Raw genomic sequence first — 72089 nt, 5'->3', positions numbered from 1 at the left:
ACCATCTGACATAGGGAGCATACCATCTGCACATGGTAAGCAAAACATTTTTATGTCAGTACTGAATACAAAGAAATATTTTAATGTGTGATGTTGATGTCAGGACTGTTGTATTTATTGCTGTAGTGTCTGTAATAGTGGTACCACTGTTAGTTTGTTAGCATATATTGGACTATCGTAGTGTAGGTATTAATGTTTTCCTGTGTTTGTTGCTTATTATCACAGGTGATCCTGACGGGGGAAGTGTGGGACTTCTACCACCTAATGTCAGAGTATCGGCAGACTCTGATGATGATGGCGGTGAAACAGATGCAGAATTGTGGGGTGCAGAGGATGACATACAGCCATCCCCTGAAATTCCATCAGACACAGACAGTAGGCCTATGCCTACCCATTCCAATGAGCTCTTAGATGTTGGACAGGTGGAGGGAGAGACAATCAATCAGGGAAGTGTGTTTACTACGACTTTATTGCCTGTTGACTCTGGCCTGCTTCTCTTTCTTACTCACACACACTCACCAATCCTTTGTTTCAGACAAGGCTTCCTGCCCCCACCCACACATAACACTCTGTAGAAGTGATAAAAACTCCATCATAATCCTGTTTTCTATCTTTTGGATTCAGGGATACATAAGTCTTGTGCCTGATGCTCAGGGTGCATAGCTTACTTAGTGCTTAGTATACCTGCATTTGTGATGTTGAATTGGTAAGTGTACCTTTGACTTATACTCACCTTAGAAAGTTAGACAGTTGATAGCATTAAAATTTTTTGCATCATTATTGTTAATGATCTTGTGAGGAATGTGAAGTATGAAACTGAAACATGTATCATTACTTTCTAACTTCTCTCTTTAATGATTTTCTAGTACAAACATACGGTGCTAAATTGAGGGCACGCAGTGACCATCACTACTTTTGAGAGGTATGACTGTGTGAATCTGTTATGCCTGAGGCCTGCTACTCAGAAATGGACACATATAAGTCAAATAAGTCTCTGCTGTCACATGTTAAGGTCATTTATGTACAAATCACCCACCTTTTACTTGCTTACACTACCAAGTAACAACATGCAAGGATATGGCAGTCATGTACTTATCCAATACGATTCCACTATTATATCCTCATCAAACAACTTTCACCATCTCCTAAACATTACACAACATACCTTCACCTCTATTGAAACCTGGTTAAATGAAGCACAATTACTACTTAATCCTAATAAAACTAAGCTTCTATTTGTTCTCACCAAAACCTCTTTCATATGATTTCAAAGTATACTCTCAAAACAACACTGAAATTGAAACCGTATCTCAGGCTAAGCTATTAGGTATCATTATAGATGATAAGCTTACCTTTGAACAATAAATACTTAGCACTATTAAAAAAAAACACATTTAAAACTAGGTAAACTCTATATAGACAACATTTTATGGACAATCCTACCAAATGAACACTTGCCAACACCTCCCGGCTCCCTTCCCTCTTGTATGGTGCATTCATTCTCACCAAACTTCATATGTCCCTTAAGAACAAATTTCAATTGTGCTATTATAAAATAGCCACATTTGCAACTGGCACATCTTATCACACACACCACTGTCATGCCCTCATTGAACTAAACTGGCTAGAATTCCTCCATTACCTTAACTTTGTACAGCTATCTCTTGCTCACAAAATAATTTACAAAACAGACTGCTGCCTTGTCTTAAAACCTATCTTACAGCTCTACACTCCCTCCCATAGTTTACGTTCCACAGATAAACAGCTTTTAAATGTATATAAACCTAACAAAAGAGCTGTTCAGAGCTTCTACTTCTATGCCATTGTAAGACTATGGAATGCCCTGCCTCTAAACATCACTGCCTTAGATTCCTTTAAGATTTACATAATCACACTAAAAAACATATGCCCTTGTTCTATAATTTAAATCTACCATACTTAATCCATCTCCTCTGACTTCCTCTTATCCTTCCATACTTTATCTCATCATCAACTATTCTCCCTATCCCATCATCTGGAATTTTGTACTTCTTTACTTCTTTCTAATTCCTGTTCTCTATTTCTCCTGAACTATTTCAAATACAACTTCTTATCTTATTCTACTATTCCTGTTTCTTTGACAAATCCTTCACTACATTTTTCTGCAATACCCCACAGAATATCTATCACATTAACCTCTCTAACTTTTCAAACTATAATACCCTCTTATATTTCTTTCAATACCTATCTGCATGTAACTTCTTAACTTCAATTCTTCTCCTTCAAAAAAACCCTTGCTTCTACTAGTTCTATACAATCATTTTCTCTTCCGTGTCTTACTTTCATCATTACTTAACTTCTTCCCTTATACACTCAAAGCAAAACTAATAGAGTTTATGTCTTTCATAGAACTAAATCTACTCTGTCAGTAATGCACATCTCAAAACTAGAATTTTAGACTGAACATCTATAATTTGCTGTAATTGCTATCTATCTTCATGGCAAATTGTATTCTGTCTACAGATATATGTATGCTTATGTTAACTGTAAAATACTACTAATGTTTGAATCTGTATTAGAATCTATATAATATTTAGCTATAACTATAAATCTTTTATGTCTGCATTGTTTTTGGAGCTTTTCTCCCTGGGCATCTGCTGAAAATGGGTTCCTGACCCAGTATCAGAATTTTCCAGTCACCAAATGTCAATAAGTAAATAAATAAATTATATTATTACACAATACACTTCAGATTCAACACTTACCTTATAAATCCAGCAGTTCCAGCAGTTTTAATTCAGGACTGACTATGTCTGATGCAAGCATTACACAGCCATTAAATGGGTAGGTAGAGGCTGTGAGTGTTGCCTGGCATCAACGTTACTATATGTGTGCATAGGAGGAAGGTTTTAGGCCCTTGGATGGTGAGTGAGTGTGCTTACTGTCTCTTAGCCAATGCAAGGGCATACTGAGCATGCTTATGTCTGCCTACACCCACAGCAGCTGCTGGTTCCCCCTCTGACTCCTAACCTGTGTGTGGCTACGTGACCTTGCCAGTGGTGGTGTGATGTGTGCCCTTTGTTGATCCTGTCAAAGCTGTTTTCTCAGGATGATGTTGTGTAGTATGGCACATACTATGAATATTTCAGTACATGTACGTGGATTGTACTGTGGGGTATCCCAGATGTATCCAGGCACCAGAACTGTGACTTCAGCAGCCCAAACACATGCTCTATGATATTTCTGGTTTGAGCATGTGCCTCATTATATCATATCATTCTTTAGCAAGTGTGTGTGCATTTCTGATGGGTGTCATCAGCCAAGGTTTCAGTGCATCACGTGCATCCCCCAGTAAATGACCCTGTGGGATATCACTCCTAGTGAACATCTGATACAGTTGTGAGGTGTGCCACATGTGTGAGTTGTGTTAGCTGCCTGGGTTGCCAGCACAGATGTTCAAGATGATTCCCTTGGCATTTTACATGACTTGGCAGTTGATAGAGTGGAAGCCCTTTCTATTTATGTAGAGCCTTCCCTGCTCCCCAGGTGGTGCCTTAATTTCTACATGTGTGCAATCTATGGCACCCAGTACTTCAGGGTAGTGTGCTGCAGGGTAGAACTCCTGCATATTTCTGGCCCTATCCTCAGGAGTACAGGGTAAATATATGTGGTCACTAGCATGTTGGAGAAAAGCATTCAGGAACTGATGGAGGATCCTGGATGTGATGCCTGTGGTACCCCCCCACCCCCACCCAGCATGTCCCCTGCTGATCTCTGAAAGGTTCCTGTAGCTAAAATTCTATGTGCTATACATACCTTTGTCTCCACTGGGATGGGTTCCCCATGGTTTGCCCTGGATCTGAGTTGAGGACAACAGAAGTTGCAGAGTTCCTGTAATGTGTCTCTGTCCACCCTGTAGCACTCTACAATTTCCACATCATGTAGATTGTGATAACTTAACCAGAGTCTGAAAACTCTTCGCCTTCTTGGCCTCAGTATATTAGCAAGAGCAGCAGCATAGACTTCAGCCTTTCCATCCTATAGGTTTTGGAATTTGCAGGGAAAACCAGCACTGAGTTTATATGGTTGCTTTATAGCTTGTTGAATAGCTCCTCCATTGGATTGGTTGATTAACATACAGTTCAGCTGCTTATCTGATAATTTGCATGCCATGGTGCTTACCTTGTTTATCTTGTCTGTGTGGCTCTGCATGGCTCTATGTGGCTCTACACACTATGTAGAGCTGCTTATTGAATCCAAAACAGTGTGCTGCCATGTGTGTGGTGCAGTGTGATGCACACACAGTGTAAATGGACTGTGTAGGCTTTATTAAATCTGGCTGATCATTTTTTAAAGAGTTTACTCATCAACCATAAAGCATTTACAACCCAAGTCCTTGAAGAGGAGCTCAGGAAGAGACTTCTTAAAGTTTGGTAAGGGTACCCTAATGCCTTGTTTAGGCTGGTAGTTTGTTCCAGAGAGCTGGACCTGCTCGTGAGAAGGTCCTTTCACCAATGACCTTAAAATGGAGGATGGTTGAGTGATATTATGTTCTCCTAAGAATTCCTTAGGGAATATAACTGTTCCATGATTGGGAGTTTTAATTTTTTTTTTCAGAAGGGAGTAGTGGTCATCATTTAAAATTTTATATAGTAAGGTGTATAGAGTATAAGTGGACCTTTCACTAATGGGTAGCCAATTTAAGTAATTTAGAAGGGTGCAACGATGTACCAGGGTATCAGTAGGGCAAATCTGGTAAGTTTCTTTTCAGTGACTTGTAGTACTTGAGTGATATAGGCAGAGTCTAAACAGAGTACAAAAAAACAATATTCTAGTTCAGGGAGAATGACATTCTTGGCCAGTGCTTTGCTGGCAGGAGGAAATATTAGATAAGATATCTTATAGCAGAGTTTTAGCTGTGAGATGGCTTAATTAATTACATTATCAGTATGTGCTGTAAAGCTTCATGTAAAGTTAAGAGAGTTAAGAGTTAACTCTAAGTATATATATTTAGTTACAAAAATAATTATATTGCTGTTACTGTCTGTGATAGTAAGGACAGGAAGTCAAGAGGCTCTGTGAGGGAAGATAAAAAACCATAACTTTTTTGTGTGGTTAATTTAGGGTTTATTTTGTTTTGACCATTTATAAAGATCATACAAAGAAGTGCTGGAGTTGAAATTGCATGACTGTGGGACATGTGTTTGACTGGAGCAATAAAATTTAATCTGCATAAAGGATAAAGTTAAGTTCAGGGAAGACATCAGTAATATCATTATTGAATAAAGAAAACAGTGATGGGCCTAGAACAGAGTCTTGGGGGTCACTTGCTTTTAGTGTTCCATTAGTGGACAGCTGGTTGTCGGAGTAAATTTGATAAGTCCTGTTTTCAAGGTAGCTATGGAACCAGGCAATGACATTTTTCCCCGAAGTTAACTTTGTACCTTAGAAAACAGAATTTTGTAGTCAACAACTTTAATGGCTCAGGTTATGTCCACCAAAATACTTCTACAAGAAAACTATCACTTAGGTTACTACAGATAGTGTCACCTGCAGACAGTACAGCAGTGTGTGTGCTAAAACCATTTCTGAAGCCATGCTGTTTATCAGATAGAAGCCCATAGCTATTAGTGTGTTTAAGAAGCTGTTTATAAAGAACCTTTTCAAAGATTTTGCAAGAGACCAAAGAGTGGAAATAAGTCAATAATCTTTATGGGTTTTGGGCTGGGGTGCCTTAGGAAGAGGCACAATGACAGATGTTTCAGATCTGGTGGAACGAATCCTGTGGTTAGTGAGAAGTTACAAATATATGTTAGGGTTTGGTAACTTTGTCTGTTGCCTTCCTAAGAAAGTTAGGGTTTAGTGCAATAAAGGTAGGGGTGGAGAGTTTAAATTTCTTTAATCATCTACTAAATATATATATATATATATATATATATATATATATATATATATATATATATATATATATATATATATAGTCTAATTCAAGTGATGAGCAACGTAGAACAACAAACCTCCGAAGACTGAGATCAGAAGTTTGGCATTATGACATGTTGAAGGATGGATTAGTGCAGAAAGTAGTGTAATCACAGAGTTGGTAAATATAATTAGCAAAAAGTGTTTGGTGTTTATGTTTTTCAAAGTTTCAGAATGTCAGTCATCTGGTCTCTATCTTGTAAAAATCGATGTTTTGAAATTTTGATCATATAAATTAAATCCATATATATATATATATATATCTACATATGCATATATTTATTTATACACACACACACACACACATATACAAATAACACTCTTGTTGATCCTAGGAAATGGAGCATGGGATTCCTTTCTACCTAGCCATAATGAATTACCAGCAAAAATTCAAACATATATCTTCCCCTCTCTCAGTTACTCTGAAAAGGAGTGATTTATTTTGTTTAGCTTAAGGTTTAGTTCAGGCTCTTGAGCCTTCTAGTTCAGCTGTTTTTTGGAAAGAGAAAAAAGAGATTCTTCATTTTCTGAAAAGGTTCAAGATTTTGAATCACAAAATGATTTTGAAGGGAGAACTTCCTGTTTTTTTTCTCCTCCGGTTTCTGATTCAGATTCTGAGGAGAGCATGGCTTCATGCAGCCCCTTTGAAGGATTCACTTTTTTGGAAACTATTTCCAGAACGAATCGTTTGTTTCAGTAGAAACACACTGTCTCTGAAGAAGTATTATCATTATTTATTGCAGCTAAATTTCCTGGCCCTACTACAACTCCTCGTGTTCTTTCAGTATTGGAGGATGTTTTCATGACAACTTCTAACTTGCCTGGCAGCCAGTCTGCTGCTCCCAGGAAAAAGTGTGTGAAGTATCACAGTTTTGTATGTTTTTATACACTAATCCCAGATAAATTCAACAGGTATTTCTCTGGTGAATCCAGCTGCTGCTAAATGTCTGGTTAATACCACTCTGCCTTCTTCTGACAAGGATGGCAAAGCTTTTGATAGATTTGGGAGAAAAAGTGTATACTTCTGCAATACTTGTTTTTAAAATTCTCGAATGTCAAGCTCATAAAAAAAAAATTGTGTAAACTAATTGCTTCTGTGTCTCATGTGGCTACCCACTATTTATAATGTGCTTAGGCTTATACTAATTCTATGTCTATCCTCCACTGATGAGGGGGTTTGCTTGGATGCATGCTCAAAACCTTCTTGAGGATGTCAAAGTTAAAATTTTGAATTCTCCTTCAGACAGAGAGGTAGTTTTCAGACCATCTGTTGTGGAGGACCTTAAAGTGTGATGAGAAAGGTCAGCTCTCAGATTTTTCAACCTTCATTCTCCAAGTTTATTAAAGGGTTTATTGTTACCTCTTCAACCTTTTTCAAAAAGCAAAATAAAACACAGCAGACTGCTGCCAAGCAAACAATTAAACAGTGGCAAAGATGTTTCAAAAAGGAAGGTGGAACCTTGCAGAACAAAGGACAGTCTAATAAGTCAAACTGACTACCCTCCCCATTCCCAGCCCTGCAAACCTTTAATTCTACCAGACAGTGTGAACCTCAGTTTCTCTCTTTAACAATAGTTAAGTTGCAGACAGGTAGGTTCTGAAAGTAATTCATCAAGGGTACAAATGGCAGTAGGAGTCTCTCCTTCATTTTTAAGGCCAGACTTTCTTTTCCCTCCTGTCATCCAGCACCTACTGTTTCAAGGAGTGATAGAAGTGCTTATTTCTCATGAAATTAAGAAAAAAAGACAACCTGTATCAATGTGGACTATTTCCAAATGGTTGTCTCAAGCTATTACATTTTGTTATTCTCACCACAACAAAACTATTCTAGGCAGGGTCAAAGCACATTCTACAATGGTCTTGGCTTCATCTGTGACTTTTTGGAAAGGGATAGTTTCAGGAAATATTCCGGAAGTAGTAACTTGATCCTCTATACATACTTTTACAAAGCATTATTAAACAGATTCCTTTTCCAGGTTTTGGACATGCTTTGGTAGAACCATTTTCCAGGGACTCCTGGACCGTCACCCTTATTCCTCCCAGTCAGTCTAAGGTACGGCAATCTACCCACATAGCTAAGGCAGGCTACTGCAGTAGTGATCATAATGACGAACATAGTACAGTTGCATAAGTAAATTTACCATGACAGTAGATTTTCGAATGATCACTGCTGTAGTAGCTTCTCCCTCCATTCCATCCCCATATTTTCATATTATTTTTCAGGGCTCTAGCCTCCCTCTCTCAGTTATCATGAAAGTTCTGAAAGGCTTGGCACCCAAACCACTCTTTCTTCACCTCAGCGCAAGCTGACTCATAGTTTGGGTGTGTGGAAAGTTAGCAGGATATAATCCATATAACTTGGGCTACTGCAGTAATGACAGTCTGCAGTATCTGAGTGTGTGGTGGGGTGCTGGTTAATAGACTAAAACAAGAAACTATTTCCTTTTGTGTTTTTTTTTGGTACATATACTCATTTTAAACTTTATATGTACTCCACATATTACACCACAGTAAGTTACTTACACCTAATCCTGTTTTATAGATAGGCCTGCCACTGAAGTAAGTCACTTACACCAAGAGTAGGTCTTTTGAAATCTGGCCTAGTGGTATTGTGTAGGATCCCCAGTTCAAAGTACTGTGCACCATAGGCTGCACTTCGGTCACAAGCATTACTTGCTCATTCATTTCCTACGAACATTTTTCATTAAATGTCACTGGCACTGTAATGCCCTTACCTCCCGGGTACTACATGCTCGACAAATTAAACAGACAAATAAAGTAATAACTTGACAAGTGCTTTGCCCTTAAACTCTAGAAGAAAAATCAAGAAATATATATATATACATATATATATATATATATATATATATATATATATATATATATATATATATATATATTTCTGTCATGCTGTCTCCTCTCTTTTCAGTGTTCTCCTGCAACTTCTTGTTAATTTTGCCACGTCTGTCTTAGCATGCTTTCTTCATCTTAACTTTCTCACTTTTTCCTTCATTGTGAAAGGCACATTGGCAAATATTACAGTGTAAAAATAACAGTGTGACTAAAATAAAAGTTAAACTTTTATGCAGCAGTAAAATCATACAGTGCTATAAAACCAAAATGAATAACCTTGCTTATCATCTGTTCGCCCACATCACATGCTATTTAGTAGGCATTAAAAAGTTCTTATCTTTATCTGTTTTTACTGTCTTTATTTTTGCTTGCTGGAGACACAGAAGGTGGCAGCTGTGAAGGACAATATTTGAACACAAAATGAAAGGTTTTGTTATATTTTACATCATAAGTGCATTTGCAGCTACAGGTAGGAAACTTGTTTTCTTTAATTTACGTTTAAAAGTATTTTTTTTCTGATAGAAAATCTCTGGAACAACATCAGAGTCATTAGTGTGATGACTGGATATGGTGAATCAGCACAGGGAAAGCCAACTTGACTCAGGGAATAACTTTCTTCATAAACAGAAATGCATATCATCAAATTATCTGCCTCACAGCAACACCTGATAATGGTGCAGCTAGGCAACTCTGTCTTCAAGGAGAAATTATAACTCAAATGTGTGGTGATTTACTCACAATGGATTCCACGCCTGAAGTGGATTGGTAAAACTTAAGCAGAATTGTAACTTTATGGTGACTTAATAAGCACTGTAGAGCTCCAGTCCTGCTACTACTATCATAAACTACACAAATCTAAGAAAATTAAGATATGATTAGTGTCTGAAAACCCTGCTGTGGGGAGTAACCTGCAGAGGCACTTTACCTACAAAAGATAACAGTGGAATTTAGTAATATAGAATGTCAACTTCTAAGCACCATCTATCTCAACTGTCCCGAATTTTGTACATCCTTGATTTTTGCCTCATCTTTTTTGCCTTGTTCCTCATAAAATGTTGGATTTTCTAGTAAATGACTAAGGATTACAGCCATTCAATAATGCCAGACATTTAAGTTTCATGCTTATTATTCTTTAGAAAATACATGTTGATGTAAAACTCATTGCTCTTTTATAACGTCCAAAGTGAATTAGAGTAATATTTACAACTCATCCCTGATTTTGGGCCTTTGCCCCCATTATGTTTGTTCTTGAGGAAAGGAGTTGAGAAGTATGGTTTTAACTGGCTCAGGTAAATTCACTTGGTAGTACTTAGGACCAAAACTTTCAGCACCAAAACGAAGAGGGGGAAAAAGTATACTATTCACTGGCACACTGCAAATGCTTCTATGCACACTGCTGCTGATACTGGTTCTGGTTCTGGTAATTATATCACACAGCATTATGTACTGTTAATCCTTTAGCTGTTGTAGGCACAGTGTAGTGGGTACAGCTCAGGTGGTCTTGAATCAAACACGCTGACAACTGTTACGTCAGTGAAATGTGCATCCAGGTAATTACATTGTAGATTGCTGTCTGACCTCTGCCAGGTGAGACTGGCAGTGGGTGGGATCTCTGAAGAGCAGGTAATGTAGTGTTCATAGATTATACCACAGGGTACATCACAGCAGACTACCCCTGGAGAAAATCAGGTTACACTACTGTCACAGCCATAAATTAGCAGAAGCAGATTATATCTAGTGATGGATTAAAGGCACACAACCAATCTGCTGGCATAGGCCTGAAGGTCAGCTCCACAAGGAAGTTTGATGATGGAGCTGTAGAACCCATGGAACAGACTGAGGTCAGCAGGAACAGATTACATTTCATGATCTCTGCAGTGTTTCACTACTTATTTTATTTTTATTTTATTTTCAGTTTGATTACCGGGGAAGTCCACTGGGCCTAAAAGTGTTCCGTTTTCAGTGGAGGCCCAGGGAGAAAGCTCCATAAGCAATACAAATACATTAAAGGTTACAAAATGTTAAAGAAAAATACAAGAATAAAATTCATACAATCAGTAATGCAAATGCATAAGATGTAAATCAAACAATGCAGGTAATAGAGAACACCTTTACAGGAGTTCCAAATTCAAAACAACATGATACTAATGTCTGTAGCAATAGGAATTTTTTTTTTTTTTTTTTTTAACATTGGTGGTACAGATATATACAGTATTTACAATATGTAGTATTAAGGAAGAAATTCCATAGTCAGAGAAAGACTGCTAAGTCTATTTTAGGAGAATAGTAGAGAAATGCAAGCGATGTAGAACAGTCAGCGGGGTATTCACTAGAATTTATGTAGGGTGGAAGCAGGAGCAGTTCCATTTGGATGATAGATATAGGAATAGTTGGGTCTTGAAGGATTGTGAGTTGGGTGTAGTCCTGAGAGAAGGAGGAAGAGAGTCCCATTTCTGAGAAGAAGGAGAGAAGTAGTTGGCCAGCGGGACGTTTTGGTTTGTGAATGGAGACTAAGTTTTGGTGTTTGGATCTCAGAGATCTATTTGGGATGTATGGAGGAAGGATATTTGTTAAGGCTGGGCATTTTTCAGGGTAGAATATTAATTTATGAGCTGTAGTTAGTTGGAGGTAGTCTAGGTGGTTAGAGAGTTCTAGCCAGTTCAGAGATTGTAGGGAAAGGCAGTGGTGAGTTGAGGTTTTAGAATTAGTGGCAAATTTAGAGATCTTATTATAGCAAGTTTCAAGTTTAGAGATGTTAGAAGAGGACAGATTAGTTAAGAGAGGGGCACCATAAAGTAGTGTAGGTAGAAGGTAGGTAGTTGCCAGGGTATGTCTAGAGGAGTTGGTGAGAAAGCGGTTATTCCTATAGAGCATACCTAACTTTTGGTGGGTTTTCTTTATGTTTTGGTGAATGTGGATGTCAAATTTAAGATTTTCGTCTATAGTAATGCCAAGAAGTTTTGCGGAGGGGACGACTTCTATAGCAGTGTTGGTTTGACTTAGGACTATGAAAGCATTTTTGTCAAAGGTGAAAGCCCTAGTGGGGGGGGAGAGTAGAATTTTAGATTTGTTAGAGTTGAGGGAGAGATGATTTTGTTGCATCCAATTCTCTGTATTGGAGAATGCTATTTGGATTTTGGTTAGTAGTTCAGGTAGGTTAGAGGCGGCACAGACTAGGGAAGAGTCGTCAGCGTATTGGATGACTGTTGTATCGGGGATGGCAGAGTGGAGGTTATTAATAAAGATGTTGAAAGGTAAGGGTCCAAAGATAGACCCCTGGGGAACGCCAGTTGGTGTTGGCAAGAAGGAGGAGATAGAGTTCTTCCATCTGACAGCTTGAGATCTGTCAGATAGGTAACTGGAAAACCAGGCTAGAGTAGTGGGGGAGAGATTAAAGTTGGTGAGATTTGAGAGAAGGTGTTTATGCGAGATGATGTCAAAAGCTTTAGATAGATCTAGCAGTAGTGTGGATACTAGTAATCCAGAATCTCGAGCTTGATTGACAGTTTCTAGGAAGGATATTAAGGCAGTTATGGTGCTATGGCCAGGGCGAAAGCCATGTTGGGTGGGTGTTAGGAAGTGATTCTGGATTAAGAATGGCTGGATTAATTATCACTTGAATATTACTGGTAAATATTTTGTGGCTGCTGATGGAGCCTGATAATTTTAGAACTGTTTAAAAGCTTGCCAAAGTAGGATGCAATGAATGCCATTTCAAGGTATCTAACCATAGTCAACAAACTCTTAAATCTTGCTTTTTCCAGGTACAGTTTACAGAAATGTTCCCATGTCTCTGATAGACAGAGACAGACAGTAATGCCCAAACTAACATACCCCCACACACACACACACACACACACACACACACACACACATACACACACAACCTCTATAAACTTCCTAACATACCCCCTCCTAATAAGTGCTCATGATACACAGGAACACAATTGTGTTTGATTGCACAGCTAGCTTATAAAGGCCCTGTTGTTAACCTAGTATTGTATATATGTATGAATCTATAAAAAAAGACAATATTACCTGAAAAATAAAATGTCATGAGACAGTGAAATATACAGCTGTACACATCACAAATGTCCTGTCACATTTCTTTACAAAAGATGCGTATTAGCACAACAGAGTCAGCAGCATGTAATGTTTGTTTAAGTGGGTGTATGTGAACAAATGCACACCACTTTACGCATTATGTTATGAACATAAAGACAATGTTTCAGGGCTGAATGCAACAACTGATAGATACCAAAAGTCATGTTCTGTGCCTCTGTTTATTTTCATACATTTTAAGTGTAAGTATCTTAATGTATCTGTCATATAATACCATATTAGAAGTTCTCCAATGTCCTGGCCAAACCTCCCCTACTCAGTAAGAATACCACCTTGGGTCTCCCCTGAAAAGAGGCCATTGGCCTGGTGGGATTAAGCCAGCCAGCAAAGTGTAAATAAATAAGTATACTATGAGAGGTACAGTGGTACTACAGTTAGCATTGCTGCATTAGAGTGCTTGATTCTATAGTTAGGTTCCTTGATGAGATGCTTTCGGTGTGGAGTGCACACGTTCCCCCTGTGCCTCAGTGGGCTTTGGTCAGATGTTCCAGTTTCCTCTCATAAATGAACTGTAGCTTCTCCAAATTGCCCAAAGGACTGCATGCTAATGAGAGTGACAGTGAGACTCATACCTCTCAACTGTACAGATTTTTGCAGAAAGTCCAGACTTTTGCCTCATGTTTTTGGTCCATTTTTCATAAAATTGCGTTTTTCTGCCAAATTATTGGCAAATCAGTAAAGACCGAAGTTGGAAAATAATGACAGACATTTGAGTTTCAGACTTTATACCCTTCAGAAAATTCATCCTAATGCAAAACCTGTTATTCTATTAACTTTCTACATTTGTAAGAGCAATATTTAAATGTTGTCCCTATTTTTGGACCTCTGTCCCCTTATTATTTGTGGCTTTATCCAGATTTCTTGCTCCAAGAGGTTGAGAGATATGGCATGAGTGTGTGTGTGTATGTGTTTAGTGAAGGGTTGGTGCACTACTCAGGATTACTACCTCTACTTTGCACACTAAGAGACAGGATAAGCTCTCTCTCCCCATCACTTTGGATTGGGTTAAGTGGGTAATTAGAGACTGAATGAAGATGCACAATAAAATAATACAATTTGTTTATTTATTTGTTTGTTTTTCTTTTTACATAGGTTTTACGAATCTATATTTTAGTTAACTTTGGCTAAAGATTAAATGCTATGGAGTATAAACATATGAATAAAATGCAATGTGCTATAGGAGAATTGTGGTCTCAGCTGCCTTAGTGGAAGACGTGACATGGCAGTGCTATCCAAATGATATTCTGGAAGAAAGATTCAGGTCATACCTGATATACGTATTAGCATCTTGCCTTCACTTGCATGGTTCAGTAGTATATGTTGACTGAAACAATTGTTTCTGCGAGCAAAGATGACTTTGAAAAACACTCTATTTGAATGAGGTTACTGTAGGGTAAATTCCCTTTACCCTGAGATGCACCGACTATATGAAGTATGAGAGTGCAGGAGACAACCCCCACCCCATTGAGCAGTATAGTATGCATTACCCCACCCCAGCAAAAAAAAAAAAAGACTGGATTTGAATTTTTTGTAAGCTTTCAGTTTTGAACACAATCTGATTTCAAAATGCTGATATTTGTGACTGTCACATGAAACTCATGTTTAAATGTGAAACAGGCTTGCAAATAAAACACTGTTGTGCTTAATATTCTTATGTGTGATCACTAGTGTTTGACTGCTGAGTACTATCTTGGAAAATTGTTTCTACATAATACAGAGGATTATGTCCTTCCCCACGATGATAGTTGGCATATAAAAGTGCATGGGGGTGCAGGTCCCCCTCTTTGGGGGCACTTTGTTGTGATTTTTGAAATATGCATTCTATTCATGTTCCTGTACTGTCACTCTTTTGTGATTGTAGTTCTGTGAGTTCATCAAAAAAGTCACCAGCCTCTCAGGGAGCCACATATGTGGACAACATACCTCTCAACCTCTTAGAGCAAAAAGTCTGGAGAAACCCATAAATAATGGGGGGACAAAAGCCCAAAAATAGGGACAATTTTTAAATATTGCTCTTACAAATTCAGAAAGTTGATAGAATAACAGGTTTTGCTTTAGCATGATTTTTCTGAAGGGTATAAAGACTGAAACTGAAATGTCTGTCATTATTTTCTCACTTCAAGTTTTAATGCGTTGCCAGAAAACCTCAATTTTATGAAAAATGGACCAAAAATATGTGGCAAAAAATGTGGACATTCTGCAAAAATCTGTACAGTAAAAAGGTATGGTGGACAACTTTACTTCCATATAATTGTATTGATGCAATATTTGTGTGAAATATATACTCTGTTCCAGAAATAAATGTGTCTGAGGGCATTGCAGATTTAAGATGTCTGTTGTTGGTAGTGCTGTTCAAATGGCATTCCAGTAGGAGTGGGTTGTATTCAAGTTCTGCTACTTGCTTCTGTGTACGGACACTAACTTCAGTCCCATTGACAGTTAACCATTTTAACTAGTTTCTGTGATTGTACCTCATATTAATTGGTGATCCTATTTCTGTGAAAATTTAATATCATATTCGTTGGTGGTACCATTTCTTCTTTTACTGTAACACCAATAGATGATGGTACCATATTTTGTGACTGTAACGACATAACAGCTGTATTATCTCTTATTTTTTACTATAATCCCATGATGGTTAGTGATACCACTTTAGTTTCAATGCAAGAATATAAATCACAGACTGAAGTAAACAAAAACATAATAACCAAATGAAGTTTTGGACATGCACCACAGTTATAACAGCAAAAACAAATATCAAGGCATTTCATCAAACTATGTACGAACTGAACTTCTTGGCACAAATTGTGACTGCTTAAATACATATTATGCTAGGACCTGGGAATGAGAAGATGAGAAGTGTCACATATTGATGCGGCAGATGATGCAAGAAGGTCCCATACATGAGATTTTCCAAATCTGTCACAAAAAATTTGAAGTTAGCAAAGTTTAGTAAAGTTATGAAGAAGTACTCAACAAATTAAACAATAATTCATATATCTTGTATTTATTAACATTTCTGGACAAAACATTCAGAATTCTCATTTTATTTGCCACTGCCTTGAACTCTGAAGTGTCACTGTGCAATTTCACATTAAAAGGTGTTTTTTCAGTCATTATATGAAATGATATTTCCCAAATGAAATTTCCTTTTGGAAAAAAAATGTGTAAGGATAATGCAGCCGTTCAATTCCAAGACTAATATGTAACACGACTGATTAAGCACTTGTGATTGATCACTAAAGAGTGATGTTAAAGTAAAATTTCTACACTCAAAAGTTACTCATTCACATTTAAAATGTTTAAATGATGGGCAAAGCCCCAGCATCCCCCAACATGGGAGGCTGCAGACCTTCACTCCCGCTACTTATATACTAACTCCATGATTACTGCATTCCAAAGTAACAGGAATATCCCAAGATACCACAACCTCAATCTTTTGTATGACCACAGAAAAAAACATTTCTGTGATCATATAAAAGAATACCAAGTACACACGATTCAAGCATGACACTCCAGCTATTTATGAGGTCTGGCCCCATATATGGCATTTTGCAGATTTGGTTAACCTTTTGAAATTTCAGTATGTTTTTATTCTTCTGCGATGTTCATACTGTAGACTCATAGCTTTAGTAATTAATAATATCTCGGTAACATTTTTCAGAATGCTCATTTTATGGGTCTCCGTAGAGATCGGTGTGAAGTCCAGTAGATGATGTTTCTAAAGATGGTGCAAAAATGTTGTCCATTATTACTTTGTCCACACCACCTCCTTGTTGTATTTTCCATGTCGTAACAGTCTTAATACTACCTTGGTGTACTGTCCATAGCCTCTTATCTGGCTACTCTCAGATAAGAGGAGTAGTGACCCTCCTCTAAGATCCAAAATTAGAATAGCCTGTGGCAAAAAAGGGAGCAACCGCATGGTGCAAGGTGAAAAGGGCTGCACCTGATTCATTTTTTCCCAAATCTTTGCTCCTCACATAAATGCGAGGGTATGCAGGAGACCAGAGGGGAATTAGAAGCTAGCACTCTGTTGCAGAGCATGAGGGAGTTAGGGGCCTGATGTTCTCCCATAGGAGAGAAAGAGGGAGTGACAGATTGGAGAATGGACTTCTTTTTTCTCCTTAACTTAGTGTTCTGGAACACCAGATCAGGGAGTGACACCAAGTGGCAAATGAGCCGGCTATAGTGCTAAAGAACTTTATGAAGTTTAGAAAAGTTATTAGAAAATATTTTCCAAATTAAACAGAGTCCTTTGTTTGGAAATCAGTAGCATTTTAAAGCAAAACTTAGAGAATTCTAATCTTATGAATTTGTATCATGAACTTTACAATGGTATCATGCAAGTTAGCCATAAAAGGTATTTTTACATTTGCAATCTGAATTAACATTTCTGGTAGAAAACTTACCTTTTGAGATAGAAATATGCAGGGACAATGCAGCTGTTCTTGAGGTAAGACTTCATGGAAGGCATTTTAAAATGAGATATAAAAATGATGAGCTTTGGTAATGTTATAATGAACTGAATACAAAACCAAATGCATTGTGATAACACCAGCATTTAGAATTCCCTTAGATTTACTCTGATTAATCACATCTTGTCTAATCAACATGATTACTTACTCAAAAATATCTAAATACTGTAACACAGTGATGCAACTGTACCCCCAGATCCAACTACACTATATATATCTATATCTGTATTTATTTAACTATCTATCTCATTCTCGCTCTATATATATATATATATATATATATATATATATATATATATATAAATATATATATATATATATATATATATATGGTTTACCTTCAAAATGTTGGGTGCTAAATGGTTGAAAATGAATTGATTGAATGCAATATAATGAATGATCAAAATGTTGAAATAAAATTAGTCTAAACTCACAATGTCGAAATTATCGAATTTGCCCATGTCTGCACTGTAGTGCGATAATGGAGTTGGAATATTTAAGTAGGGAGGGTGTGGGAGGCACAGCAAAATAGTAGAGGTGATCTCATTGCTTTTTCAATTAAATGATTTTAGACATTTTGATCATTCAATGTTTTGGTTTTAGATGTTATTTTTCAACCAAATGAACATTAGACATTATGGCATTTGACATTTTGAAGTTAAACCTATATGTATATATATATATATATATATATATATATATATATATATATATATATACACACACACACACACACACACACACACACACACACACACACACACACACACACACACACACATATATTATTATCTATTTCTCTCTCTCTAGATATATATATATATATATATATATATATATATATATACACACAGAGTGTGTGTGTGTGTGTGTGTGCATGTGTTTTATATATATATATATATATATATATATATATATATATATATATATATATATATATATATATACAGTGGATATAAAACGTGTATATACCCCTGTTAAAATGCCAGGTTTTTGTGATATAAAAAATGAGACTACAATAAAGCATTTCAAAGCTTTTCCCACCTTTAATGTGACCTATAACCTGTACAATTCAATTGAAAAACAAACAAATCTGTTAGGGGAAAATATAAAAAATAAAAAACATACAATAAGCTGGTTGCATACGTGTGCACACCCTTAAACTAATACTTTGTTGAAGGACCTTTTGATTTAATTACAGCATTCAGTCTTCTTGGGTACACACCTGCCATCAATTAAAGAGACTCTGATTAATCCCAAATAAAATTTAGCTGTCCTAGTAGGATTTTCCTGACATTTACTTAGTTGCCTGCTACAGCAAAGCCATGGTTCACAGAAAGCTTACAAAGCATCAAAATTATCTCATTGTTGAAAGGTATCAGTCAGGAGAAGGGTACAAAACATATCCACAGCATTGGATATACAATGGAACACACTGAAAACAGTCATCAAAAAGTGGAGAAAATATGGGACAACAGTGACGTTGCAAAGAACTGGACGTCCCTCCAAAACTGATGAAAAGACAAGACGAAAACTGGTCAGGGAGGCTGCCAAGTGACCTACAGCAACACTGAAGGAGCTGCAGGAATTTCTGCCAAGTACTGGTTGTGTACTACATGTGACAACAATCTCCTGAATTCTCCATATGTCTGGGCTATGGGGTAGGGTTGCAAGATGAAAGCCTTTTCTTACACAGAAAAACATCCAGGCCCAGCTAAATTTTTCAAAATAATACATCAAGTCTCCCAAAAGCATGAGGGAAAATGTGTTATGGTCTGATGAGACCAAGGTTGAAATTTCTGGTCACAATTCCAAAAGGTACATTTGGCGCAAAAACAACACTTTGCATCAACAAAAGAGCACCATCCCCACGGTGAAGCATGGTGATGGCAGTATCATGCTTTGAGGTTGCTCTTCTTCAGCTGGAACTGAGTTTTAGTAAAGGTGGAAGGAATTATGAACAGCTCCAAATACCAGTTACTTTTGGCCCAAAACCTTCAGGCATCTGCTAGAAAGCTGAAGATGAAGAGAAATGTCAGCTTTCAACATGACACTGACCACAAGCATACATCCAAATCAACAAAAAAATGGCTTCACCAGAAAGAAAATTAAAGTTTTGGAATGGTCCAGCCAGAGCCCAGACCAAAATCCAATAGAAAATCTGTGGGGTGACCTGAAGAGGGCTGTGCACAAGAGATGCCCTCACAATCTGACAGATTTGGAGCTCTTTTGCAAGGAAGAGTGGACAAATATTGCCAAGTCAAGATGTGCCATGCTAACAGACTCCTAGACAAGAAGACTGAATGTTGTAATTAAATCAAAATGTGTTTCAACAAAGTATTAGTTTAAGGGTGTGCACACTTATGCAACCAGCTTATTGTATGTTTTTTATTTTTTATATTTTTCCCCTAACAAATTTGATCATTTTTCAATTGAATTGTATAGGTAATAGGTCACATTAAAGGTGGGAAAAGTTTTGAAATTGTGGTCTCATTTTTTTCTATCACAAAAACCTGGCATTTTAACAGGGGTGTATACACTTTTTATATCCACTATATATATATATATATATATATATATATATATATACAACACACACACACACACACACACACACATACATATATATATATATATATATATATATATATATATATATATATATATATATATCTATATATATATATATATATATATGGATCTAGGACGTTTGATCGAATGATCAAACATCCAAATCCATAACCACCGAACACACTTTATTGAAAGCACTTTTATCGAAAAAGCGCTTTCGTTAAAGCGTGTTACTAAAAATAAAAAAAAACACAACATTAACGTTTTTGCAGTGGGGCTTCGCCCACTTGCAACCCAGCCCCCCATACCCCCCTACTTTAATATTCTCCCTCCAACACCGCACTACAGCATGGAAAAGGTAATTTTCCCTTATTTGTACCATAGTACGGCCTCAGCAACAGGCATACTTACGAGAAAGTGCTTCTTCGGTGAAAAGCACTTTCGCGTAAGTATGCCCGACTGTTTTGGTTTCGGGCTTTTGATCATTTGATCAAAAGTCCTAGACCAATATATATATATATATATATATATATATATATATATATATATATGTATATATATATATATATATATATATATATATATATATATATATATATACATATGAAAGTACTGAATTTTGTCTTTGGTGGATACCTCTTTAGTCATCAAAATTTGATCAGCTAAGCAGATGTTTGGCAGATGTACGAGATTGCATAATTTTTGAGGTTGGGTAATATGCCCTTGCCTTGATATTATGTAATGTTGAAGTTAATATATATAATTGCGGGGGCAATGTTTTTGCTATTTTTTCATGCACACACACACACACACACACACACACACACACACACACACATATATATATATATATATATATATATATATATATATATATATATATATACATACACACATATATATATATTTATGAGTCTATATAAAATGATCAAATGACTTCAATGTCAGTATTCACAACATCAAAAAAACATTAAAACTTCACATTGAAATACCACTATGCATGTGCTGAGCAATATCCTCAGCACATGCAAAAATAAATTAAAAAAAAAACATTATTTTTAATAGGGGCAAGCAATTGTACATTATTGTCCATAATGGGAGTTATATCTCAGTTCTAGTGTGAGCATATTGTATATACTAACATTTCTTATGAATTAACGGGTATATGTTTTGTACTTTTTTTTAATTTGCCTAGTATCAAACTGCTTTCATCATGCTTGCACCTAAAATCTTAATTACTTACTGCAGCTAAATGATGCTATGCTTCACTATGTTCTCCCTCATCACTGCAAACTCGGTAAGAATAACCTTACATGGTTTCTTCTCAATGCTTTTTTAGGACTCTTTTTGGCAAATATTCTAAACCGGCATATTTAACCTTTTCCCTACATTTCCTAAAAGTAGTATTGTACAGTGTTCAGATGAACCACTGAATACAACTTCTATCCATTCCAGGATCTCAATCACAGACATTTAAAACAGAGTTTGTGTTTTTTTACTGTGCTGTACTAAGTAATAACTGCCGCCTTCTTGACCAATTCTATAACTAATTTAAAAGAGTCATGTTGCCATTTTCTAACATGATAAACTCCATTATTTTATCACTGATAGACATATTGATATGACTTTCAGAATCTCATGAAGTTAAATAATCCATAAAGAATGAAAACTGGCAGAGCCCCATCTGTCACACTGCTGACCACTCCCCCTTCTGTTGTAAATCCCCTCTTACAACTTGTACCTTCAGAACTAGCCAATAACCATCTACTAGCAGTTCATTATCAGTACGTATTGCTTAATTTACATGCTAGCCTTTTATGTGATAGTTACTAATTGAAAACAGTAGGGAGCTTTATTTATTTACATCATAATACATAATTTGCACATAAAAATTATGACTTCATAATATAACTTTAATCACAAAACTAAGAATACATAAAAATACCACTTCACACCAATTTACTACATCATCACTATTCCGTATCTTATTAAACTATAATTTTAAGTCTTCACATCTAGTGTTCTACAGAGTGCTTGAATATTAATATACCATTTTTTTTCTTTAGTTTCCTGCAGATTTTTATCACAAATATCAGAAGCTGTCATTCCAATGTTTAGTTTTTAAACACACACATTAAAAAACATATTTTAATTTATTCCTCACTTCATTCACCCTAACACATTCCATCAGAGGATGTTGCATTGTTTCTTTAGTTTTCACAGATATTGCATAACCTTTCATCCATTTACTTGTACATCACCGACCCTTTACAGGCAACTATTTATTTTATTAACTCTACAAAAAAAATCACAAATTTCCTTTATACCCTTAACTATCTCATTTCATTTTTTCCTGTTTAATTACATTTGTTATATCCTCATTTTCAGCATATCTTGAGGTAGGCAAGGTGAAATTCATCAAGTGTCAATAGCAGGAAGTAGAAGAAGTTGTAGGACACAACGCCAATCACTGTTTTTCCTAAGAAGTCATTGCCAGTACCATTTCTGAGAGTTCACTGACAGCAATTCCATTTTTTTTTGTGAGATTTTTCTCTTAATCCTCTTATTTGAGCTAGTGTGAAAATGCAGTTGGTATATATAAGCTCAGGGGTGTGGGGAGCTTGCCTCCGTCATATCTGAGAGTACAGGGAGGCTGACTTGTTCTCAGTAAAAATAAAAATACACTCTACATTTTCATCCTTCTGCGTTTGGACATTAGTATCTAGCATTTCTGATGCTTATGGTTTTGTTGTATAATGTTTTATAGTACAACAATAAGTCTCCCAAAACTTGACCAAATAATATTCTTCTATAATTTACTTACACCATATCTTACTATCCTTAGATTTTCTTTACATGTTAGCATTCCATAGCCAAAATTCACTATAATTGTCTCTCAACAATTTTCCAACTTCTTTCTATCAGCTACCAACTTGAATTTATTAAATTTCACCCAAGTTATTTTCCCATTGATGTTATTCTTTAGTAACCAATATATACATAATTATACTAGGTATACAGTCAAATGTTTCAGTCATAGACCTCCATGATCTTCATACAATATGTAACACCTCTTTTAATGAGAGTCTAGGTTGAGGCCCCAAATTATTCCAAAAATAATTTACAGTATAATTTGCAAGAATTTTCTAACATCATAGAAGATGCATAAACACCATCTACGTATCCAAATGTGTCTAGTAAGTATGTGTGTGCATGTATGTATTAATTTAACTTTTTTGCAAATAAAATTTGAAGTGCATTGCACATATTAGCAATTCTCTTTACATCATGTATAACCTTCTTCTGTATCTTTATTTTAACATCTTTTTTGCTAGATTTTATACCCATAAGACAAATCTCACTCTCTGACAAATAAGCACCCCCTATCTTCTTACTATCCTCAGTACCTTTGCACTTCATTTTACTTAAGCTCAAACCAACTAGCCTCAATCCACTTCTATTCTTATAAATACCAATTTCAATCACTCCCCAACAACTAAATCATCCCTATGAACAGCAGAATCCCTAAATCTTCTTTCATACCCCATACATTTTGCATGTATGCATTGCTGCATTAATAAACAGTGCAAGTAATGCCTCAGGCAGTGGGCATCCTTGTATAATACCCCCAATAACACAAAGTTCACTAAAGCAATAATTTACCATTAACCATTACTTCCTTATATGCATTCTCATAAATGGGACTTAAAGCATGTTCTAAGGTTTCGTAAAGATTATATTCTTTTATAATATTCCACATAATGCCATGATTAATACTGTTATATGCTTCTTTCAGCAACACAACCATACCCTGTATATTGGGACATGTTTTTAATGCATTACATGTGGTCACCTCACTGAAAACGTAAATTCAGTATTTGATGTTTACCAGCACAGGCTCATGAAAGTTCACCTTTCTTTCACTAATTTAATCATTTTTGGTGAGATGGTTTGGGATCCAGATGGTTTAGATCTAGGCCTAAAAGTGGATGTTGTTTACCCTGACCATGCAATGGTTTTCAACTTGGAATCTATTGGGAGAATCATAAGTATTAAAAAGGAAAGAAAGTTTGATCTAGACCTAAAAGTGCATGTTGTTTACCCTGACCGTGCAAAGGTTTTCAACTTGGAATCTCTTGGGAGAATCTTAAGTATTAAGATGGAAACAGAAAGAAAGATCAATCTAGGCCTAAAAGTGAATGTTGTTTACCCTGACCATGCAAAGGTTTTCAACTTGGAATCTCTTGGGAGAATGTTAAGCATTAAGAAGGAAAGAAAGATCTATCCCCATCTCTTATAATGGATTGTCAACTGGTTAGAGGGTAAAAACTTCAAGGTCAAAATCCACAATGATCTGTCAGATACAAAAAAAAATGGAGGTTGGTGTTCAGCAGGGGTTGGTATTGGGACCACAATTATTTACCATCTTTATGACATACATTCAAAGGAAAAATGAAATCTGCTGTAGTAAATCTGCAGATGACTCAAAAGTTGGTTTCATACTATTTAATTTAGATAACTAATTTAAGCTACAAAATTCTGGGGACACGTTAGAGAACTAGGCTAATGGCTGAGCTATGAAATGTAACACAAAAATTCAAATGTAATTAATTTTGGAAATTATACTCCACATTATCCTTACCCTCTAAATAGCAATATTGTAGAAAATGTGCTTAACATTAGGAACCTTGGGGTGGTAACTGATGGTGATTTCTTGTTTGAGCCAAATGGTAGGGTCATTATAGGTTAGTAGTTAGCTAACTGCCCTTGCGAGCCATTTTAAGCTTAGCCAATTATCCCTTGTGAGACTTGAACCCTGCACCTTGTGTTTCTAAGGCAAACACCTTAACCATTAGGCTACCCTCCCAACCCAAATGATACCATGGGGTTCATAGGTTAGTAGTTAAAGGAAATCATATACCGCAATTAAAGGTGTTACTACCACTGTACATAACAATGATCAGACCTCATATCAATATTGCGTAGCTGTTTGAATTCATAATTCTAATTAACTTAAAAGACAGTGTACAGAGATACTCTACCAAACACATCGGACTGGTTAAAGGGATGAATTAAAAGAGAAGGTTGAAATCATTGTCACTGTACCCAATACATTATTAGCTGATAGCTGATTTAATCTTAATTTTTAAATGCCTGCATAATTCAACACTTACAGCTGATATGGGTATTTAAATAAAAAAAAATAATACAGTAAAATAATACAGATTTTTTGGTAATTTCAAACTGTGAAAGAAGAATACAATATGTGTGTTTATATTACATTATCGACTGATGAAAAGCGCAAACACTCTTTCATCGTACCGATAATGTCGAAAGTCCTAAACAGCGAAGACACAGAACAGCAAATTTTTTCCCAGGGAAAAAATTTGCTGCTCCGCAAAAAAAAAAAAAAAAAAACTTAAAACACAAAATGAGTGGGGGGCCTTCACCCCCACACCCTCCAATGTGGGGGGCTGTGCCCCCCCACGCACCCCCCTACTTAAATATACCAACTCTGAGATCGCACCATAGTGGAGGAAATAGCAAAGTCCTGAAGACATGGCTCACCGTTTTTTTTCCCTGGGAAAAAAAACGATGTTCCGTGTCTTCACTGTTTAGGTCTTTTGACATTATTGGTTCAATGAAAGAGCGTTTTTTCATCAGCCAATAATGTAATATAGCCCCCAATATGTTCTTTCTACTGCATGTGGGACTAATGTGGAATGCTATTTCAAACACAATAAAAAAGGCAGATGGTGTGATATATTCTAAGAGAGGCCTTGATAACTTGTTTGAGAGTAGGGTATAACATATGGACGCTGCAGGTTGGCAAACTTATGGAAGGCCTACTTTAAGGTTACTAGCTTGTTTTAACATAAACATTGAGGCATTCACATACTGAACCTGTTTTAAAATACACCCTCTTCCATCAATAAAGTCAACAATTTCTTTAAATACTATTAATAAATCCTTATCTTACTTATCTTCCACCCCATATATCCCCTCATCCAAATATGCTTCAAAACACATCTCCTCATCCTTTTCTGAGTTATCTCCTTAAATATTTTGTAGTTTATACTATTCAAAGTTGGAGACCTCCAGTTCTTATTGTTTTCTTTCCTTCATTTTTATGAATGATTTTACTATCACTTCACACACTTTTCTGTTTCTTATCATTTGCTCAAGTCATTCATTCACTACTTGTAACATTTAGAAACATTTTGCTTTTCATCACTTATTTTCTTATAAAAGCTGCATTCTATTCCACCTAATCATGGAGCACTAGAAAAATCAAATCATTTAATACCAAGCCAGGTTCTCTCCTATTTACTTTTATCCATGCTAATCAACATATCTTCATACATTTTTCTTATGTCATTTCCTTTACTTACCTACAGGTTTCCACTCTCTATATAATCTCTGCATGTAGGGTTCCACTGTTCATAGTAAATACTCATGACTGTTATATAAATCATCTTCACCAAGAATACTATCCATCATTTCTACCTTCTTTCGTCATTTTAACATTCTTTCCCAAAAAAGTGGCATGCACTTTCCTTTGCTGCAAGAAAAATGTCAGTTTGTAAACCACAGACTTAATTTTCACCCTGTTTTTATTACATAGTCCTCTTTCAAAATTAATAACATCCCTTTCTTCACCTTCTAACAACTGCTTATAATCTATTGTGCATTTTTTTACACTTCCTTATTATTTCTCCACTATTATGTTTCTGTGTTAAAGTAATCCTTACACGTATTTTTCATAAACTAACCACCATTCACTCCATTTGTCATTCAAATATTTTAATGATGTAGCCATAATTTCTCCACAGGTACGTTAAAAAATAAAGTATTGGTAATATTCCCCATTAACCTCCTAATACCCTTCCCTGTTATACTCTGTCTCCTGTCTCTGGCCATGCAGCATTATGCTTTGTAAAATACATACCCGTTTTGCTTCCAGCAAGTTTCAGAAGCCCCTCAGACAAAACTATATAGTTAATTTCAAATCTTAAGGTACTACTTCTCTTGTAAGTGCAACCCTTTACCATCTCTACATCCAATCCACCATACTTTAGGATTTGTGTACACATTCTCACATCAGACACAATTTATCAAGTATCTTTCCTTAAATTGCAACTAAACCCCTTACCAGCATGATATCCATATTTATAAGAATATAATTTTACTTTCCTCAGACATGGCAATTCTATCCTTCGTATTAATATATCGATTATTATAATCCAGTGCACTGCTTTCCTTCATTGTACATCACATATAATACATAGACATGAATCTATTATCACTGTATTCAAAGTTTCAGTGCCATTATTCCTGCTTAAGATAACAGTGCCAGGGCATAAATCCTTTCCAGATCTCTTAACATTGCTATCAGCTCATACCTTAAGAATTTGTTTGTTTTGTTGTTCCCTTAATTATCTGATCTCTTCCAAATATATAATGTCATATACCTGTTTCTGACATCATTCCAAATCTGTTAATCTTTGTACACCATTTTAATGTTGTTAACACTAACAACTGCAAATCTTATTTCATTTTCCTTTTATTGTCATCTTCTTCTGCTGAATACTTATTTTCCTTTCCCTAACAGTTTTACCTGTTGGACATGAAACATCACTCTCATCTTCTTCATTTTTATCATAGCCTTCATTATTTAATATACACATTGGAAACTTCAGCTAAATATTCATTATTATCATCTTCATTTACATTATCTACAGTAACATTATTAGTTTGAGCAGTTTGAACCACAGCAGCTTGATTTTCATCTTCATTGTTATCATCACCAATATTTACATCATTATTCGCAACTCGACACCGTAAAAACTCCACTGCCATTCATGAGCAAACAGATTGATCCGCTGTGGCGACCCCTAACCGGGAAAAGCCGGAAGAAGAAGAAGAAGATTCACAATGTTTTCATTATTTTTGTTGCCGGCCCTCCAAGTCAAACCAGGCATGGCAAGTTAGACCATATTTTCTACAAGATACTTTATAGTCATTAATAAAATGTCTAGTTTCATCATAGTGAGTGCATTATTTTTTAGGAAAGTCAGTACTAGGTGCTCATATGTGACACAAAAAAAGTCTTAGGCTGTCCCCAGTACTTAAGCATTCCTTTCTTATTATTGATCACAATGATGATAGGCAAATGTGTAACCTGACCCTTAGCAATATTTAAATTAGCCAAAACCTCCCACAAACTGTTCCATAATTGCCTGTTATAAAGCATTTCATTTATATCAAATACTTTCTTGCACTTACAAAATGCCTTAATATTGGTTCTTAAATATGTCAGTTAATAAGCATTTGAGGATGTCCCTCAGTTATTTACTAACCTTGGAATACCATCGCCGTCATCATTACCATCAATCCATTTTTCCCAATTTTCTACATGGTTTACAGTGTTTCATCAACTGTTGTGACCTCTCTCTCAATTCAGTGCCAGTCTTGAAGCTTTCTCTCGTGCAGTTCTCCCATGCCTTTGCTGGACATCCTGGTTTCATCTTACCTCCTTCTTGTCTCTTGCAAATCTTCTTCAATGTGTCATCTTCTGTTTTCCTGTGCATGCACCTGAACCACTGCCATCTGTCCTGCTTGTTCTTCCCTCCAACTGGATCTTCCTTGACTTCTGCTCTGATGTCATCATTTTGTCATCTTTCCCAGAATGTGCATTTTACCACCAATCGCAGGCACATCATCTCCATCACTTTAGCTTCTGCAACTGCTCTGCCTTCACTGCACAGGTTTCTGTACCATATAGAGGTAATAGTTGTAGCACCAGTTTGCACATATTTCTTTTCAGGATGTTTGATATTCATCCCTCTCATAGAAAACTTGACATTCTGTATCAGCTGTCTGCATCCCCTCTAATTCTAGCTTTACCTTCCTCATCCAGATTTTCCTTCTCATCCTCCAGCTCTCTATTATTTCCTTTCTGTCTAAATTGTCAGTTTCTTCTGCTGTCCCCATTTGCTGCTATGGCAGTTCCCTTATCTGTACTTAGTTTCATCCCATATGCCTACAGTTTTGATTTCCACCCCCCTATTATTTTCTGAAGTTCCTGTTAAGTGTCTGCTTATAATGCTACACCATCAGTATACAGCAGCTTTATCAGTCTGTCCCCTCCAGTCTGCTTGCTAATATAGGCTATTGCCAGTATGAACAGCAGTGGGTTTAAAGCAGAACAATGACACGCACCCTCTTCCACTGGGAACCTTAAAAGATAACTCATCTCACCTTGCTGCCTTCTTCACTTTATATTTTGTCAATTCTTCCTTAGCTCCTCTTCTGCATTATACTTATATCAGTTCAGCCCATCTGCATATGTAATTATCTTCCCACACTGGAAATCCACACTGTCTCTCTACCATCGAAACTCAACAAATCATTGTTTATATTACCCTTATCTTTTGCCTATATAGTACACTTTCCAAGCCAATTCAGCAAACCATTGTTTAATGCTTTTCTTTGTATATTTATACTTATTTTTATTATTTTTGTCTACTAGCTTTACATGTTTTTTTAATATTTTATTCCTTTGCCTAGTAGTTAAACACCAGCATCATTGTATCACAAAATGTATACTATACTTGTGTTCAATTTGTCATTATTAGTATCTCTTCTATTGTTAAATTTCATATGTCTTAATAAATAATTCATCTACAGTGTTATGATATGATAAAGACATCTGTTTTCTACATCTGAAAGTAGTTCTGACCATCAGGCAGTGGACCTATTCTCTAGTAGGAATGCAGCTCATATTCCATTCTGGTATCTACTTGCGGATTAATTATTCACATTTAAATACTTTTATGATGGTGCATCTGTAACTACTTTCTTAAGCATTTCAAAACTGTTTTCTTGGTCATACCTCCATTTCTAAAACTATACTTTGCTTTAGACAGCTTTCACAAAGCCAAGCTTATTTTAGACAAACTTTACTAGACATCGTATTATTCCTAGAAATCTCTGTATTGCTTCCTTGTCTTCTGGTTTTGGAATTTGTGCAATTGCTCTAACTTTATCACCAGGTTCCATTTTCCCTAAGGTTAAATTATAGCCCATGTATTTCAGACTTGTCAATCTTATTTTATACTTACTCTTATTTAACTTGAAAGTATGCTGACAATCTATTCAGTTGTATCAAGTATCATGTCATATTTGTGTCTTACCCCACACCAGTAGATTATCAATTATGGTTGCACACCCTTCTGTGTTTTCAATTACCTATCCAGCAATTCTTTGAAAATCATTTGATGCTGTTGAAATACAAAACAGAAGACTAAACAAGCCAGTCTTTCTTAATGACATATTAAATTAACATACTTTACAACTTTCATCGTCTATCTTTGTTTGACAGAAATCCTGTTTTGCACCTAGCACTGAAAATACCTCAGCATTTGACATTATTTAAATCACTGCAGCTGTAGGTGATGGGTAATTCTGTCTTTTAATCACTTTATTGAGATTTTGTTGGTCAATAGAAATGTGAATCTTGTATTGCTTCATTTTATTTTATTTTATTTGACATTTGTTAACCGGGTAACACCAGCTGAGCCATATGGTCCATTTTCAGTGGAGACCCAAGGAGGAAAAGATCCAACTTACAGAAGCAACAAATTACATACTAGACAAAATATAAACAAAGAGAACAAAAGATGCCATGCAGTGTAGAAAAGAACAGATAAACAAACAAAACAAAATACAATGAATATACCTCCAGTGGAGAAATACATGGCTGAGAGAAAAAAAGTACAATGCAATCTACCTCTAATGGAGAGACACGTCTGACAGGAAAAAAAGTACAATAACATGAGCAAATGATATGCAGATTAAAAATACTTAATAAATGTGCATATAAGAGGAAGCAGTGACAGTAGAAACATATATGTTCCATTGTAGCATAGTTTTAATATAGAAATTTCTGCAGATTAGACATTGTATTCTGAAAAGTAGAAAAGAGGTGAAAGTAAAACTGGAGTGGAAATGGAGATTAAGAAGGATTTTGGCAGGGGCAGGATCTTCAGTTCAGAAAGTAGTTCTTGACTTCAGTTTTGAAGCAGCAAGTATTAGTAATACTACGGATATTAGTTGGGAGCCTATTCCAAGCTAAGGACACTGAGTATTTGTAGAGGAGTTTGCCAATTATTTTGTTTGGTTTATAGATGTCAAGAAGATTTTGTTCAGAGCTACAAAGTGAATGAGCAGGGATGTAAGGAGATGCTATGGCAGAAAGAGAGGGACAGGCAGGGGTTTATTTAGCAGGAAGTGTGTCAGCTGCAGCTGGGAAAGAAGCAGGAGCTGGGAGAATTCAAGCCACTGAAGTTGTTTCAGGGCAAGGCAATGATGTGATTTGTATGGTTGGTTACTGGTGAATCGGGCTATATTGTTATACGTTAGTTCAAGTTTGGTAAGTAGGGATGACTGGAGATGGGTAAGGACAGGGGAGGTGTAGAGGAGACAACAACGGAGGAGGGCTTATGCTAGGGTGGGTTTAGAGTTGGAAGCAAGACATTTTTTTATTTCTGCAGAGAAGACCTAGTTTCTGATTTTTTTTTTTGACACAGTGTTGTATATGGATGTCGAATTTTAACTGGTCATCAATTATTATACCAAGTAGCTTGGTGTGAGGTTCTGCTTTAATGAGGGTGTTATTGAGAAAATAAATGGTGAAGGTGGATTTATGGTGGGAGAGAAATTTGGAAAGGAATAATAGGGGTTTTGTCTTTTGGGGTTTAAGTATATGTTGGTGGTCTGTTAGCTATTTTTCCACATATGAGAAAGAGTTTTGAGTTATGGAAAGAAGGCTAGTGATGTTCGCAAATGAGATAAGGGTAGAGTCATCTTTGTATTGCATGAGAGAGGAGATGGTGCAGGAGGAGTATAGATGATTGGTGAAGATGTTGAAAAGGAGAGGACCAAGGACTGAACCATGAACGATGCCAGTTAGGATAGGTAAGAAGGGGGACCCGGTAGATTTCCACCTGACAGACTGGAGCCTATTTGAGAGATGGCTCGAGAACCAGTGAAGAGCAGCAAGGAAGAGGCTTAGATCAGTTAGTTTAGCAATATGTTTGGAATGGGAGACAGTGTCAAAAGCCTTACAGAGGTCGAGGAAGAGGCAAAATACCAGAAGATTTTTATCCCTGGCTTCAGCAACAGTGTGAGTAAAGGATAGGAAGGCAGTAGAGGTGCTATGGTTTGGCCTAAAGCCATGTTGTGAAGGGGTCATACTTTTTTATCTATTAGGTATGTAAGAAGCTGGACAGCCACAGTGGTGCAGCGGTTAGCATTGCAGCCTCACAGCAAGAGGTTCTCCGGTTCAATCCTCGGCTGGGGTGCCTTCTGTGCGGAGTCTGCAAGTCCTCCCTGTAGTCGCGTGGGTTTCCTCTGGGTGCTCCGGTTTCCTCCCACATCCCAAAGACATGCTGCAGGTGGATTGGACACTCTAAATTGGCCCTAGATGTGAGTGTGTGCCTTATGTGGAAGGTTGGGTGCCGGGCTGGCAACTCGACATTGTAAAACTCCACTGCCAATCATGAGCGGACAGGTGATCTGCTGTGGCGACCCCTAACCGGGAAAAGCCAAAAGAAGAAGAAGAAGAAGGTATGTAAGAAGCTGGTTATGAATACATTTTCCAAAGATTTTGGAGAGTGGAGATAGGATGGCAGTAGGTCTGTAATTGGATGGATCTGTAGAGTTACCTCCTTTGTGTAGTGGAATGGTGTAGAAAAATTTCCAAATATCAGGGACAGTGGATTCTTGTTGGATAAATTTGTTTACTAGGATTGAGACAGGAGACAGGATAGGCTATAGATTGAGCTGCAAGTTTAAAATAGGTGGGTTGTCAGTAGAGGGAGGGCAAGGGTTTAGTTTCAGTGGACGGGATTTTATGTAAGCAGTAGAGACAAGGTTAAGAGGGAAAGGAATAGTGTTACTTGTATTATGTGTGGTGTGAGAGAGGTTCTGACTCTGGCAGGTTTGGATTAGCTTTTGAATTGATTCAATGAAGTGGGTATTAAGTAAGGTGGCAATTTCTTGGGGAAACTTGTTACAACTGGGGTTAGGGGTGGTAGGTTCACCAGGGTGCAAAATTTTGTTGATGGAGTGCCAGAAATTTTTAAGGTTAGACTTTTGTGAGAACTTGGGATTATAGTAGTAGTTTGTCTTGTCTTTATTGATTTGTTTTTTTTTTTTGGAAAGATTACATAGTTCTTTACATTTTTGGAAGAATTATGTAGATTTAGTTTTTAGCCATTGTTTCCAATACTTGTCCTTTTTTCATGAGAGTGAGGGTGTCTTTAGAGAGCCAGAGTGAGCAGTTTGCTTTGATTGTAAAATTGCTTAGAGGAGCTAAAGAGTCAAGGATATCAAGAAATGTACAATTAAATTGTAGTACTGCATCATTGAGGGGGGGGTACTTCAGGTACAGCCAATTAACAGAAGCAAGCCTATTATTAAAGGTATCAGTACTGAAGGAAGAAAGGTTGCGACATTCTCTAAAATGGTGGGATTCGGGTATTTGAAGGGAGTGTCATTGGACTCGAGTAGGGAGGTGGTCACTTGGGAGTTCGGTAGGGTAAAATGGTGGGATTTAGGTATCTGAAGGGAGTGTCATTGGACTCGAGTAGGGAGGTGGTCACTTAGGGAGCTGGGTACAGTACTGGGGTTATGATATAGGGTGGGATCAGAGGTAAGAATCCAGTCTAAGGTAGAACAGTCAGTATTGTTTTTATTGAAGCCAGTGGGAGTTGCGATAAGTTGATGGAAGCCATAGAGGTTGATATGAAGGGTTGGAGAGGAAGTAGATAGTTTTTGCCAGCCAGTATTAACTTCATCAAGTAGTATGGTCTCATAAGGAATATGCAGAGAGATCCAGGCTAGGAAAGATTCAGTGATGTGAATTTTGTGTCCAGGTGAGATATAGATAGATGCAATGGCAATTTATTTTTTGGGGGGTGGGTTAAAGTGACAGTTAAGAAGAAGTAGTTCAGCTGGGTGAAAATTAGGCAGAGGGCTAGGCTGAGGTGTTTGGAGCACATAATTGCAACAACTCCACCTTTTTTGGTAGTTATAGCTTGACGGTATATGTTGTAATGGAGAGGTAATATTCCAGTATTACAGATGTGTGGTTTTAGCCATGTTTCAGATAGGGCTAAGATATGAGAGGAGTAGTAGGTGATCCAGGAATGTAGCTCTGTAACTTTCTTAGGTAGACTCTGTATGTTAATTGCATAAACAGAGAGATGTTTAGTCAAACTGGTGTCAGCAGTAGTTGGGATAGAAGGGCCATTGCTGGGGTGTATGTCGCCATCTAATAGTATATTGTTTGAAAGTGGGAGTGGTTTTGTAGTATGAAGACAGAAACTATAAGGTTTGTGTTTAGGTTTAAGGGATGTAAGTGGGAGAATGAAAATTTTCAATTTGTGGAGCTGAGTATAGGAGGAGTTGAAAAGAGAGGGGCAGATAAGGAAGGGCAGGGGCAGTTCCTTGTGGAGTAAAGAATAAGTATATGTAGGAGATGTATGTGAATGATTGAGGTTTTGTATGGTAGGAGGTAAGGAATGAGAAATATATTAGTAGGATGGCTATGAGGAAGAGGGGGGTATAATATGTATGTGAGACATTAGCAGTAAGATGTTAGAGAATAGAGAGGAAGTGTATGTAGGAGAGGTTAATTTTTAGTGTGTGGTAGGGGGAGAGAGAAGTAGGGAGAAATGGTATTCAGCAAGTAAGTAATGAAAGCTGAAGCTAGTTAAGATGCCGTAGGTGGGGTGGAGGTAATGAGGTGGAGGGAGGGTGTGAGAGAGGAATGGTATGAGGTTAGCAGGGGATTGCAAGGATTGGATAATCAGGAGATATGGGAGGGGTTGGAACAAGGCATACTTAGGTATAAATTTAATGAATGTAGAGGTGGGTGGGAATGGGTGTAAGGGAGCGGAGTGAGAACAAGTGTAAAGAGAGAGAATGGAGCAGGTAGAATCAACAACACGATCATGTCATGGAATGAAGAAAAAAAATATCAATTATGATTTGAGAAATGATCTTGTACTTTTTATTTTCTTATCATATATAAGCTGCTTTTATTAGGTGTCTTGATGTGATAGACAAAATATGTCAGCACTGTGCAAAAATCTCTCATGTATGCCATTGAACTTCAGTTCTTCAGAAGTATTTTCACAAGGAAAATGTTATATTGTTTTACCCATTGGCTATAAAAAGTCTGAAGTTCACTAAAGTGAAGACAAAATACTCACCAAATAAAATTCAGTTTCAGAGCATTTGTAGTTACTAATACTTAAATGACAATTTTTTCAGAATTCACATTCCATGGGTGTATGTCACGAATTCTGCACTGTCACTGTACAGTTCCATCTTAAAAGATAGTTTATCAGTTTTTGTGTGAAATGCTATTTCCTATCTGAAATCATCATCAGGACAACAATGTGCAAGGACAGTGCAGTTGTTTATGAGGTTTGATATAAAAACACTGCATTTGTAGTTGTCACAATGCAATGTCTGGCAAATTAAATGCAGAGTAATTACTTCAGCAATATAATTTTTTTGAAAAAAAAATTCTGAATAATTGTATTGAGTAACTTATAAAGTCTGAAGAATCATTCTGCAATTATGCCTTTAAAGGTGATTTCATGTTTGCTGTGTAAAAATGTCAGTTTATGACAAAACTACAGAAATATAATTTGGAATATTTCGTGAGGTGCAGTTCAGGGGATGTTGGAGTGAAAATCTGGGCTCAGAATATTAAGAAATTATGATGCTACATTCTGTGTGCAAACTGACACAGGGAATAGAAAATAAAAGACCGTGTCCTTGTTGCTTCAGCAGATGGTTGCATGAAGTGCAAATCTGAACCTTGTTACTTCTGTTAGGTACAAAGAAGAGCAAGCTGCAGTTTTATATAAGCCAGGTATGGGTTGTGCGGTACTGGCTAGGGAGTTTGTAGCTGGATGGCCAAAGAGATGCAACTAAGACAAGAATACACTCTTCAGAAAAAGTAAAATGTGACTGTTAGGACTGGAAAGTATATATCTCTAGACTGTATTCTTATAATGTACACTACTTACAGCAAAGGTTATCAGGTGGAGTTGGTAAACACAGTTTAATGGATTTAATAATATGGCTTAATAAAATGGCTCTCCAACAAACAGCTCATCCTTAACCCTAAAAAACAAAGCTGTTACTCTTCCTACTTAAAAATTTCAACACTATTAAACCCTCCTTCTCCATACAGTCCCTTAGTAACACTCCCATTCAGGTGGATCCCAGCACTAAGCTCTTAGGCGTAACCATCAACAATCAGCTTAAATTTGATTTGCATGTTAATAACTGTATCAAAAAGACTCATTCAAAACTACGGCTTTTTTACCGTAACAAGAAATTTCTTACCGCTGAAGCCAAGATTACTCTCTCTTACCTACCTTCTACCCAGTCTAATGTACAATTCTCAAATTCTCACAAATCCTAACTCAGCACTCCTGACCAAACTCGAATCTACCTACAACAAGGTAGCTAGATCTGCTGACCAACAAACCTACAAATCCCATCACTGTCTTTTCTCTAAAACACCTAAACTGGCTTGAATTACCCCACCAGCTTCTTCTCTCTTAGCTCCAGATCATCCATTCTATCCCATACCAGCCTTCCTACTGCCCAGCACTGTCCCGTCTCATCTCCCATTATTCTCCCTCCAGACTTCTCCGAAGCTCTAATCAAGACCTACTACAAATCTACAAACACAAGTCTAAATGTGGATGCAACATGACAAGCTATCACCCCACTACTGCTTGGAATAGGCTCCCACTAGAAATCAGGACCCTTACACATCCTAAACGATTTAAGACAGCCACCAAAGAGCACTTTGAAAGTCACTGGTCCTGTCACTGCACTCTCCCTCCTTAACATCCCCTACTTCTCATACCTTAATTTACTTTCTGCCCTTAACTCACTCTTCTCACTTGCTCTCTCTAATCTTCCTTGACTACTCTTTCTACTGCCTTCTAAAATCTGTTAAGCAAATCACCTCAGAGAAACATTCTATTGTAATTGTCTTGCCTTCATGCAACTACATTATGATAAAACTGGGTTCTTGTAACCACTTACCCCAAAAACTATATTCACCTTAATGACATATTTCTTTTTATACGTCTTGTAAATAGTTTTGTTATACTCCTGATTACTGACACTGTATAACATTGTATTGCTACTTAATGCCTTGTAATAATCCTGAAACATTGCTGTTTAGTGCTAATTTATAATGAAACTTGTATAATATGTTGGAGCTTTTCTCCTCAGGCCTCCACTGAAAAAGGGCTCTTCAGCTCAGTTGGGCAATCCTGGTCAACAAATGTAAAATAAATAAATAAATAAATTTAGTATTTTTTAGATAGTCATAGCAAGTGAAAATAAAGGAGAAAATAAGGAACATAATAAAGATGGGAATTCAGTAAGGTTATGCATTTTACTCCCCGTGGTAACCATTTCTGACTCAGACACAGCCCTATCACAATGCAGTACCATGAAGTGGTACAGCACCACTGTGGGCTGTCTTTGTGACCTGCCACAAATGATAATGAGGAGTGGCAGTAAAGTAGCCCAGGCTAATTAGACATCTGCTCTGCCCTGAAAACGCCTGTGCTATGGCACTTATGCAGCCACACAACCTAGCTCACTGTTTGCTTTAATGAACATGGTCAAAGGTTTGTATTCAGCCATTTCTTCCAACGAGTGAGGCTGTGTTTGAGAGAACTGCCAGGGAGTTCAGTGGACAGGTAATGTTGGGGGGTATACAGGTGTGTTTATGTGTGTCTGTGTGTGTGAGTGTATGTAGAGGTATGAGAGGCCTCAGGTGCCTGTTTGTGTTTGCAGTAAGGAGTTAGTTAAAGGATTGGTAGGCTAGGTGTGTGCTTATGGGTGAAAGTGTGAATGTGTCCTTAAGAACAATCTGGTGATAGGGGCAGTGTGTGTATGTGTGTGAATTCTTAACATGTGCACTACTCACAGCAGAAGGGTATCTGGTGAAGCTGGTAAACACAATTGATGGAGGGAGTCATTTTTTTATATGTGCATTATACTTCAGAAATGAATGTTTGGTTGGAATGGCAGCATCTGGTAATCAGCTACCCTGACCATATATAGTCAGTATTACTACAAAACACCTACCTTCTCTGAATTGAAACCTCATATGTGTTCCTTCAAAACAGGTTACAAGTTTGATGTTATATTTTATACTGTATGTTTAGTGACCAAGACTGCTGTTACAAAAAGCTTGTTACTATAATTATAAAAACTGTTACATGTGTTTCTATCAGTATACACTGTATTCTTATTACAAAAAACACAAAATTGAAATCATACAAAATTTTATATGTGATTTTTACGTCTATATTGAATCCAGCCACTTGACGCTTTGTATAACAAAGCTTTGTACCATCTTTGCATGTGTTTCTGCCATGTTTTGTGAAGCTTTTCTCCTTGGGCCTCCATTGAAAAAGGACATTTTGTCCAGTCGGACTTTCCTGGTAAAAAAAAAAAAATGTAAAATAAATAAATAATTAACATAAATAAATAAATAAATAAATAAAAATACTTTGAAAATAAGCACCTCACTATAAATATTAACTGGCAACCAGGAAGAAAGGGCTAACAGAGGAGATGAAACAACGTTCTGGTGTACTTAGTGTGGATATCAGCCTTGTCAATTCTTGCTAGAGCAGCCCATCTCTGCAGCTGAAATAGTCATTTTAATTTTTCTTCTGCTGTCATTATATTATTTAACATTTTAGACTCATCTTGAACTGAATGATTAGGCACACAGCATACTATTGTTTGTTTGCAGAATGTTTTTCTATCAGCTTACAGCAATTTTGTCTGATCCAGGTGTGCGGTCATCTTGCTAAGATTGGGTTGGCCTGGTACTGATTCCAGATCTGTACTTTCAGCAGACACCATCTCTCCCTTATTCTGCATGTATTTATATTCTCCAGGGAGAGTCACTGTAAAAGTAAAAACATGTATGCTTACGCAACTTCTGTGTCCCATTTCCCAGACAGAATTTTCAAAAGCAATAATTCCTCATGAAGTACCAGCTCAGGCTCTGTACCTTTGTAAGTACTGATGCAGACAGCATAAAATTAATCATATATGTTGGATTTACTGAGGTAGGTAACAGGAACCTCATAAGTATATAGGCTGTATTGCTGCACATTCCCTTCAATTGTTCTCATGGGTTTATCTCACCAAAGTGCTGGAAGATTTTCATTTGCATAAAGGCTTGTTTTTTCCTATTTATCTATCTATCTATCTATCTATCTATCTATCTATCTATCTATCTATCTATCTATCTATCTATCTATCTATCCATCTATCTATCTCCAGCCATCAATCAATCTTTCAGTCTAGATGTCTATTCATTTATTTTCACTTTTTTTCCTCACCAGTTTCTTTGTCTTCACTGTTTAGGAACTGTGTAAGTTTTTCTAATAATACTGACAAGGTGGAGTACAACTTAGAAATCAGTCAACAAATATGCTTATGATAGGGAGGTAGCACTTAAAAATGATCAGACACAGTGTGTGTTTTGTCTGGGACATCTCAATAACGTTAATGAGTTTGAGCAATGTGCTAAAGTTAAGCAGGCTACTAAAATAAGTAGGTTTAAGGTGCAAAATTATTTGACTAAAATATGTCTTATGTCCTTAAACACAGGATTAAATCAATGTTCTCAATTAAGCACCTGAAATCAGGAAAAGTAAAAAAGAAAAATAGAAAATTATCAAACAAAGGGTAGGGTTTGAACAGACTCCTAAAAACAGGGACATACAATCTTCCCTTTCAGTGCTTTCAGGACTTCTACTGACACAGGTGCCACTTAAGTATTCCCTTAAAAAGGGACTTCCTCCAGTACCTAAGTGAGCAGTGACTTCTGACCTACCTAGAACTGTTCTACTGAGAAGTTAAAGGACCCAGATGGTTCCAGAGTGGGGAAGCCTATTGTCATGGCAGCTACTCTAGCTTAAGTTCCAATCAAAATAAGTCACCCCCCCCCCCCAATTTCATTTTCATCCAGTACAGATCACAAGATTCTGACAACATAAATTTTATTAGTAGGTACCAACCAACCACTGTTATCCCCATGAGGACCAGCACATCTTTAATTCTGAATAGCAGAACTGGAAATTTTAAAGGCATCAAGTTCCCTGTCCTAAGAGCAAGAGAAAGAGGAGGCCTTTTCCTCTCATCTGAGGAAAAGATATATTTTTATATTACCAGTATTGTTCTCCTCAGTTTGTACAGTACAGCTATGAAGGACTCTCTTCACAATTATCTGTGTCACCTTTTCAGGACATAAATTTCATTATGATAAATAATATTTTGGGAGAAGCTTTTAACTGGCCAGCAGAAAAATATTATTCTTCCAGAAATAATTATTTTGGAGTTGCTTAGACTACCTGAGTCTTTGGGTGAGGTTCCGTCCATGTTTACAGCCTTCTAAGATTTTTGGAAACAAGAGAAGTTGCATCCAAACACATACATATGTACAAGCCACAGGTCTAGTAACTTTATAAATATGATGCAAACAGCTCTCATTTATACTCTGATTTAAAAGCTGACATGGAATGCTTATCACAGCCATGTATTTCTTTAGATAAGGCTCCTATATCACTTGGGATTCTTCCTTTTGTGACAAAAGGTATGTTGCTGGACAGGTTTTAGCTCACATTATAATTAATTTAGATTATTATTTTATTTTTATCTATTTATTTATTTTTTTGCTTCACTTTTTGTACCTGACTGACCCATTCATTCCTCCAGGAAGGTAAGAGCTTTTCAGGTGGATAGAGGTTAGGCATGACTGTTGGGGAGTGGACCAGTCTGCAGATTCTGTCATATCTCCACCCCACCCTATCCCCATCAGCTTGCAAGCTCTATGGCTGCTGCACTTGGGAGGTCCATGTTTAATTCTATGCACAATCAGCCTCCCAACCGAATGACCCACTGCTTGCACCCCTAAGCAAGCAAGGCTCTTTTTGCAGTCTTTGACACATCTGCATTCCTACAGGTGTTACCAATGCAGTCAGCTAAGATTCCTCCCCTCCCCTCAAGGATGGGCAAGCCAGCATCAGCCACAAACTCCTATCCTCCCCTGCCCAGTCCATCCAGTGTCCATGCTGCTAGATGACCATGAATTATCTGTGGTACAGTCGGGTTTGTGCTATGGAGCCTGAGTAATAGAATGCAGCTCTTGAACAAAGGTCACTATCGCAAGACAGCAAGTTCTAAGGGAAAGAATAACATACAACATTAAAACAGGATTACACAAGCTTAAAATTGCCTGCAGTTCTGTTAATGTAATCAGAACAGCAGAAAAGACTGGAATGATAACTGGGCCCTGATTCCATAAAAGTTTCTTGATGTAAGACTGCTCTGATTCCAAAAGACTTGCCCTCAGTGTAAATGACTTACTTCAGTGTAAGGCCTATCTATAAACAGGCTTGCACCAGGAGCCAGATTCCAAAACTGTTCTCAGCCTGCTCTCAGTATAAGTGGTCACTTACACTGAGAGCAAGTCTTTTGGAATCTGGCCTTAGGAGGCACACTTGGATGAGGACAGAAAGGTTACCAGAGCATGTAAAATCAGACTGCAAATGGTCCTACAGAAGTTAATCTTTTCTCTGGTAGTAAGTCTAATGAGCTAATAAAAACATTATCTGATTAAGGTAAAATCTCAATGTCCTCATAGAAGTCTTATTATCCAGATGTTCCACACAACTGCAAGAACTATTCTTCCTCAAACAAATACATTTGCAGTAAACAAAAACAAAAAAAAAACATTTCTGGTATTTGCATCCTAATAAATAAATTACTGGACAACATTTTTCTTCTTTGCATACTCCAGATAGAAATAATGTTTAATGCCAGTAGTTTTTTTTGCTACAGTTATTTTCCTTGAACGTTATGCAACAAGATTCTGAGTTTTCTATATTATAGTGAATATTAACAACATATTTCTGATATGAAGTTCACTTCATTTACCTCTGCAGGTCCTATGTTATAAACATTATCAGAAGTACCAAATGTTAAACTTCCAAACTGCTGCTTTGGAAATGTTACAAGAGTCAGTTCTACATCAAATAAAGCAGCACTTATACCAATGATGTCAACTTTATCTCAAGGCAGGATATTTACATTTATATGTTGTACAGATTCCTGCTTTTTCGTATTTCAGTGGAACAGCATTAGCCCAAGAATCAGCACCTTGTGTTGTATCAGCCTTCTTAATGTCCTTTCATCTGACATCAGTTTTCCTGACATTACTTAGGCAGATGATAATAGGACAGTTGTCTGTATGCATATCACAACCATCAACAGCATAATTTCAGACAACAGGGAGTTTTTGCCTTCCATCCTGTAAAGGGTGGGTCTGCTTAACCCCCCCCAACCCCACCATTGCTCACTTGCGTTCCTCCTACAAACTCAGGCCGTTCTGTGGACCTCCATAGCTTCTAGTCCTGCTGAGATGGGTACACGTTCCTCCTTTCTCAGTGCTTTCACTATGATTCCAAGACCCTTGGGATTCTTGCTGCTGTTATGTACACAGCATCAAGAGGCGTGACAACTGCTGACTTTTTTGTAAGAGAGATACTCTGAGATGAAGAGATTTTTTTTCCTTTTGTTAGATACTGTAGCCCAGGTAGCACAATGCAGGTCTCATCCAGTGTTCTTTCACATGGGTCAGCAAGTTGTGGTGCATGCTCAGATATATCATTGCACCTTATTAGTTCCCGTCCCTCAGCTCCTCAGATCCTGCATGATTGGTAGCCAGGTGCTCTACAGCTTTAGCAATCTTGCTTCATTTTGTTGCTGGGGAGAGATAATGTGTTGGTAATATTTAGATTTTGTGATGTTTGCATCCTGACTTTGCTGTATTATGCTATGCAGGTCTCATTTGTGAAGCTGAGTTTAACCTTGCATGCATTAAAAGTTCTAGGCCTTTACTTGTGCTGCCTCAGTGTAGCGGGTGACAGTGCTCGGCAACTCAGGACTTTGAACAGGAGCCTCAGCAAACACATAAACAGGTCAGACGCACTTCAGATAGAATGCCCAAAACCTGAATGTGATCTGAACTAGAAACTATGCACAGGTAGCTACTATGCATGCAGTCCAGAAGACCATTAAGGAGCCTAACCCAAATTAGCAATTGCTTCAAGGCACTGTCTGGTTAAATGACTTACTCAGGGTCACAGACCAGGGAAATGAAGGTGGAAAAATTCAGACTGTGTGTCTTTGACAACTCATTAACAATTAGAGCTTTAGTCCTCTACTAGAATCATTTAATATGCATAGTGTTGCAGAAATAGGCATGAGATATATGACAGAAATGTTTATCCACTTCAGGGGTATCGGCAGAGTCCAGTAATATACAGTCTTTTAAAAAAGATGAAAGGTGATAGATGACAACAGAGTTCAAAATCCAGTTATAAAGTGGATGGTCTAGTGCAGACACACAAGTGCTTTTTTCTCATAAAAAAAGGAGGTAGATGATTGGAACAACTATGTGAAGAGGAAATAATTATATTAAAGTTTTGATCTTCAATATTATTGTCAATTTTATATGACTTTATTTATCATTTTACATGTTTGGAATAAATAAATACACAAAATCATGCTCAGAGGCTCTAAATAAAAACCTGCAAAAGCATCAGAGACCTCCAAAGCAGACACCCAAACAACCTGCACCTCCCGTCACAAACCAGACAACACATAAAACACAAAATCAGTGTGCCACACAATCACAGCCCTTAAGGCGAAATAACATACCTAACACACTAGTAATAGGTGACTCTATAATCAGGCACACTGACATCCCATTCACTAGGCTGGACGAGGAGAAGGTTACTGTTGCCTGTCAGGGGCCAGAATCCGCCACATAACCCACGCACTCAGGTCACTCCAGAACAAGTACAAATATGACTCTGTAATTGTTCATATTGGTGTGAATGACCTGAGACGTACTCCCTGGACTACATGAAACGAGACATGGAAGAGCTCTCTGATCATGTAGCCCAGGTGGGTATGACCTGACCCTGAGTAGCATCCTGTCCTCACCAAGAATGATGCCTCAGTATAAAGAAAAAATTATCAATTTCAACAATTGGCTAAGCTTCTGGTGTCATTCAAATGGGATCCAGTGTCTGTCAGCCTGGGACGACATGCTCGACAAGCCGTGTTGCTTCGGAAGAGACGGCTTGCACCTGTCACCCCTAGGCTTTCGCATAGTGGCCAAGGCTCTTGCTGCCCCCATAGTGCCTTTTTTGGGCAAGGCTCAAAAGTCAAACCCACCTCCGTAAACAGCACAATTAACAAAAAACTGAGGGTTATGCTACTCAATGCCAGGAGTTTAAAATCTCAAAATGCACGCGCTCGAAGCACTCCTCAGTATGGAGAACTTCGACATCTGTGCAGTAACTGAAACCTAGTTCAAGGCTCCAGAGAGCACCACAGCACTACTGGGCTACAACTCATACCACATGTTTCGGCCACAGAACACGGACCAAAACTCAAAAGGAGGGGGTGTAGCCATATTCATCAAGGATACCTACACCTCCAGGTTAGTGGCACAGCATGATACCTCTGAGATCATCCATGTGCAACTAATATCGGGCAGATCAGCAATCCAAATTGTGACCTGCTACAGATCACCCTCCATGACCAAGGATCACCACTCCACCTTTCTGGAGACACTGGAAAACATGAAGGTCCTACCGAACACCCTGATATTGGGTGATTTCAATTACCCTACCATTAACTGGGAAAATTACTCGAGTACAAACTCCCAGGCCCAGCTCTTCCTGGAATTCATCAACTCAAATGCCCTGGATCAGCTGGTAAACTCCCCTACCAGAGGTGAAAACATATTGGACCTGGTCATCACCAACATGGGCGACAGGTGTTCCACACCTGAGGTCAACCTATCACTGTTTAGATCAGACCATAAACTAATCTCTCTGGATATCCACACCCCACCACCACCCCCAACTAAGGAAATCACAGTAAAAAAAATTTCTAAAGCAAACTGGTAAGTTTCACAGCCCCCACGCTAAAGGATAACACTGCCTAAGATGCAGAAACCATTACAAATGCACTCTATGAGCACCTGCAAGGATGCATGGATTGTGCCATCCCTAGCAAAACCAAGACTCACTCCTCTAAGAGAAGGAAACCAGTCTGGTGGACCCCTACCATAAACAGGCTATACAATAGAAGGAGGAAACTAGTTCAGAAAAAAAGCAAATCCCAAGAAGGAAAGACATCCGTGATCAGTATCAGTAAGAAACTAAGGTCCCTCATAAAATTATCCAAGGCTAACTTCGAAAGAAAATAGCCAAGGATTCAAAAGATAACCACAAAGCCTTCTTTAGCTATGTTAAGAATCTAAGTGGCAACTCATAGATATGCACTGAGCTAATGCAAAATAACACAAAATATACTGAACGTACTGATATTGCCAACATCCTGGCACATAGATTCGGTGCAAACTTCACCCCCCTCTCACCCCCAAAAGAGCCCACAACAATATCAGAAAAGTGTAGTGTCTCAGAAATCACAGACACACAGGTGAAAATAGCCCTTTCAAAAGCCCAAAACACAGCATCAATGGGGCCAGATGGTGTCCCAGGCTGCGTCTTGCACGAACTACAGAACGAACCTAACCCCTACCTAAACACGCTGTTCAAACTCAGCCTCTCCACAGGCTATGTGCCCATAGAATGGTGCACAGCAATGATTATTCCACTCCACAAAGGAGGGGCCACAACTGGCCCTGGTAACTATTGCCCCATAAGCCTGACTAGCCTGGTCTGCAAGGCTATGGAGCGCATCATCATGGAACTCATTAACAAAGACAATGGGAACCTCCAAACACTTGACCCAACCCAGTTCGGCTTTGTTAAGAGCAGATCTCGCCTACTAAACCTGGTTGACTTCTTCGAGACAGTCACCAAGGCCATAGACGAGGGAAAGGTGGTTCACACAGCCTACCTTGACATCGCCAAATCTTTTGACACCATTCCCCACTCGGGTATTACAGAAAAACTCACCAGCCTGAACATATACCCCTACATCATGAGATGGGTTGCCAACTGGCTTACAGACAGAACTCACATGGTAAGAATAGTGGGCTCCAGGTCCGGCTCTAAACCAGTCACAAGTGGTGTCCCACAAGGCTCAGTCCTGGGACCCCTACTGTTTGGCATATACTTCTCAGATGTACAGGCAAACACAGGAGGATTATGGCTAACCAGGTTCGCCAATGACTGCAAACTGGGAGCCATAATTGACTCTCCGGCTGACACAGACATCCTCCAAAAGGGCCTTACTGAGACGGACACCTGGTGTCAAAGTCATGGCCTCAAGCTAAATGCCAAAAAATGCATAGTCATCAGGTTTGGGAAAAACATAACACCAACGAATTAACACATAGGTGGCAGCTTCCTTAATACAGAAGAGGTAATAAGAGATCTGGAAACCCAGGTAGATAGTAATCTCTCCTTTGACAATCATATTGCCAAAGTAGTTAGGAAATCCTTCTATGTGGCCCATCTAATTACTAAAGGGTTTGCATCTAGAAATAAAGAGGTTATAGTGCCCCTCTACTCGTCACTCATTAGACCCGTCATAGAGTACAATGCCCCATTTGGGATGTACCTTACAAGACACTTCCAACAGCTGGAAAGACCACAAAAGTACCTCACCAAGAGGATTACTGGCCTCAAACATATGTCCTATGCAGCCAAACTGAAAAAACTCTGGCTGTACTCAGTGGCATATCGTTTACTCAGAGGTGATCTCTGCCTGACTTACAATGCCATGTTCAGCTCAGAATTGATGAACATGCTCCACCTAAAGAAATCCAAGTCACTGTGAGCCATGCACTCTAGTGAGCTAAACCTCACCACAACAATAAATAGAACGTGACTGGAGGGATAGATTCCTTTCACAGAGACTCCCCATGCTTTGGAACAAAATTCCTAACTACATTAGGCAGAGCCCCTCACTAACACTCTTCAAGAGAAACCATAGCGAGTGGATGCGTAACAGAAAATATACCCCTGGGATCACTTCATTGGCTCTGCTTGACATAGGCTCAGTTAATTAATCAATGGGGCGGTGAAAGCCGACACACTCTGGCTATGCTTATAAATGCCCTTGAGCAGATAGCCTAGTACCTACCTAGGAACCTATAAGACAGAATCTGATTCGTAATGTTTATTATGATGAAGTCTATTTCAAATCATCATCAGACATACACTTTTAGTATGTGTCTGTTCTCAAATCTGTTGGTGGTTAGTATAGCAGGTTGCAAAATGAAGATATAAAGTGAATGGTTTAGAGGAGACAGTAAAACAATTCCACTACAGGGAAAGAAGCAAGCTAAGTAGATTCTGTGTCTTATCCAGAAATCAAAGAAATGAATACTATGAGAGCCAAGTAGGCATTATTTGCTATCATAAAATGTTGCTACATCTGCATGCTTCTAAGATACAGGGCAGAACTGTGGCAGAACACAAAGAACCTTTCTTGTTTTAAAAACATCTTTGGTTCATTTTTACTAAGTCTAAGTATAACCACTGACTGCAGTACTGCAGTCTCTCATTTTATTGGTTTACTATCAAAATTACTAGTGAAGGTTGCCAAACCTTCATGTGTGCACGTCCCCAGTTCAGTGAATGCACTGTGCATTCGCACATATGTGGTTCACTTTATTGCAAGAGATCACAGTACAGTGCGGATCAGGAAATTTACCCTTTTCCCCACTGTAGTGCAATCTCAGAGTTGGAATATATAATTTGCAGGGGGTGTGGGGAGTGCAGCCCCCACGGGGGGGGGGGGGTGTAGGGGGCTTGCCCCCCTGCAAAAACGTGTAGGTTAGTGTTGTGCAGTGCATTCATAGTGCTGACAACCTGAACTTATGTTACTGTTATGTAAGGTACAGGGGACATAGTATGTCAAATAATGCTGAATTCGAATAACCGGCATGATGTTCAACATACTGACCTAGGTAGTATTCTGTGTTTGGTGTTGTGGGTCAGTGAAACAAACGTGTTTTTTTTTGTGACCATCGCAATTTTGATAGTAAACCTATTTTATTTTGTACTGTTACCCTTCCTTAAATATTTCTCTGCTCTTGTTTTACTATAACAGTTTTATAAATAACTTATTGCTGCTTAGATGTATATACATTTTCACTGTAAGCAAAACTATAAATCAGCTTATCTTATTGTATTATCTTTGCATGCCAATAAGGCAAAACAACGTACCCAACACACTAGTTATAGGTGACTCTATAGTCAGGCAGACTGATGTCCCACTCACCACGCTAAACAAGAAGAAGGTTACTGTTAGCTGCCTGTCGGTGCCAGGATCCGCCACATAACCCACACACTCAGGTCACTCCACAACAAGTACAAATATGACTCTTTCATTGTCCATGTTGGTGTGAATGACCTGAGATGTACCTCCCTGGACTACATGAAAAGAGACATGGAAGAGCTCTCCGATCTTGTAGCCCAGGCAGGTATGACCCTAGCCCTGAGTAGCATTCTGCCATCATCCCGAATGATACCGCAGTACAAGGCCAGAATGATTGCCTTCAACAACTGGCTAAGCTTCTGGTGTCATTCTAAGGGGATCCAGTAGTTGTCTGCTTGGAATGACATGGTCGACGGACCACGATGCTTTGCCACAGATGGCCTGCACTTGTCGCCCCTGGGATTCTGGATACTGGCTAAGGCTCTTGCTGTCCCTATAGTGCCTTTTTTAGGCAAGGTTCAAATAACAAATTCACCACTGTAACAGGAACAGGCAAGCAAAAACTGAGGTTAATGCTACTCAATGCTAGAAGTCTAAATCTCAAAATGCACTCACTCGAGGCACTCCTTAAAATGGAGAACATCGATATCTGTGCTCTGACTGAGACCTGGTTCAAGGCTCCAGAGAGCACCCCTGCACTACCAGGCTATAACTCATACCACACTTTTGGCCATGTAACCTGGACCAAAACACCAAAGGCGGAGGTGTGCCCATATTCATTAAGGGTATACACACCTCCAGGCTAGTTGCTCAGCATAATGCATACGAGGTTATCCAAGTGCAACTAATTCTGGGCAAAACTGCAATCCAAATTGTAGCTTGCTACAGATCCTCCACCATGCCCCAGGATTCCCACTCCTCTTTTCTTGACGTATGGAAAATATTAAGGTTCAACCAAACACGCTAATAATGGGCGACTTCAACTACCCCATCATTAACTAGGAAAACTACTCGTGTACCAACACCTTAGCTCAACGCTTTCTGGAATTCATAAACTCCAATGCCCTGAATCAACTTATCCACACCCCCACCAGGGGCAACAATATCCTGGACCTAGTCATTACCAACATGAGTGACCAGTGTTCCACACCTGAAGTCAACTCCTCGTTGGTCCGATCTGACCATAAGCTAATCGCCCTTGATATTCACATCCTGCCCCCACCCCCCATTAAGGAAACCATGGTAAAAAAATTCTCCAAAGCCAACTTCATGCTTCTTAAGATAGAAGTGGTGAACTTCATGACACCCATGCAGATGGACAATACAGTTACAACTGCTGAATCCTACACAAATGCACTCCATAAGCACTTACACGAGTGCATGGATCGTGCTATCCCAAACAGAACCAAGATGCTATCCTCCAAAAAAAGGAAGCCTATCTGGTGGTCCCCTGCCATAAACAAACTGTACAACAGAAGGAAGAAACTGTTGCAAAAGAGAGTAGAATCCCATGAGTGGAGAAGCTCCCTGGTCAGCCTCAGTAAGAAGCTGAGATCCCTTATAAGATCCCCCAAAGCTAGTTAAGAAAACAAAATCGCCACTAATTCTAAGAACGACCACAAAGCATTCTATAGCTATGTCAAGAATCTCGATGGCAACACCCAGATCTGCTCTGAGTTGCAGCACAAAGGCATGAAAATTACAGAACCAACTGATATTGCCAACATCCTGGCAGATAGGTTCAGTGCTAACTTTACCCCCCCCCCACCCCCTAAAGGGCCCATATCTATACAGGAAGAATGCAGAATCCCTGTAATCACAACTACGCAGGTAAAAGCTGCACTCTCTAAAGCCAAAAACACAGCATCCATGGGACCGGACAACATCCCAGGCTTGATTTTACATGAACTTCAGAACGAACTGGCTCCCCACTTAAGCACCATGTTCAATAATAGCCTCGCATCAGGCTTTGTGCCCACTGAATGGTGCACAGCAACAGTTATCCCACTCCACAAAGGGGGAGCCACCACTGATCCATGGAACTATTGACCTATTAGCCTGACGAGCCTGGTCTGCAAGGCCATGGAACGTATCATTACGGAACTCATAAACAAAGACATTGGTAACCTCCAAACTCTGTATCCCATCCAGTTTGGGTTTGTGAAAGGCAGATCATGCCTCCTAAACCTGATCGACTTCTTTGAGGCAGTCACCAAAGCCGTAGATGAGGGTAAGGTGGTTCACACAGCCTATTTTGACCTCGCCAAGGCTTTTAACACCATCCCCCATTCTGGAATTATAGCTAAACTCACTAAACTAGGTATAAATCCCTACGTCACAAGATGGGTTGGCAACTGGCTCACTGACAGAACCCACACTGTAAAAGTTGCAGACTCCAAATCTGACCTCAAAGGAGTGACAAGTGGAGTACCACAGGGTTCCGTCCTGGGACCTCTCCTGTTTGGTATCTACTTCTCTGAAGTACAGGCTAACACAGAAGGCCTCTGGCTAATGAAGTTCACAGATGACTGCAAACTAGGAGCCATAGTCAAGTCCCCAAATGATGTGGACATCCTACAGAACGGCCTCGCTGAGACACATGCCTGGTGTCAGAGCCATGGCCTCAAGCTCAATGCCAAAAAGTGCAGTGTCATCCCCTTTGGTAAAAACTCTGTACCCATGAACTACCACATAGGCAGCAATCTACTTAACACTGAATGTGTGATAAGAGACCTTGGGACCCAGGTGGACAGTAGTGTCTCCTTTGATAGTCACATCTCCACAGTAGTCAGGAAGTCCTTCTACATGGCACACCTCATCATAAAAGGGTTCTCATCCAGGAAAAAAGAGGTAATTGTTCCCCTCTACTCGACACTCATTAGACCCATTATAGAGTACAATGCCCCTTTTGAAATGTACCTCACAAGACATCTGCAGCAGCTGGAAAGGCCACAGAAGTACCTCACAAAGAGGATTACTGGCCTCAAACAAATGCCCTACACTGACCGCCTCAAAAAACTCCAGCTTTACTCCGTAGCATATCGCCTACTCCAAGGTGATCTCTGCCTAACATATAAAGCTATGTCAAACCCAGAGCTGTTGGACATGCTACACCTAAAGAAATCCAAATCCCTTCGAGCTACACACTCTGGGGACCTAAACCTTGTCACCACAATAAACAGGACATGCTAGAGGGATAGATTCCTGTCCCAGAGACTTCCCATAGTCTGGAACAGGCTACCCATCTATGTCAAGCAAAGTTCTTCATTAGCACTCTTCAAGAAAAATCTTGATGAGTGGATGGGAAATAGGAAATACACCCCGGGTATCACTTCTGTGTCTCTGCTCGACAGTGGCACAGGAAATTAACTTTCTTGGGTGGCGTAAGCCAGGGAACCTTGTTGACTTGGCTTACATAGACCCTTGGGCCGATAGCCTAGTACCTACCTATGAACCTATGCAAAGCCAAATTGTATAAGGTTCATAAAATAAAAATAATTTTACATATTTTACACTGGGTTACTTAAGGAGAGTGCTAGATGTATTGTAATTGACTCGGAAGAAGCCTGTTATATGTAAAGTGAAAGCGCTAAGTCTGTTGTGCTATTAAACAAGTTTTTTAGTATTCATTTGCTTCCTGTGGCTGGAATATTTATTTTTATTTTATTTTAGTTTGTGTGTCAGTTGACACCTTTGTTTTTATTTAACTGTATAAGGTTCATGTTTGCATGTTATCTTCTTGTTCAAGCCTCATTGTACTGTCAGTGCTTTATCAGTTATGTTTCCTTATGTTTTACTTGTGTTTTGCTTACATCATGGCTGAAAAGGGTCCATTGGATCAGTTGTCTTACATAGCTATAAAATTAAATGATATACATGAGATAGGTTTGCATGTAGTTAGTAGACTTAGAGTCCAATACAACATTAAAGAGCCTAGCCCAGTTTCTTAGAGCAGTCTGATTAAGTGATTTTTCTCAGCACACAGCAGGGTGAGGGTTTCAAACCATGGAGTACAAAAGCCATCTCACAGCCTTAATCCTTGATCCTTGATGTTAACTGTTTGACTGATAAATGAGATATACAGACATATAGATGATAGATAAATAATCGAATTATTCATTTTCTGTGTAAATGAATACAGTTACATTCTGCTATGTGGAATCTGACTGAACATGGGTTCATAGGTATGACCACTAGGGCCCTTATAAGTCTAGCAGTGCAAGCTAAATGTGACCCATAAATCTGATTTATAGAGGGGTGATTTACTGACTGCCTCTGTCCATCAGAGACATAGGCACCAGACCAAGGGTGAATTTCCAATTACCCATCCATTGGTCCAAGTTGTCCTTAAATAGGGATAGGAAGGAAATCTGATTCACACGGATGGGGAGCCTTTCCATAGAATGGTAATTCTCTGAGAAACATACATGTCTCGCCAACTTAGTACTCATGTACATGGTGTCAACAGACCCTCTAATACATTGCAGTTAAAGAAACATTAAAAACAATAGTTATTGTAAGTCAGTACTTAAAGACGATAATAACAACAGACCCAAATGTTTTCCTGAAGAGGAATGCTTTGGTAGGCTCTGGTCCAGGATGTTCTGTGGGGAGGCTTCTGTTTTTGTCGTTACTATATCTTAAAGCCAATGAGAGTTATATTTTCTGGCTCTGTATTTCCATTCACAATTGCTTTATGACATTTGCTGAGATAGGAGTAAGAGAGGAATAATGTTATGCCAGTGAAAAGTATGACTTCTCTTGTTTGTTTCAGGATACTGTCTTGTCTGCCATGAATGTGCCAATGCTTCGAAAACTTGCATACCAGTTGACAAGAAGTGCCGTTCTTCCGAAGATATGTGCGTCATTGTGTCAGAGATTGTTGATAATGGTAAGCAGGTTATTGAATTGAAAGACACTACACATCACTGCTGCACTAACATTACACAAGAGCTAACCTTACCAGGAAGGATGGGCTGTCTACACCAGAGTAATGGAAAATCCCCTCAACATAAACTACCTGATCACAAATGATCAAGAAACACCTCCCTACAACAAAACTTAAAATGTTTGTGCAAAGAGAGGGGCAAATCCCCATTTGAATGACTTCATCCTTCTACCATTCTTACTTACAAATGAAATATATGCCGTGTTATTCTTACAAGCTGTCATTATTCCATTGCAATGTACAATGCCATCAAACTACAATGCAGTTATGAAATAATCTAGACAAATGAAGCTCTTTAATTACGTCTGGCATGCTGTGATAAAAGCTGATCCCACAATGACATTTACCCATACTTCTCAGCTGCTAAAAGTTATGCATAGCACTATGATTTTTGCACCAAGATTTAGCCTTGCTCCTCCTAGATTTATTGACTAACTTCATAAATACAGAGCTGTTTAAAGATGCGTACATTATTAAATAACTTAACTAAGCCAGTAAAAAGATTACTTCTCACTAACTGTATTGGTTCTACTAAAAAGAGAAATTATATTCAGAAAAATTAGAAAGTACTTTTCATTCTGACCATCTGCTATGACTTTTAAAAGCCAGTGCTATGATTCTTAATGCTTAGGGGTTGAGAGGTATGCATTTGCCATCCCACCTGAGTTGAGAAAATGTATACCAAAGTGAGCAGTGATACCCTGAAATTCTTACAGCATGGAATGTATGCCACAGTTGGAAGTGTTAGTAATAGGTTGTGCTACTTATTTAGTTCTTTAATACAATGCGCCATTTGGATCTAACATCATACTCTAACCATGTAAACTAGTATTGCGAGGCATATGTAGAAGATATAGCTCACACCTATATTATGCTGCAATGCTTGCAGGACACTGCATAAATCTCTTTACATACTGGATAATGTCTGTATTCCATTCTCCCTTACAAGTCACAACTAACTCCTACAGCGACCATGTAAATGGACATCACCATCCACGGAGTTTCTAGGAAAGGAGAGAATAAAAGAAGATTGCCAGGCCTTTCTTCTGTATCACGCATCCATATACACAAATACACTTAGACCTTAGAATAAGTTAGACATTGCCAGATTGCCTACTACATGTCTTTGGAATGAGGCAAAAAAACTGAATCACCTGAAGAAAACCCACACAAACACAGGGAGGATATGCTCACTCCACAGAGAAGTCATGCCAGGCAAGGGCTAAACCAGAAAGCCTCTTGCTGTTTGGTGACAGTGCTATCACCTCAGCACTGTGCCACCTTATAGATGTGTATAAATATGGAAATTTTTATTCGTTGTTACAAACATTTGATTACATGTATTAATATGAACTGTGGAATTAGGTACTTCTGTGGTGTGATAGTTTTACAGCAAAGGAAAATTGTGTCTGCACAAGTATAATTTGGGAGCATGGACTGTCTATCCTGGGGTCATAGTGAAAGACAACCACAGGAAATGCAGTAGGAAGATACCAGTTGCAGAATGCAGTGGGTTCATGTTGTAGTGTGCAGACCTGCTGCCAATCTGCCATGGGCATGAGACGCTGTGCAGGATGGTGTGGAGAAGTATAACAGCAGAAGACTATCAGCACAGCGAGGACTCTCACCAGATACTGAGGAGGTCTTGGTGTGCTTGAGTGGTCAACACCTTACACAGATGACTTTGGGTGGTGAGGCAGATGCAGGTCTTCCTGTAGCACAGAAGGTATGTAACATGCATTCCTGCATGCACTTTCAGATGTTGGATACAGTCCCATGACATTAACATGTAGTCGCATATACTGAACACATTCATGAACACATACTTACATACACACACATACACAAGGAGAAAAGGAGAGAGACAGAAATGCTAACACTCTCAACACTGTGGGAAGTCAGGTGCACGGGGAGAACCATGCAGATGATGAGAATGTAGACATTTGAACTGTGTGTTCATTGTGGATGTACAATATTTTGGCAGTAATTGGACATACGTATTGGCAATCTCAGTCTATGTATTCATGTCATCAGAGGTCCTTCTGTGGATCAACGTGCTGGTGGGACAGTGACAGGAGGGTATGGCACACTAAACTTATCATATTGACTTTTCCTTGCAAGACAGAGCCCTGTATCTCACTGCTACTGCTACTGCTACTGCTACTGCTAACCCCTATTGGAATATGCAGGTAAACACCTTTTTTACTTACCATGTGCTGTTGCTTAACCAGCCTTTTATCCATTGAATTACTTATGAATTGACATCTAATGCTTCCTTGTGGAACATAGTGTCAAATGCCTTTGTAAGGTCAAGATACGCTGTATGCACTGACAACCCTTTGTCAAATACTTTTTTTTACCTTTTTAAAGAATGCTACAACATTCAGAAGGCAAGATATTTCACTTAAAAAACCCTACTGTTCCCACACCTCTCAACTGCCCAGATTTTTGAAGAATGTCCAGATTTTTTGCCTCATACTTTTAGCCTGTTTCATAAAGTTTGTGGTTCGCTGGCAAATCACCGAGGATTGAAGTCACTAAATAATGACAGACATTTAAGTTTCAGATTTCTTATCCTTCAAAGAATGGATGTTAAAGCAAATCTGTTATTCTAGCAACTTTCTGAGTTTATAGAACAATATTTTAAAATCTGTCCCTGATATGGGCCTTTGTTCTCCCACCCCCACCCCCGCAATTATTTTTGGCTTTGTGCAGATTTCTTGCACTAAAAGGTTGAGAGGTATGACTGTTCCATATCTAACAGAAATAGGTCTCAAGTGTCATTTTGGATAAACTCCACTGTGACTCCTTTCTGGATTTTGCATTGAATACTGTTCAGATTGATGGGTCTAACATTGTTCAGATTTGAAGTGCCTTCCCCACCCACTTTGTCAACTAGTATCACTACAGCTTGCCGCTATGGGTCAAAGGATGATAACAAGCAAAGGCTGATGTAAGACATAGAAACTGTAATGCTAACTGTGCGGTGCCGAGCACAATGTCTGCAATGTACAGAGAGGCATACATAGTGTATCGAAACTGTTACAACTATAAAACTGTAATGGCTGTACTACAAACAAGTGCAAGTAAACAAACTACTTTTGCATTCTGTGTACAGACTGATGCACTATGTGCAGACTTACTTTTTTCTGACTAGTATATGTGTTTTCTAGCAAGCTTTGAAAATTGTCAAACCTATCTTATAATAGTAACTGCTTAGGATGGAGTATGAGAACACTATTGGTATAATATATGTTGCTCTGATTGGTATAAAAGAAAAAGATCAAATACATAGGTATATTACCTGAATCAGTTGCATTTTGTTATCCTACATGGGACTAGAACTGCTAGGCTGTGTACCAGCTATTGTATTAATAACTTTCAATATCTGATAGCAGATGGATTTTATACTTGTTCCTCTAGCTAACATCCTACATCATGTCTCTTTACAGAACTGGTATTTATTGTTCACCTCTAACAGCTTTATTTTTTTAATGATAGGCTTACAAAAAATTCTAAAACATTTTTTTTTTATTAGGGACACATAAATTTGAAGGATTGGCAAAAGGATGTGAGAACAGAAAAGCTTGTATCGGAGAGTTCTCTGGGACCTTTGGTCCGCTTGAAACGTCAGCAAGAATAGATTGCTGCAACAATGACAAGTGCAACACAATGGGCTATATTGGTAAGGATGTCATTTCAAACTGTAACAGAAACACACAAAGATAATATGACACCTTTTCTCTCTGCATAATCTCTTACTTCTAAGCTTTGTGTGTCAGCATTTATTGTGACCTATTTATGTTGCTTTCTTTACTCGATCCATATCGGGTCTCCCCACATGCCTGAGGTAAAATTCCTCGAAGAGTCGGTAGCACACAGAAGAACAGACAAACTGCATAATGCTAGACGTTTCCAATTGGCAATCATCGCTGGTGTGGTTTCCAAGTGTTGGCTGGAAATGATTCACCGTCCTTGGGAGATTTCTTCCTACTTTGAATTGGTGAAACCATGGAGTTTGCATATATAAGTCCATGGGGGGAGCTCTACACCCATATCAGAAGTGCAGGGGGAAAACAAGTAAAAAATATTCTTTCCCTTTTCCATTTTGGGTATTTTTTCATCCTTTTATCATGTTGACTTTCAGGAAATCAGTGTTTCATTGTAGAACCCATCATATACCCCATACTGTCTCTGCATTCCTCTTCTGCCCCCCTTCTTTATGCCATACATGGCTTTCTCACTGTGAGGTAACTTCTATAGATCAGCGTTCCATGGCAATTCCATGGGCTGGAATGTCAGCACTCCAAATGCTGTGCAAACAAGCTTAAAAAAAGACTGAAACTCCAGGAGAAGAGCAAATCTTGAACATCGCTGTTCTCCTTTTAACTTCTATTTTGCAGGGAGCAAGCCCCCCTGTACCTCCACACCACCTGAACTTATATATATCAACTCCAAGAGTGCCATACATCTGAGAAAGGGCAGTCTTCCGGGAAATAACCATCTTGGACTTGATATATGTAAGTCTACTTTTTCTGCCATTTAGTCTCCATCTGTCAGGACTCAGTCTAGCAGATTCTGACATTTCAAATGGTTACTATTCCACCATTCCATGCCCTAATTGCAAGATATGTTTGGTCATTGTCCCATTTTGATATTTCGACTGTACTGTGCTGGTCTTGTGTGAACTAAATGTATGGTCTCTGCATTCAAGTCAGCTTTCTAAACAGGAAAGGCCAAATTGCAAGCAAGCTTTTGAGGAGATACATCAGAGTCTGAACTGCAGAATAGGGTGTTGTGAGCATAAACAATAATCTCAACATTGTTACAGTTTTTTTTTTCACATATCATTTTCATAAGCTGTATATAAGATAAAACCAAACAGTAATTTCTGAGGAACTCAGGAAGGATTGGAAGTGAATCTGATGCTGTCACCACATTTAATTTATTGGATTCTAACTAAGCTAAAATACATGTTTTGAAAATGATATCACAATTGTAATCACCCATGATGGTGTTGGGTATTATGTCTGAGGGAATCAAATGCCTTTGATAAACTAAAGACTAGGATTCCTGCTCCAAAGCCACCATCCATTTTGAGCAGTACATAATCAACAAATCTGAACAACCTCCATGGACAATTCAGAATTCATGCTTAGATTTGGACAGCATTTCGTGACACTCCAAGAATGAATGCAACTGCTTAAGTAGTCTTCTTCAGGACCTTGTATAGAGGAGAGGTGGTAGAGCCTCTTCAAAACTTAATTTTGGTGATGGACGCTAATTTGTGAATATGATATGTATAGTATTTGCTAAAGCATGTTGGACCAACCCTCCTCTTTTGGATCTATTAATGACCTAGTTAAAGGGACAGGAAGCCATTAGATGAGGAGGAGCCCATATATCTGACTTTCCTTAATGATTTTAGAATTTCTTAAGAATATATTTTTTGAAGTGTGTGAGTGATGTATGCTGGGAAAATTGGGTTTTGTACAAGTGAATTGCAATCTATTTTTATGGTATTCTCTTTGACACATTTAATAAGGCATGCTTTCATACCTGTCCTAGTAGTAAGAATCAGTCATCACCACTATTGTACCAATTGTGCCACCCATGCTAGAAACACAGTGGGTCACCAGGAATATATACACAGTGGTTTCACAGTCAGTCATTACCAGTGATTTCACTAATGGTGCCAGTAACAAACTCACCCCACAATGATGTCACTCAGAACTGGATCCAGCACTAGGTGCCCTAGGTGGTTACAAAGGGCCTGTGTTGGCTGGGGGTGTACCTATAGGTATAAAAGAGAACATAAACCTTTGCCTTCTTGTACACAAAAAAAAAGTAAAACAAACTAGCATTTGGACCTTGCAGGAGAAAGCACAGCAAACCGACCAGCATTAGGACATTGGAGACAGCATGCAAGCTTTGTTAGATAACGGTGGTAGATTTAAGTATTACATCCATGCAGTAAGGAAGCAATCCATAAGAAGATGCATACTGTGTGTGGATATAGAGCAACCAATGCCCTGATTGGAGTTGTTCCTTGTTCCAGACTGTGGGTGTGTGTCTTTGTAATGCCCCAGTTAGGGGCACTATCTAGTTAAGTGACTTTATTCAGAATCAAACTGTGAATTTGATTATTGGCAAGCAAATGCCTTAATATTTTTTTTTTTTTTTGTAAATCACTGCTGATTACAATGTCAATCTCAGAGTTTTACAGTTATGTTGTTCAGTATCAGTGGTGCAACAGGAAGCATATTTCCTTTTGGTGCAGAAGGCTGTGGATTCTCTTCCCACCCCACATAGATTGATTATTGATACACACCATTATTTTAATGTAACATAAGCAATTTATTCTTCAGCAGCAGCAGACACTAAATCTGTAGATGAAGCACTGAAATGCATCTTTGTTTGCCAGCAACAATATCTTCATCAGTTTACAGTTTTCTTTAATGTGGAATTATTCAGATGACTTACTTCAGCAGAGATTATGCATATTAATTGATGCTGGTGGATTATAATGACAGCAGTTTGAGTGACCTTTTATGATTAAAATATTCTGAAAAGGGTAATTTTATCATTATTGGTGCATACTTCTTGTTTCGCTGCTTATTGGAAAAATGTTAAAAACTACAAATTTAAAACACACTCTACAAAGTAACGTGTAATAAGGAATATAATTTAACACAATAAATTTAAAACAATCAGGAGGATGAATTAAAAAAAAAGCACATGCATTTATACTTGGTCCTAAAAATGTGTACAAGGGCCCCATGGTTTGAAAACAGCCAAAAGGTATGCTTAATCCACCACTAGCAAGATGTATTTCTGTGAATGTGGGATTCAATATAATTCCAATGAATGTGAGTTTCAAGAGCAGAGAAGTGTACTGTTGCTCATGTTAAGTTTGTTTTCATTGTGAGACTATAGTGTTTTGTTTAGCAAATGGCTACAAGTGTTTGTCTATAACATTGGAAATAAAAGCTTTAAATTAAATCCAAATATCTGTAATCACTGTAGAAATAAAGAAAAAAATAGTGTGCAAACCAAGAGGCTTGAACAGTGTTTATAGTCACTGGGGAGAGATAGCCAAGTAGTAATACACTAGAATAGTTGCTGGGGGATGGGGGCTGAACCATTATTCTGCCTAGGGCCCCATTTGACCATGATCCACCTCTGATATCACCAGCAGTCACCAGTGATATACTTAACATTGATACTCTTGGTAATAAATGAGTCAGGCACCAATGATATCACCAGGGGCGGCCCGTGCTATTGGACTGCCGGACTGCAGCTCCCTGAAAACAAAAAGAAATAAAAATAGAAAAAAAATTTTTTTTTAATTTCGCGGACTTCGCACATGCGCAGTAGTCCCGACTACTGCGCGTCTATGCGCATGCTCCAGGCAGTCCCCATAGGGAAACACAAGGAGACGTCTGTGCACTTTTAAAGTGCACAGACTCGCTGGGATAATGTGTCGGGGCTGGACTGCAACAGCAGCAATCGGGAATACAGAACAGTCTCGTCGGGAAGGAGTTTGGATTTCAGGGATATCGCGGGTCTTTGGAGTATTGCGTGGGCAGGATGTACTTTAGCTGGATATTATGGAGAACAGACAGGTAAGTGTATGGTGCTTTTTACTTTTACAATGTATGGTACTTGCTGCTTTTATACTTGATTGAATTTATGGTGTGTGTGCTTTTATTTACTGTTTGAAGTATGGTGCTTTTTAGTGTGTGTGTGTGTGTGTGTGTGTGCTTTTATTTACTGTTTGAAGTATGGTGCTTTTTAGTGTGTGTGTGTGTGCTTTTATTTACTGTTTGAAGTATGGTGCTTTTTAGTGTGTGTGTGTGTGCTTTTATTTACTGTTTGAAGTATGGTGCTTTTTAGTGTGTGTGTGCTTTTATTTACTGTTTGAAGTATGGTGCTTTTAGTGTGTGTGTGCTTTTATTTACTGTTTGAAGTATGGTGCTTTTAGTGTGTGTGTGCTTTTATTTACTGTTTGAAGTATGGTGCTTTTAGTGTGTGTGTGCTTTTATTTACTGTTTGAAGTATGGTGCTTTTTAGTGTGTTTGTGTGTGCTTTTATTTACTGTTTGAAGTATGGTGCTTTTAGTGTGTGTGTGCTTTTATTTACTGTTTGAAGTATGGTGCTTTTTAGTGTGTGTGTGCTTTTATTTACTGTTTGAAGTATGGTGCTTTTAGTGTGTGTGTGCTTTTATTTACTGTTTGAAGTATGGTGCTTTTTAGTGTGTGTGTGCTTTTATTTACTGTTTGAAGTATGGTGCTTTTTAGTGTGTGTGTGCTTTTATTTACTGTTTGAAGTATGGTGCTTTTTAGTGTGTGTGTGTGTGCTTTTATTTACTGTTTGAAGTATGGTGCTTTTTAGTGTGTGTGTGCTTTTATTTACTGTTTGAAGTATGGTGCTTTTAGTGTGTGTGTGCTTTTATTTACTGTTTGAAGTATGGTGCTTTTTAGTGTGTGTGTGCTTTTATTTACTGTTTGAAGTATGGTGCTTTTTAGTGTGTGTGTGCTTTTATTTACTGTTTGAAGTATGGTGCGTTTTAGTGTGTGTGTGCTTTTATTTACTGTTTGAAGTATGGTGCTTTTAGTGTGTGTGTGCTTTTATTTACTGTTTGAAGTATGGTGCTTTTTAGTGTGTGTGTGCTTTTATTTACTGTTTGAAGTATGGTGCTTTTTAGTGTGTGTGTGTGTGTGTGCTTTTATTTACTGTTTGAAGTATGGTGCTTTTTAGTGTGTGTGTGTGTGTGTGCTTTTATTTACTGTTTGAAGTATGGTGCTTTTTAGTGTGTGTGTGTGTGTGCTTTTATTTACTGTTTGAAGTATGGTGCTTTTTAGTGTGTGTGTGCTTTTATTTACTGTTTGAAGTATGGTGCTTTTTAGTGTGTGTGTGCTTTTATTTACTGTTTGAAGTATGGTGCTTTTTAGTGTATGTGTGCTTTTATTTACTATTTGAAGTATGGTGCTTTTTAGTGTGTGTGTGCTTTTATTTACTGTTTGAAGTATGGTGCTTTTTAGTGTGTGTGTGTGCTTTTATTTACTGTTTGAAGTATGGTGCTTTTTAGTGTGTGTGTGCTTTTATTTACTGTTTGAAGTATGGTGCTTTTAGTGTGTGTGTGCTTTTATTTACTGTTTGAAGTCTGGTGGTGTTTAGTGTGTGTGTGCTTTTAGGTAGTGTTTGAAGTATGGTGCTTTTTAGTGTGTGTGTGTGCTTTTATTTACTGTTTGAAGTATGGTGCTTTTTAGTGTGTGTGTGTGTGTGTGTGTGTGTGTGTGTGTGTGTGTGTGTGTGTGTGTGTGTGTGTGTGTGTGAAAATGCCCCAGGTGCTCATGGTGGTGGTGTGGTAGGGAATACCTCAGGCTTGAACCCTGTACCCTGTATGCAGGTGTTAAAGACTTGAGTTCCCTACCCACCACCATTTGTAAAAAAATTGCAGATTTTTGCCTCATATTTGATCTGATCTGTTCCTCATAATATCTGTGGTTTGTAAATGTTGCAATGCTTGATATTTGATGGTGTAGTAGTAGCATTGTTGCCTCACAGCTGCAGGTTCTCAGGTTTGATTCTTGGCTGGGGTTCCTTCTTTGTGGGGTCTGTTATCTTCTCCCTGTGTTTGTGTGGGTTTGCTTTTATTTGATGTTGCACTGGTAGCATTGTTGCCTCACAGCTGCAGGTTCTCAGGTTTGATTCTTGGCTGGGGTTCCTTCTTTGTGGGGTCTGTTATAGTCTCCCTGTGTTTGTATGGGTTTGTTTTTATTTGATGGTGCACTGGTAGCATTGTTGCCTCACAGCTGCAGGTTCTCGGGTTTGATTCTTGGCTGGGGTTCCTTCTTTGTGGGGTCTGTATCTTCTCCCTGTGTTTGTGTGGGTTTGCTTTTGTGTCCTCCCATGTTACAAAGACATGTCTGCATTATTTCTTCCTGGGCCTCTGCTGAAAATTGTTTTTTGTTCCAAGTCAGACTGTCCTGATTAACAAATGTTAAATAAAATTGACAGGCATTTGAATTTCAGACTTCAGGTTTCTGAATGTTTAATTCCTTGCATATTTGATGGTGCAGTGGTAGTATTGTTGCCTCACAGCTATAGGTTTTCTGGTTTGATTCTTGGTTGGGGTGGCTTCTCTGTGGAGTCTGCATCTCCTCCCTGTGTTTGTGTGGATTTGCTCTGGTGCCCTGCCATTTTACAAAGACGTGTCTGCAGTATTAATCCCTGCGTCTCTGCTGAAAATTGTTTTTGTTCTGTCAGCAGTAAAATTGACAGGCATTTGAATTTCAGACTTCAGGTTTCTGAATGTTTAATTCCTTGCATATCTGATGGTGCAGTGGTAGTATTGTTGCCTCACAGCTATAGGTTTTCTGGTTTGATTCTTGGTTGGGGTGCCTTCTGTGTGGAGTCTGCATCTCCTCCCTGTGTTTGTGTGGATTTGCTCTGGTGCCCTGTCATTTTACAAAGACGTGTCTGCAGTATTATTCCCTGGGTCTCTGCTGAAAATTGTTTTTGTTCTGTCAGCAGTAAAATTGACCGGCATTTGAATTTCAAACTTCATGTTCTTCAGAATACATAGTAGCACAACCTTGTTTTCTAGCAATTTTCTAAGTTTATAAGATGAATATTTTAAATTTGTCCCTATTTTTGGGACTGTATTCCCCCATTATTGGCTTCGTCCAGGTTTTTGTGCTAAGGTTGACAGCTATGGCAAGAACTGAATTCACTGAATATGTTTGAGGGCTGTATTCCCTCATTACTGGGTTTGTCCAGGTGTTTTGTACTAAGAGGTTGACAGCTATGGTGAGAACTGAATTCACTAAATGATAGCCATTTAAGTTTCACTCTTCCTCTCTTTTACAAAGCAGCTGATGTGGCGTAGTGGTATGTTACTCTGACTGTTTTTTGCTCAGGGACCTTGGCAGTAAAATGTATGGTGGCAACACAACATTTTATTCTAGCAACTTTCCGAGATTATACAAGCAATGTTTAATGTGTCCCTGGTTTTTGGGCTTTTGACCCCTCCCAATACATTTTGGCTTTTTCCAGTTTTCTTGAGCTGCGAAGTTGAGATGCAGTTGAGTATTGAGTAGATTTTACAAGGAGCTGAGAGCTGCAGGGGAATAGAAGTTTAGTGCTTTGCCTAGTTAATACTATAGCACAACAGGTTGTGTACTTGTTTTTGATGCAGAAGACTGTGGGTTCTACTCCCACAAGGGGTGGATGCTGCCGTACTGAGAATGTTCTCCTTGGTGAAGATACTAACTATGAGTCTGTTATCAGTTTGCCATCCATTTCCTCTTGCAATATTATTACTAGCTTATCATTTTTTAATGTAATATAGGCAATTTATTCCTGAGGGGCAACAGACACTTTATTTTTCGATGAAACCATGAAATATAAAGGTGATTGCTAGCAGCAACCGCTTCATTAGTTTTCTTTAATGTGGAATTATTTAGATGACTTACTTCAGAGATTGTGCATATTTACTGATAATGGACTGTAGAATTGTGCATATTTACTGATAAAGGTGGACTGTAGAATTGTGTATATTTACTGATAATGGTGGACTGTAGAATTGTGCATATTTACTAATAATGGTGGACTGTGGAATTGTGCATATTTACTAATAATGGTGGACTGTAGAATTGTGTATATTTACTAATAATGGTGGACTGTGGAAGTCTGAGTAGACTTTTTTATGATAAATGTTCTCAACTGGGTAGTTTTGCCATTATGGGTGCATATGGTTTGTTTCATTGCTTACTGGAAAAATGTTCAAAACAAATTTAAAACACCCTCTAACAAGTGTACTGTATTGTACAAGGAATATAATTTTAGTACAATGAGGAAGGTGTATCAAAGAGCACATGTATGTTTCATATGCAAGGGGCCTATGATTCGAAAACAGCCCAAAATTAATCTTTATCTGCCACTGGCAAAATGTATTTTCTTTGAATGTGGGTTTCAATCCTGTTTCAATGAATGTGAGTTTCAAGGGCAGAGAAGTTTTAATGCTAAGTTTTCATTCTGAGACTGCATTGCTTTGTTTAACAGATGACTTAGTGTTTGTGCTGTAAAATACAAAATAAAACTTTCAAATGAAGTCCAACTCATCATAGAAGTAAAGCAGTATGCACATTAGTGTTTATGGTAAATGGAGTGAAATAGCCAAGTATAATGGTTCATTGGAATGGCTGCAGAACCATTATTTTGTCAGGGGGGAAGGGCAGCAAACTCAGACAGGCCCAGCTGAACTATACCTCCCAAATGTCCAGATTTTCAAAGAATGAATAGATTTTTGCTTCTTATTTTTGGTTTGTTCTTCATAAAATTTGTAGTTTTCTGGCAAATCATTTAGGAATTAAGTCACTAAATAATAAGTTTCAGACTTCATAACCTTCAGAAAAATGCATGTTAAGGTAAGAGCTGTTCTATCAACTGTCTCAATTTATACAAGAGCAATTTTTAGTACTGTTTATATGTGCCCCCCAATATATTTGGCCTTGTTCAGATTTACTGCATTAACAGGTTGAAAGGTACATGCAAATAAATTGCTTTATAGAATTAGGCATAGCCAACCTCTCAACTGTCCCCAATTTTTGGCTCAAAATGTTGCTCTTCCCCCTAATAATCCCTCCGCAAAATAGCAATTTTGGAAGAAAACATGGAGGGTTTACAATTAAGGAATAACTGTAATAATCAAAGTTATAGATTACTTGAAATGCATGTAGATTCTTTTATTTTGTCAGCTGCTCAAGGTAGCAGTACTAATATTAAAGTGTCCCTTCTTTGACAGGTAGCAGCTGTATTGTGTGTCTATTTTATATTTTTGCATCATATTTTTGGTCCATTTTTCATAAAATTGTGTTTTTTGGCAAATTAGTGACAAATCACTAAAGACTGAAGTTAGAAAATGACAGACATTTGAGTTTCAGATGTTATACCCTTCAGAAAATTCATACTAATGCAAGACCTATTCTATTATCTTTCTACGTTTATTAGAGCAATATTTAAAAATTGTCCTTATTTTTGGGCCTTTGTCCCACTTCTGTGTATGGCTTTGTCCAGATTTCTTGCTCTTGAGGTTGAGAGGTATGACAAATGTGTCAGGGCCATCACAGTCAGCCAGAGAGATTTCAAATTGTGACATGCTTGTTGCACCCCACTCCCCCATGTAGTGACTCTGGATGTGTCCAAGCAAGGCAAGGAGTAGTTGTATATACCTTGGATGGGGAGGACACACTGCATAAGTACTACAGTGGCTTTTCATCTGTCCTTGATTTTGCAGAATGGTCTGGTTTCTGTCATATTTTTGTACTGTTGATTTATGCTTATTACTCAGATTTATGCTTATTACTCAAAGTGCCTGTTGCTCTGTGTTTAAGTAGCAATGCTTTAATGACCATAAGGTAAGCTTGTCTCAGATCGTAAGATGCAAGTAGGCTTTAATAAGCATACTGTTAAAGAATTGCCAACATTGAAAGCCTTTCTGTTGTTGCCATGCAGAGAATACTTGACTAGATAATGTATAAGCCTTGGGTATTAAAGGACAGGATTCCATTATTTTAAAAAGCTCATTACACTTGTTGGAGACTTCCAGTCATCTCTACAGACTTTACCCGTAAACTAAACAGAATGCCAATCATGTGTGGTCCATAACCTGTACAGTAATCCTTTAAGCAATGTATCTTGAGCTTGTTTCTTGTTTGCTTTTCATTTTTTACTTTGATCATGTTTTCCCCATGAAACAAGTTGGCAGGCAGCAGGTCTTTTTTGTATAAGAAACATTTTTACAAGTGGGGGCATCACATAGATTTCTACTTTCAGCATGTTACTTGGTACTTTAATAAAGCTGAATATATTATAATTAGAACTGCAGTGCAAGGAGAAGTGGTTTGAGTTGAGTGCTTCTGGTTTTTCTTATACTTGATTTTGACTGGCATTCCAGTAATGTATTTAAAAAGTAATTTATTTTTTCATGCCTCACAACCTTTTGTTTCCATCTAGATATTAAGTAAGCTGTCATGCAGCCAATGCATTGAAATATTTTTATTCTTCTACACTTATTTTTGTCTTGATTGGACTTTCATAATGATGGTTTGCCACCCAGGGTAGCGTATTTAATTAAAGTTAGTTTTTTGTGGTTTTGTGCATAGCTCCTCCCCTTTCTGGTTGACCACACCCCTTCCCCTTGACCCCACCCATTCAGCTGTCTCCTGCAGCCCCCCTGTGATTTGAAGTCACCAGCCGCCACTGGATATCACTCATGATGACACTCACACTACTAAATGAGAGTCTCTAGTGATGAGTTAGTGACTAGTGATATGCTTAATGTTCCAACTTGCACCAGTAATCATCCCAGTAGTGTCTCAAATGGAGTCATGCAAACAGTAATCAGGACAGATTACAATACTTTGAAGGAGAATTATTTTAATTATTTTAGTAGTTTAGGACAAGATGTGCCATTCGACATTTACTGGGACAAATGGAACTTGAATGTGTGCACCAAACAAATCACGTAATGTGATGTTTCAAGTGGCAGCATTGCAACAGGTTATCATCTTATGCACATTAATATGCAAAGACTTCTGGGATGGTAAAATAAATGCATAGTGTCTAAAAAAATGTATGTCTGTGAAGTTAATACCTTTTTTAATACTGGAGGCAATAATAAGCCTGGTACCAAGGCAATGTAATCAGCATACCTATGCACGCTGTTAATTACATAGTTATAGTGGCTTTACTGTGCATGTTTTAAACTGAAATAAATTGATTTATAGTAGCAAAGTTATGCAATGGCAGAAACAGAAGCAAAGCAAACTAAGGCACTAATGGAAAAAAAACAATGATTTATTTTCTGGTATCATCTCTTTACCATGCCAGTTTATCATCAAGTTGAATCCTGATATCCTGCCCCCACCCCCATACTGCATGCTTTTAGATGTATGCCAGTTACTTTGAGACAAAGAACTGAGCAGGAGATCAAAAGCACAGAAGAATTTGGGGTCGTTAGCAGACAGACCTGACATAACAGACTGGGTTAAAAGTACCGTAACAAGTGAAACCCAATAAAATCCTTATATGTACTGACCTCTCAGGACTAAAATAAGACTAATAAGAGAAAATATTATTCACTTAAGATAAATGAAGTTTTTGTGATGATGCTGAGGAATAGATACTTTTCAGTAATAGATATAAAGAGTGAATTTTTGGCAAGTGACATAGGATGAAGGAAGCTCAAAACTGTGTATGGTCAGCACTACCTCCCTTAAATGATGTTGGCTCCTACAGTCTGCTGACTGTAGTCTCATCAGACTCCAAGATCTTCTAAAGAACCATTGCAAATATTCTGGAATGCCTGCACTCATACAGTTCTCTCCCCCTTCTAGTCCCAGATAAGAAGAGCTTTAGCCCCTATAGTCAATTGTCATATACTTTCCCCTCTATCCCATGCACCTTTCTGGTGGTTTTCCTTTAGACTCCATCAAGAAGCATGACACTGTCTCCTTGTATGGCCACCAGAATTGCACAAATTACACAAGATGTGTCAAGACAGGACTCAGTATAGTGGAAGCATTACCTCTTTATTTATGAAGTATCTACCTGTGAAGGTACACTTCAGTGTTCTGCCGGCTGCTGGCAGTGTCCTTTTTCTGTATTCATCGTAGTCCAGTCCAGATGTGAAATACACTTCAAGATTGTTTTCCTGTTCTGTTGCCATCATTTTCACTCAAAGTATTTACTTTGTCACCCCTTCTTAGCCATTTCTATAGATTCTTCCCCCATCTTTCACTGCTTCCCTCAAATCTCTGTCATTAGTGAAAGTTGCTTCTCTTCTCTATTATCTCAGACATGCCTACCACAAACACATTGAAGAGCTCTGGACCCAGGATTAATCCGTTTATACTCCACTAGTCACATTCCTTATTCCTAAAACTGACCTCTCAACATAATTGTCTGTTTTCTACCATTTAGCTAGGTATAAGACATTTTGAAGGGCTTAATCCTACTCCTAATCTCTACAGTTTTTCTAGTTGCCTCCTACGTGTGACCATTTCAGACTCCTTGCTGAAGAATGGGTGGGAAACAATTAAATATGCATTGTTTTAAATGCTAACGAGCAAGTTAGATGAAGTTGCATGCCACTTGGTACTTTTTTAAAGAGTTCACTCTGACTAAACATCTCATGGAGGTTAAGCCACATATGCTGTCTGTCTGTTGTCCTGACAGAGCCACAAACTCACATGGTGTCAGAGTAGAGAAACACATCTGCAGAATTGAATGAATATATTTGTTTTTAAGGCCATAGATATTTGGAAGTATAGAAGTATAATTATCAGTGGAAAATCTCCACATGCAGACAGGAATTCATTAATTGTAAGAATGTTTGCATAATACTGGAAGCTGTGGATCCACAAATTTGCTGTATTTCTCAGTGAGAGTGGATTAGCCAGGACACCTACAACAATACAGCAAGCTACATTTCTCCTTGCTGTGATGGAAGAAAGTTTAAGTATATTTAACTCTTGTATTTTTCCTAAGGAATAAAAAACTAAAATACCAACATTTAAGAGAAGTTCAAAAATTATTCTGAGCATAGAAAGAATTTGCCATTTATTCTCCATTTGCCATTTACAAGGGCATAGGATCATACAGACATTCTTGATGTTTATGTTACTGAAAATGGATGTATGTAACATAAAATGTGAGTCAGATAAAGTTAGAGATGAGGATACAGTCAGGATGTGTTGTAAAATACTGCACACGAAAAACAGAATTGTCTGATAATATAATATGCCAGTAATAAAGACCATAGGAAAAAATATGCAACTGAAATTCAAGTTTCCTGTACACGACTGAAAGCATTGTCCCGTGTTTAATCAATTCTTCTGAAACTATAGCAGAAGGGGGCATTATTATAAAATGTCTAAAATAAAAATGCATTTTCCAAACATCTTGCATGTTATGGAAAATAAACATGAAAATGAGCCACACAATGGGACAACTGAAGTGAAAAGAATTGATATATTGAAGACCAAAAATGCAGCAGAATTGTAACAATGCAAAAAATGTTCAGCATTAATAACAAAATAAGAAATGTAAACTAGACACAGTTGCATAATGGAATACTGTATGTTTTCTGAAGATACTTTTGAAGGATTAAGATTCAGAGATACTGGATAGAATGCAATGTGCACATTGTTAACATATTCTGACCACCAAGTGAAACCAGTGGGTCAAAAGTTACTGGCACGTGAACATAAAATTAGGGAGATAGCTCAGTGGAACAACAGTTAACATTGCTGTCTCAAAGAGTTTAGTTATCCTGTTCATTTCTCAATAGGGAATATCTTGTGTATGGTGCCTACTTGTTCCCTTTATGACTAGACTTTTTATAGCACATCCATGTTTACTTCCACCTTCTAAAGATGTGATGTAGGTGAATCTTGATCAACTGCATTGACAATATATGTGTATTCTTTGAGAGAGTGAGTGTGTGTGTGTGTGTGTGTGTGTGTGTGTGTGTGTGTGTGTGTGTGTGTGTGTGTGTGTGTGTGTGTGTGTGTGTGTGTGTGTGTGTGTGTGTGTGTGTGTGTGTGTGTGTGTGTGTGTGTGTGTGTGTATATATATATACGCATGCATGTGCCATGCAATGGGTTGGTAATAAGTCAGACAGTCACAAAGATATCTGAGATACTGTACAGAAACATGACAGTGATAGCCTTCATTACTAGACTGATGTGTTTACAATTGTAGGAAATTTGCCAGGAAAATATCACATAAAAATAAATCATAATACAGTGTCAATGATACAAGCCCAAAGGAGATAACACTAGCTCTCGGAAACAGAACACAGCAGGAGTTAAAGTGCATGGCAATTTTAAGACAAGTTTATCACGGCAGTTTCATTGAGTGGAACAATGTGTTAAAACTGTTCCTTTCAAGCTGACACAAGCCAGTTTTTTTTTTTTCTTAAGAGGGGCTATACTCCCAGCCTCGCATTCCTTTCATTAAATATACCAACTCCGAGATTGCACCATTTTGGAGAAAGGAAACAATTTTAATGAGTTACCCTACTTGACAAAATTACTTTTGATGTAATCAGCTTTAACTCAATGAAAAACGTATATGTTATTAATCATCATCATCATTATCAGCAACCCCTTTTTCCCATTTTCTATTTGGGTTGGGGTATTGCATCAACTGTCACCATCTCACTCTCAACTCAGTGGCACTCTCCTATCTTCTTTGACAGTCATGCTGAACTGTCACAGGTCTTCTCTCACACAATCCACCAGTCTCTTTGCTGGATGCCTGCATTTCCTCTTGTGTTCTTCCTGTCTATCCCAAATCTTCTTCACCAGATTATCTTTGACTATTCAGCGCATGTGCATGAACCGCTATAATCTGTTCTCTTTGACTTTCTTTGTAATTGGAGCTACTTGGGTTTCTGATCTGATGCCCTTATTTCTTTGTTTGTCCCATAGTGCACATCCTGCCGTCACTGCCCACGTCTCTCTACCATACAGCAGTACTGGCTGTACAACTATTTTGTTCGCCTTGTTTTTCAACTTCTTTGCCATTCTTCTGTCATACACTACTCCTGATACTCTGTGCCAGTTGGCTGAAGCTCTTCTGATTCTAGTTTTAACCTCCTCATTCAGACTTCCCTTCTCCTCAACCACCCCTCCCATATACTTGAAGTTGTTAGCCTGTTCCACTATTTTCCCTTCTGTCTTCTGATCCCCCCTCCATTTTCTGTCATTACAACTGTCTGATCTGTACTCATT

The sequence above is a fragment of the Protopterus annectens genome, chromosome 4.part0, assembly GCF_019279795.1.
Source record: "Protopterus annectens isolate FY-2018-M chromosome 4.part0, PAN1.0, whole genome shotgun sequence".
Lineage (NCBI taxonomy): Eukaryota > Metazoa > Chordata > Ceratodontiformes > Protopteridae > Protopterus > Protopterus annectens.
This window is presented reverse-complemented; position numbering follows the sequence as displayed.